General features: G+C 37.7%; 1 protein-coding gene across 4 annotated transcripts; it reads right to left on the minus strand.

Moving 5' to 3' along the window:
- Nucleotides 1-4879: 4879 nt before the first annotated feature.
- pfkpa (phosphofructokinase, platelet a) lies at nt 4880-28342 on the minus strand. Of its 4 annotated transcripts, none has more exons than XM_056737790.1 (22): nt 28089-28342; nt 24518-24591; nt 23334-23411; nt 22849-23038; nt 22307-22472; nt 22171-22215; nt 21941-22049; nt 20940-21035; nt 18681-18773; nt 18115-18240; nt 17480-17544; nt 17236-17305; nt 15568-15714; nt 14488-14558; nt 14305-14392; nt 13487-13639; nt 9594-9758; nt 9385-9446; nt 9190-9301; nt 8173-8272; nt 5558-5663; nt 4880-5469 (listed from the first exon to the last, which is right to left on the minus strand). In XM_056737790.1, exons 1-22 carry the CDS (start codon nt 28177-28179, stop codon nt 5319-5321), a joined length of 2358 nt encoding a protein of 785 aa, XP_056593768.1. In that variant the 5' UTR covers nt 28180-28342; the 3' UTR covers nt 4880-5318. The 4 variants fall into 4 exon arrangements, with proteins under 4 accessions (XP_056593768.1, XP_056593769.1, XP_056593766.1 ...); XM_056737791.1 differs by lacking the exon at nt 20940-21035 and adding an exon at nt 21273-21368; XM_056737788.1 differs by lacking the exon at nt 13487-13639 and adding an exon at nt 10875-11027 and having other exon boundaries at nt 28089-28341.
- Nucleotides 28343-72089: the final 43747 nt, after the last annotated feature.

The raw sequence follows: 72089 nt of genomic DNA on the forward strand, positions 1-72089 counted from the left end.
CCACTTGCTGGGATTGTATTACCCTGTGATATTCTAGCGCTCTCTATTAAATATGCATGAACCCTAGAGATGAAATTAATTTTGGGAATGCTCACTTTCAAATGTTCAAATATGCCTTCATCTGCTTTTGTATCAAACCTTGAGCATGTGATTTCATTAAGCGCAGAGGCTTTAGATTACAGCAGCACCATTTGTCCAGTGATCAATGAAAGACATAAAGAAAAAACATCAATAAATAGCAATAAATAGTTTTTGCCATACCAAGTATCTATAGATAGTTTTCTTGCTGGAGATATTCACTCTATATTGTTGAAGATAAAAAAACAATATGCAAGAATAGTTCAACTCTAAATTACAATTCTGACATCATTTATTCACCCCACGGCTGTTCATTGGGGAAACTCTTAATGTAGAATAGCCTGACTATGAGACCCAGAGGGGAAAGAGCCCCCCCGAAAAAATAAAAAATTTGGGGGGTCTTGTGAAATGTGTGAACGGAACTTATTCACATTATAAAACCTTTGTGTTCTCCAGGAGAAAGTCATTTGGTTTTGAAACAGCCTGAGAGGATGATGACAGAATGTTCATTTTTTGGGTGAACTACTTCTTAGTTCACCTCCACGGTGTGTCATAATTCTGTCCTTGTGGCTGTACGCTCCAGCTGTGAAGCCTTCTGTAAGTCACACACTCAACGATTCAGTATGGTTGACTTCCAGCATGAAAGCAAAGTGTGTGATCGACTCTCTCTCTCTCTCTCTCTCTCTCTCTAACTACATCTGCATAATTACATTCTGCACCACAGAAAGTCTCTCTGGAGCCATATTGTTTGGAGACCAGTCAAATCCCCTCTCAGGCAGATAACCCAAAGGCTAAATTCAAGCAGATTCGAGAAAGGCGTTTTTTACCCTTTTCTCCCCGTAGTAATAATTGGAAATCCCGCTTACCTTTTTTTTATCGACGCTGAGACTGTGAACCTAACTGCAACCTCTATTGGGGTGGGTCAATAACAGTTTGGGTTGGATGTTGCGGGTCGCTCATACACGACCCTTTGGTTCTTATCAAGTAAAGTGGTTTTTGATTAGTGTTAATGGGGATTGGTAATGGCCTTTGGCTGTTACATGGACGGTCATGCTTCAAGTCGGGATGCACCGTGGGAGTTGTTTGTTATTGCGAACGCATGTGCATAATTGCTTCTCTCGAGGGCCCGAAAACCATGCGTTGCGTTAATGTAAATGCGCGTTAACACATTTACTGGGTTTTGCAGCCGAGTAACGCAGACCGATGGCCGCGTTAGTCGGCTCTGGACACCCCACACTTCCAGTCCTTCCAAAAAACGCCCGTCCTCGCATGCTAATGCACGCTTAATATTATTCTTATGAACTGGCAGCGACTTCATATGTTAGCCAGCACTCTGTCAAATTAATGTCAATTCCATTAATGGCGCTGTCCATTTTCTCGCTCTCTCCCTTTCGCCGCTCAAAGTTTCTCTCCCCGGCGCGGTCGCGGCGGGTTTCAGCCGCTCCGCGGAGATGAAAGGAGTGAATTAACGTCCAGGGTCATTTATCAAGAAAGGGACCCAAAAGTGCAGATGAAACGGTGACGATGAAAATCTGTCCTGAGAAATGTCACTGAGATATTAAGTTTAATATATCAAATCATGGATCTTCCCAGCAGTGCTGAGCAAACAACAGCTTGTCGACTCAAGCTGCGCACGTACGCCGCGGTCAGCATCGTAATCTGGAGAAGGTGGTCAGAAAGTCGCCGGTTGGCGTGTTAAAGGTGACGTGATAGATGAATGCGGGTATGCGAAATCAGTCCTGCGATACAATTTGAGAATCTAAGCAAACTATCAGTACGGTATCTTGCGCATGAAGGATGAGTTTGAGTCTAGCGTCGGGCTGTATAGTCGTGATCGATGTTCTGTTTTACGAAGCAACGTGGGGAAGAGCAGCTGTGATTGTTTAGATGGCGTTAGGTTTGATGAATGCTGCCACGCTATTGCATTTCTTTCTGAATTTTGAAATTAAAATCCGTTTGATTGGAGCTCGACAGCAAGATTGCCTGAAGCTAGGTTTTGGTCCATTTCCGACTCTCTTCTGAAGTTTCAGGGCTTTCCGGGTGACGTGTTGTAAACGTGTTCCTATTGGTCTCATGTCGGGTCCTTTGAATAGTAAAAATGTCAAGAACAAACCCCACTGACCACGCCAGCAGGAAAAAGGGTTTAGCGTTGAGATCTGCTGATGAACATAAAAGCCATTGTTCATTTTCTTTACCCTTTGAGACGATATGAGGCTCTTGATAACATCTCCAATACCAGACGAGAAAGTGGCGAAGCGTCCGGCCCTTGATCAATGAAACATCCAGCGTCAGATACTGTACATTGTACAGTACGCTATACAGATTCGTTCAATTTGCCTGCAAGTAAGCATCAAAAAGTCCCACATTCATCATTCAGGTTTTATCGAGCCGCGAAAGCCGGAACATTGCGGCAGTTTATTTCTTCATGGATTTATTCATTCATAAATATTCATCCTCCACATGTCACGCGCACACGCGCGATTTATTTGAAAGAGAAATATTGCTTTTCTAATATTACACGCTGAGATTTATTGTCTCTCATTACCATTGTTATCGCAGTAGCTTTCAAGTAATCTATTTTTACCACTATGGGCGTTCACTATTTACTGCACAGGAATATCATTCGGGATCATACATCTTTCTCCGGAAATCCATAAAAGTGCAGAATCAAAGGCAGAAATCTGCAGCACAAAGCATTCTGGGACCCCGCGGAGCTGAAATTAGGAGTCTCTTTAATGGAAACGGTCTATTTGTCGGGGCATGGGAACGATCCAGGCCTGGAGTTTTAATTGAAGCGCCGTGTGTACGAGGAGTGATGTAGGCCTACTGTGTAAAATGAAGTTGAAGTCCGAGCAGGCGGCGCGTCGGGCGAGGCACAGGTTGCCGGTCCGGGCCTTAATCAGTGCAATGAGATCAGATTCTGATTTAAGACGGAAAGAAATAACAAGGGGGAGATGAAATGGTAATTACTATTGATTACCTATGTGCATATGACCCCACAAGCCTTGCTTTGCATACTTAAATCAACCTAAATAATTGGATTTGCTAATATTTGAATGTGTGGAGCAACCGTGCGTGTGTGTGGCTCGGACTATAAAATGCATCCGTGATCACATTGAGAATAAATAAGCGATTAAAGAAATGAGTTAGTTGGCTGATGTGAGGCATTAGGCTTGTGGTGTGGGGGGTTAGCGGAACGCTTGGGCTGGGTTTAGCTTTAGCAGACAAGAGATTCTAATACTCAGTCGTCTTGGAAATAGTTTTTTGAAAAACTTTCTTAACAAATGTTGCATGCACACCATATATTTATATATACCGAGCACATGCAATGTGATTCAGATGAGCAGCACGTCTGACAGGAGCGTGCTCGACCGTGCTGCAGAACATGTGCGCATGTCTGTGAGTGTGATGGTGCACTGCTGCCCTCCGCTGGTTAAGGAGGGAATTACGTCACTTCATGTTGGCGTCAGGAATCACTTGCTGGGGGTTTTCTAAGGTAAGCTTAACTGTTGCTTATTTTGTAATGATGTTCTGTTGTTTCCCATCTGCCAGATAACACCCACCAATAGAACCCAACACATTGCTAGTAGAGACCAACAGAAACCAATACAAAACATCTTCACGAGAACCATTATAGTGGTTTGATATAATAATGTTTCAAATAATGATATTCTTGTTCCCAGTATATAGTCACTCAATGAAAGCCTTTTTTAAATGGGCAAAAGCATTTTAAAGGTTCTATATTAAACCAGACAGTCAAAACGGGTTCTTCTATGGTCAGAAGGTCCCTTCAGAAGGGGTCCACAAAGAGAAAATGCAAAAATTGTGAAAGTCTAGTAAAAATTACAACTGTTTTCATAAGTGTTCATATTTATTTGATTTATTTATAAACTAGTCAGGTTTATTTGCATACTTTTATATTATCAGTTATGTTTTATTTCTTTTCTAGAATATTTGTTTCACTACAGTTCCCTTTATCTCACTCACTGAAGTTAATTTAACTGATTTAAGGCAGTTTTCTTTGTGAAGCACAATGCTTATTGTAAAACGTGCTAAAGTACAAATAACTTTGAATTGAAGATGTCTCTTTTCAAGTTATACATCCAAAATCAGCTTAGTCAATTATTTAATATGTTGTCTTTTAAAATCACATTTACGATTTATCCAACATAGTTTAACTGTTTCTTTTAATACAAAAATATGTTTTTTGGGAAGGCGTCCATCACAAAAGATTCGTCATTTGGGTCCCAGTTATGTTGTATGGCACCTTTATATTAAAAGCCATTAGAATTTCTGTGATGTCTACAAAGTTTTTAGCAACATAATGAAAACTGGCAAACATTTTAAGCAATATTGCAGTTGTTTATAAAACGAAAAAACAAGTTCTACATTTTGAGTGCTTTTCTTGCTAACTCAAATTTCATTTTCCATCTTTCAAGTTACATAAACTCGCTGGAAGCCGCAAGGCAAATGCAATTATTGCTAATTTGATGCATATGACGAATTCGGTGATGTGTTGTGCCATTAGTTTGTTTGTGTCCCTTGTAGTTGTGCACAAAATTACAGGCTTAAATGGCAAATAATATTACATTTTCGAAACATGTTTAATAAAATTTTTAAAGCAGCTGAAGTTGATAACTATGACTTTTGGTTTCTGATACGTTTTAAAGATGTGAAAATGTTTACTATGTTTGCATTGAATTCTTTTTTATGTCTTTTACAAAGTACTGTAGTGGTAGCATGGTCCCCAAAAACATGTTTACGTTTAATAATCACAAAACAGATGACACAGGCTTTCACACATAGTGACTGTGATCTTTATTCGTAAGGACAATGTGGACACTAATAAAGCAATACATTCAAACAGTGTTCTGGCAATGTGTATGTCGCCACATACAGCGCAGGACACCAGAGAGTGGAATCATTTCTGAATTTTTCTCAGAGGGAGAGCTGTGTGCACTGAAGCGGAGCACTAAAGTGATGGGTGACAGCGGGGCCAACCCGGGGCACCAGAAGTGAAAGGACATAAAACACGTCAAACTATACAGCACTGCTTCATACGCTCTCCTACGGTTATAACATTGACTTCTGTAAAATAACAAAAGGTGACATTTTCCCAACAACGCGATGTCAACAAAGAGGTGTCAGCCTGGGGAACAAAAGCGTCGGAGACGTCGTTTACAGGACAGACACGCTGGTCTGAAGCGTGACCTTTGAATATCGCAGTTATTTGGAGGAGTTTAAATGGCGGCCTCAAAAGCTTTGGGTCTGTTGAGGACCACGTGCTCCAGCTGTCCAGAGTCCGACACGTCGTAGCTGGTCTTGTACTTGGCCAAGATCTTCATGAGTGGACGTAGCTTCAGCCACCACTGTTCCTTGGGAATTCTGTGCCTAGAATATGCAAATCGCAAAATTCATAATTACTACACATACATTATGTTTTTAAATACTTATGTAGGAAATATGGCGTTGCACGTACACAAAGTCAGTCTCTTCCTTTAGCTGAACCACAGGCTGGAAGACCATAGCACGACCCCGCATGCCCAGCAAACAGGCTGAGTCCTCCGTGTTAGCAAACACTCTCCCTACACAACACACACAAACACACAGAGCAAACAAACACGAGAATGAGATGTTAAGAAAGTTCTGATATGACTTTAAAGCGAGCATGTGAAAACTACATTATGAATAGTGTTATTCATAAATCAACATGCACTCATGGATCATACATTTTTTTTTTGAGTTATTGTTTTTTTTAAAAACAACATAAGGTCATTGATATATCCTAAACATTAAAAAAGGAAATATTCATCTTAAAAGTTTGACAATATGTAAACAGGTTAATGGATTGTTGTAAATCAATTATTATTGAAAATGCCTTTATTATATCAGGTAACAATTATATTTATACTTATATGAATACTTAGGTATTAATATATTTGTACTCGGGCTGTGAAGCAATGAAAACATTTAATCTAATTAATCGCAACTTAATCACAGATAACATTTTGGGACATCATTTAGTTTTTTTCAGAAGCTGAATAATTATAATTAAAGTCCAAAACAGTTTGGATACTAACATTCTTAAGAAATATCTTCCTCTTCCCCAAAGGGAATAGTAATTCAAGTTAGAAACGACATAAGGGTAAGTGAATTTAAATAAACAGACATTTTTTTGGAGGGGCAAACTATCACTAATATATTAGTATTGTTATTATTTAACTTTTTTATTTTAATACTGTCAAAATTCTTTGAATAATTAAAAACTGACAGTAGGTGGCAGTAAATGCCATTCAATTCCTGAATTTCAGCCTGTGATCAATTAATTTGTATGTTTTATGTTGTCTATAAAATATATCTTAAAATAAATTTCTCATCAGGATCAGTCTTGCAGAGATATCTTTCATTTTAGTTTTTTTCTGACAGTATTCTGTATGTTATATCACAAGTTGTTGACATCATATTTGTAATCAATCAACTGTATGAATTGTATGATGATCTACTAATGTCTGTGGCCAAGCGGGTGTGTTAAACTTTTTAATCGTGTTCATTTTCCATAACACTTTAATTATAATTATTGCATTAAATGCACAACCCTACAAATATATGAATATCAATATAATTTATCATATATTTACAAAATAATTTATCATATATATTTTAGTCCAAAGCTACAGTATCATACTGCCCTAATGTATCATTTGTCAATGTCATTTTATTTTTAAAGACCCACTTTGGGGAAAAGAAAGTTTCAGTATTTTCTATAAATAATTGTAGTTTACCAAAGACTGTTTAAAAAGTTCTGTTTGAAACTTCCCCAGTTAATGACCTCATAAACCTGTAACCAATCACATCCAATCATTTCAGCCCCTGTGGATCAGCAGTTTGAAACATAAATGTGACCCTGGACAACAAAACCAGTCTTATGGGTACATTTTTCGAAATCAATATTTGTACATATTTTGAAAGCTGAACAATTAAGCTTTTTATTGATGTATAGGTTATTAGGATATGATAATATCTGCTGGAGATATAACTGTTTAAATCTCTAGAATCTGAGGGTGCAAAGAATCAAAATATTGAGAAAATTGCCTTTCAAGTTGTAGATAACAGGGAACTGTTACTGGTCATCCACTCACAAAAATAGAGTTTTGATATATTTAGAGCAGGAAATCTACAAAATATCTTCATGGAACATGAACTTTATTTAATAACCTAATGATTTTTGGCATAAAAGAAAAATGGATAATTTTGACCCATACAATGTATTTTTGGCTTTAACTTAAAATGTTTATTAAAACTGGTTTTGTGATCCAGGGTCACAAATATGCAAAGATAGCGCATAGATTCAGGCTAAAATCATGACTGCACTGTTGTGTCAATTCTCAGTTTCACTTTCAGTTTTAGCAGCGTCTGGAGGCGGGGCTAATTTTCATATTCATGAATCTGTGTATACTTAAACTGAGGTGTTGAGTTGCATTTTAAGCTATTTTAGCGCAGGAAAAGCTGTTTTCACATGAATGTTTTTTTAAATATGTAATTTTATTGGTTAAAGATTAGTTTTAAACTAATAATTTTTAACATAAATGATCGAACATAGGGGGACTTTAAAGCATAATTTTTTCAACAGCATGATAAATGTGCACCAAATAACAACACACAACCATGGAAATCTCTAAGGATTTCATTTAGAGGTTGTTTTAAATCAAGATGAAAGTATAGGCTATTAAAATGGTCACTAATGCGAGTCAAATGCACTGTGGATAAAATAAACTTTTGTGATTAAAATACAAATGTTTACCTTCATCTTTATTCAGCATCAGGCACAGCGAAAGAAGGAAAACACATACACACATAAAATAGAGCTGAAAAATTCAGCGACTCTGTGATAGTACTTAAAAATCAAGTAAAACAAGGTCAAGGACTGAGTGAATGTCATGTTGAGTCTGTATGTGGGTTATCATAAATACAGCACAGGTAAGAAAGAAGGTCAAGTATTGATGTAGGTCTGTTGTCTGCTGTGAAAACACTTCAGTAATTTTGTCAAGCTGTCTTCAAGGCGACAAAAAAGCACAAAAAAACTGTCACACTAACCTTGCCTGTAGCTATCAGTCAGTTTCTTGGTGATCCACTGCATGGCCTTTGCAGCGATTTTGGTCCCAAAGTTACGGTCGAATGGAGAAGGTGAGCCACCCTAGAGAAAAAAGCATTCAAAAATGTTGCTACGTTCATAAAGCACACTACATACTCCATGCACCGTATGCTTCAGACAGTATGTAAAAGAGTATGCAGAATGGATCAATCGACATTTCAAACACAAAGCGTGCTACATTTCTGAAATTATATTCCACTGCAATTTTCTGCTTGTTTCCCAGTACAAATATCTTAAAAAAATGTATATTTTAGAATATTGAATACAATGTGTCTTTCCCCTATCGGCGAATAATTTTTCTTATAGTTTTTGTAATTTGTAAACTTAAGGTAAGGACACAGACTCTACACAGCATCTGCTCCGGCTACTCAAGAACAGTTTTTTGTTTATTTTTACCATGAAAAGCTTCAAAGTTGATCCAATTTTTTTGTAAGGATACACACATTTTTTTGCAAACTAGCCCAATTCTGTCAATATTTAAACCAGCTGAATCTCTATCTATTTAAATCAGTGGTTCTCAACAGGGGGGCCGGGGCCATCAAGGGGCCCCCAGCTGACTTCTAAGGGGGCCCCAAAAAACTGAAAAACAATATTTTTTTATTATTAGGTCACTTCTATACGAATAAAAGTTTTTCGAATAAATGACAAGCTCTAAAATATTTGATTGGGTAAAAAAAAATTGTGTGTGGGGGGGGCTTTGAATATTGTTGTATACAACGGGGGGGGTGGTGGAATCCAAAAGTTGTGAACCCCTGATCTAAACATTTCTGTTAAAAACAAGAACTGTGCTTGTCTTACAGTAATGGATATCTGAAAGAAACTATATAAATTGAAATCACAATCCCCAGATTGTTTCACGCTTGAATTAGCAGGCTTGTCCGCAGCAGACAATTGTTTTATTAGATTTGAGTTAAATGATGTCATTGTGCTTTATGATTCATGGATGTTATGTGCGGTACCTGCTGCATGTGTCCCAGAACATTCTTCCTGCAGTCAAACACACCCCTGCCCTCTTCTGAATAGAGCTGATAGAGGAAATCTGTGGTGTAGTTCTCATTACAGCTCTCATTCCTGTACAAAAACACACACAAACCAGCCATATGAGGGGAGGCTCTGACCCATCATACTCTAATCTAAACATGGAAACAGTTTACCTCAGAATAAGTCCTCTCTGAATGCTGGACTTCATTTTTGTCGTCAAGTGCTCCACATTAGCCTGAAACCAAGAGGAAAGTAATCATTCATTTGACCTACAGATGGCGTTAGTGTTCTTTTAATGATCAGTTACCTTATGTTACAGCTATTTATGTATTGTTATACATTTTTTTAATTACAAGCACAGTAGTGTGTGTGTGTGTGTGACCTGCAGGTCTCTGATGTTGAACGGTTCTTCATAGATGTACGCAGCATCTGCTCCAGCTGCCAGACCACCAACACTGGCCAGATAACCACAGTATCCCCCCATCGTCTCAATGATGAACACACGGCGCTTCGTACCGCTGGCTGACTGTTTGATGCGATCACATGTCTGAGACACACACAGGTTTGTCAGAAATATGCAGGGTAAGATCCAAGTGCGTTTTCATTGAATGCTGTCATGCCAGACTGCATGCCGTGCATAAATAACACGCAGTCCTCCTTCCCCACCAATTATTATAAACATTAATGTGTGTTTATACATGACATATTTACTGTAAGAGTAAATCACAGCCATGATAAATTCTGTCGACTTGATGGAGAGCTTCGGAAACATAAACCAGATTAAATTGAGCTTTCAAGAGTACTCACATGACATTAAAAACCACCTTATGCTCAATTTATGATACGCAATAATGTTTCTTACATCAAACTGCATATTATACATGTTATAAATGTTACGTTATAAATATATTACAGGCTTAAGGATTGTATAAGATCCTTGGGTCCTTTTTAAGAAAACATGTAATTTACTGGTACACAAACCCAAAAGTTTAATGCGTGAAACAAAATAATTGTTAAAAATAAAACTTGCATGTTTATTTTAGCCAAGTTGTATTATAAACTGTTACAATTCAATATGTTTGTTTTATATTAATATTTGTTTGATGACAATGTTTTTCTTTAAAAATTTTCTAAAAATTGTTCCCGTACTTTCTATTTGACACTGTTATGGCATGACATCACTCCCTTTTAAATAAATACTTTTCTTTTTCTTTTACGAGTGACTAAAGCACTTTCCGAAAAAGTTAATTTTTGTCCGTTTGTAAACATTAGATCACAAATATTGGATAACAAGAACTTAGAAATAAGCAAAATACAGTATTTTGCTACAATTATTAATCTTTGGAAAAAGGGACGGTTAAAAATTCTTTCAACCTTTATTCATCCATTTCAAAATTGTATGACTTTATTTCTTCTGCACAACACAAAAGAAGATATTTTGAAGTATGTCGGCAACCAAACAACATTGACCCCCATTGACTTCCATCATTCAAGACATTTTTCAAAATACCTTCTTTTGTGTTCAACAGAATTAAATCATATACGGCTTTTGAACAACATGTGAATGAACAAATGATGACAACAATTTGATTTTTGTCTGAGCTATCCAATCTTATTGTAAAGTGTTACCTGTCTCATAAACAGGACGGTCATCCTTTCTTACCTCCACAATGGCATTGAGGGCCGTATCTGCCCCGATACTGAGATCAGTGCCGGGCACATTGTTACTAATGGTGGCAGGCAGCATACACAGCGGGATGCAAAACTCCTCATAGTTGGAGCGAGCCTCATTCAGCTGCAGCAGACACTCTATCGCCTTTCACATCACAGCACGGCAGGTACCACATGGGACGGGACAATTCACAAATTAGAACAGCAGGGGGAGCAATGGTGCAGGAGCGGACCCCGTGGATACAGACCATCTGATGGTTGCCATGGCTTCCGGGTGGCAGAGATTGGGGAGGGATGGGGGTGCGAATCTGTTTGGCGCGTGTTCGGTCACACACGCGGGGTTATCGGGTGCGAGATGGATGGGATCAGGCATGTTTTTACAGCCAAAGCAGCAGCAGCACACAGTCCACACACAGCACGAGGACGACTGACCATATCTGTCTCTAAATCTAACATTTGGCACACAACATGGCCGTTTTTAGTATATCACACTGATCTACGTCTCTGTTTTTGCAGCATGCTTGGACAATTTCTCTGAGCGATATCAAAATTTGCCAAATGTGCAGTAGATAATGGAGCACAGTTGGTGGAATGCTGTATCCCACAATCCAATGCACTCAACTTAGAAGTGAAGATAAACCATTTGTCTTTAAATAATCTGCAACATCTTTAAGTAACAGAAAGTTATGTTACAATGTGACCCTTTGTTAACAACTCTATGCATTATAAGTAATGATCAAAATTTGTCTCGTGAAGTTACGTCTGAGATATCGTCTTAGCTTCTAAACAACAGAAAGTCCAAAAATTGCTTATCCAATGATGAATAAACAATGTAAAATTATACACATTAAAGGGATCAAACCTGTAAGACTTTTTGCACCGCAGAACACACAAGAAGATATTTTGAAGAATGTAGTTAACCGGACCCCATTCACTTGCATTGGTTTTGTGTCCATACAACAGAAGTGAACGGGTTAAGTGCTGTTCGGTTGCCAACTTTCTTCGAAATATCTTCTTTTGTGTTCTGTGGAGGAGAAAAAGTCAGAAAGGTTTAAAATGACAATAGGGAGAGTAAATGATGACAACATTTTTGATACTGTACGTCAGAGAAAATACGTTCGGTGACCATTAACTCACAGTAATGTCTTTTCTGTATGATGAAAAAGACATTCTTTATTTTCCACAAAATAAAACCATAAAGACATATATCTGTCAGGGTTTGTGTCTAGTGTGTCTCAGTTTTGTCTTTGTGTAGATGTTTTGTGGTGAGCACATGGCATTGTTTTGACATCCAGCCATGTGCTCTCTGGTCATTGTGATGTGACCTCACCTGTGGTCATTGTATTCGCTCTCTCTCCTCTCCTGCTCATCATTTGTGTTCTGATTTTCTGTCTTTTATATTCCCTGTGTTACTCTAGTCAGATGGTTGTTGTTTTTTTAAGTATTTTTCGCTGTCTAGTGTTTGTCATGTCTTGCTCTCAGAACAACAGCTGTTTCTGCCTCGCTCTGTTTGACTGTGTTTTTGTATTTCTCCAGAAGCAAAATGTTTGGTTTCTCCCGCCCCTTCTGTGCTATCAGGTTGGCCCACAAGTGGTATTGGTCGTTTGCCTGCCAGCAATCTGTAGGCCCCAGTTTCTTGTGTCGGCCTCCTGGCCCTCTCAGCCAGATGCCATCTCTCACCCCAGGCCGCCACAGCTTCTGCATCCCATTTGCCTTCCTTCTCTCTGCACTGTCTTGTTCCGTGTGTGCGCTACGTGCTATTCTGTCCCAAGCTGCCTAAGGACACGCCCCCCCACTGCACGAGGGGTCATCACAACCATCCATTCTACTGAGGATTGTCTCTTGTCTAGTGTCAAAGTCTTGGGAAGACAAATTTAGATTTTACGTTATTTTGTGTAACATAAATGCTAAATTCATGGGATTAGTAAGAAATCCGATTCTAACCTTTTAAAAGATACCATGTCTAGTTTGGTGCTCCACATCTTATAGATTTGATGGGTCAGTGGCGATGGCAAAGTCTAAAAAGTTTAAGGCAAAATGCAACAACCTATGATAAAGTGTTAACTAGAAACTGACACATAAAGAAACTCTGCAGACAAACTCTGGGTCAGGGTCACTGATCTGTTATGACGGGTTAATTCAGTGTGATGACAGACTCGGTCACATGACTTCCACAAAATAGCTGGGGTTCAAAACATGCCACCATGAGTTCAGCTCCACTTACCTGGTAGCTAACAGCTCGCCTTTGAGTTTACCAGCCACATCAGTAAAGCTTCATGATGTCAGAAATATTTCCAATGAAGTTTTTTGATAGTCAAAGTGGACTGTAGATCAGAAATGAGCATATGCATAGTATCGTATGCAGGCTCTATACAATTAGCATTTTTGCTAGCATTGTGAGGCAACGTGTTGCTTCAGGCGGAGCACAGAAACAAAGCCCAAGCCAAAACTACATTTGCATGCCATTATCAATCCAGTGCCGACAAACTGCTTTCATCACATGTGCTGCTGGTAAGCTGCAGGCTGAGCCTCTGATTGGCTGGTAAACCGAAGCATCTGATGCGATTGGCTGGTGGGTGGGTGTGGTCCCCCAGCCTCACTTACATCAGTGATGGTGTTCAGAGCCGTGTCTGCGCCAATGCTGAGGTCTGAGCCGGGCACATTGTTGGAGACAGTGGCCGGAACCATGACCATTGGCACACACAGCTCTTCGTATGTCCCGCGGGCCGCTAACAACTCCATGATCCCCAGGTAGGCCTATAGGGCAGAGCCTGGGCTTTAGTGTAACACTGCCTGCGATGGGAACAGGGATGGAACGATGGGAAAGAGACTTGGAGAAGGCCAAGTGGAAAGCCATGGCCATCACAACGGAGAGCATGAGGCGGGAGCCACTCCTTGCACATGAGTGGACTAAAAACACTAGCATGAAACACATACACATGAACTCATCCGTCCTTCCAACACCTTCACACATGTATCCTGATGAGCTGTATAAAGAGAGATAGACGCCGGCATGAAATGACTCTAGAGAAGCGGGTGGTCCGGAAACGAGGTTTATGTTTTGATCTTAAGAACGGCTGGTAATTCATGCTGTGTGAATGTGGGTCTTTTTGATCAGTCATTCAGACAGCACAGGTGGCGGATGAGCAGCGCATAAAGTCTGATGTGCTTTTGCTTATTATGAAAAGAAGAAGAGTACAGGAGGTTGAGAAAGCTTTAGGTGACGCTACATAGGAAACATGATGGAGAGTGTGAGAAGGTTATAAAAAACATCTTTGAGGATACACTATTTATACAGACAGATTTATAAGAAGTCAATTGAATTCTTTCAAAATATACATTTTGCATAACACTTGAAATAATATATATATAAGTTATTGCACGATTCACACCACTGACAACATTTTGAATGTAACACGTACCTCGAATCCTCCAATGACTAACAGTGCGTTTATGTTATATTTCCGCATCTGCTCTGCAATTTCGCCAATGTGTTTCGCAGGAAGGGTTCTAGGATGAAGTACAGATAAGAATTGAGCATAACCTGACACTTTACAATCCAAGCTAATGCAATAAACTGCATTCATGACCCATGAAATAAATACCGTTTAGTTCCCAAGAGAGATCCACCTTGGCCAGTCCAGCCACCAACATCTGCCCATTTGATCTCTCTGATCTGTAAATTAAATTTAAAGTGTCTGAGAATATTCCTATATTCTTTATATGCTATCTGAGTTAAGACATCACATGTTCTGTGCTGATATAGTGGAAAATTCAGCCGTGTTATATTTAAATATAATAATAATGATTATGATAATAAATCAATACTGACAATTAAAAAATATAGATACAGATAAATCATACGGATGCAGAATCGATCCACGTATGGATTTTTGCTATAGCTGAGCTAAAGAGGTCTGCACTGTATCACTACTCTGTTTGGAACATACAATTGCAGGTTGCTTCACGTATTGTATAAATCAACTCATGCCAAACTGACACTTTCTGCAAAGTCTGAACCAACAGCTCAACTTATACATTATTATTATAAGCTTACCATGAATCAATCATGGCTCATATTATTTTTCCACAAGTTTTTTTGTTTTGTTTCTGAAGGTATTTATTGAATCATGTCTATATCTGTGCCAGCAACAAACCCCATGAAACGTAAATAATGACTCTGTTTTATCTCTCTTCCAATCGCTCTTGGCAGTGGTCTAACGTGTTTTACACGTCGCCCCCTATCAGTTGAAATCAGCACTGCAGAAATCAATGTCTGCTGTTTTAATGTTTATTGGGGCTCAATGTGTTGTTGAGTACTTCCTGATCTTTAATGCGATTAGTAGGACGGCACACAATTCTGGGGCACTTTTGACTATCATTGTATTTTTTCCTACTATGGGCAAAATCTGTTTGGTTACAAGCATTCTTCCAAATATCTTTCTCTGTGTTCATCAGAACAAAGAAATGTAAACAGATTTGGAGCATCTCGAAGGTGAGTAAATGATGACAGAATTTCACTTTTGGGTGAAGTATCCCTTTAACTGAAATACCACCTCATAAGTAACCAACTTGCACAGTACCACTTTTTTAGCAATGTTGTATATATATTTTAAATGATATATTCAAAGCAACAAACCTTCTGGATGGTTCTTAAACATGTGACTGTCAATGTTTTTATTTACCTGTCCCTTAGCGAATCCTTCAAAACCATCATTGACAGCAAACATGTTGTGTCCCTCAGAGATGCCCACTCTGATGGCAGAGCGCACGGCCGCGTTCATGCCCGCAGCGGGAGCTCCAACGTTCAACACAGCCACATTAAAATTGCTCTGAGAGGGAGAAAAAAGCAAATCATACATCATGTGTAGGTCTAATAATTGATGTCAGTTAAGTCACTTTCTAATATGGGCTTCAATGGTGTTTAGTTTGAATGAATAAAACAACATTCACCTAATAAATCCTGATGGCTGTTTAGTATAGAGGACTAAAATCATAGTATTTTACTGCGGCTACTGTCATTTATTCATTTATCGCAGGTTTTTGTGTACATCGGGGGCTTTTCTCTTTAGGTCGTTCGCTGTGTTGCTGTGTTTAGCACTCAATGTCTATTAAGAATTTAGCAATGTTTCCAACGTTCTCCGAGCATTCGTCAATATGTTTTCCATTTCATTCTGCACAGGGTAAACAGGCCTTTCAACCTTGACAGGCCGTAGCTACATTAAACAGAGATGGATTATTGACTAAACACTTCTAGGCAATGTGCCCTTTGATGCTCTTACTGCGATGCAGCAAAATAAATATATAAAAGTAAATCTATAATATATTAAATGATGTATGACTATCTATGTTTACACATCAATATCTAATATAATAACAAGATTCAGCACTTGTTATAAACATATCCACCGATTGCCACGGCTACGCAAAAGGGACTTTGTATCTACTTTGCGTTCAGCAATGAGCCTCCAGAAATTATCCAATCATAACAGAACTAATCTGTACATTTACTTCAGTTTACTGGATCACAATCTTTCTTTGGGTTGATAAAAATCAGCAAGATCAGAAATGTGCAACTTTGATATTATATTGACTGTAAAGCAGACCTGCCAATCTTGGAATTAAGATAATTCAATATTTCAACTTTCCACATCCACACCGACCCGTTTACCTTAGCGGTCAGAGTCTTCGTTTAAAATTTTGCGGTTGGAAGGGGATCACGCGGGATTTTGTGGTTCCATCGATTTGCAGACGCTTCTTGTAATTGATAGGCCATACGACCTGTCAATCATCCCCGCTTTCTATTTGGTGGATGAACCCAGTGATTAGACATATTCTTCTTTTTTATGTTGCTTGTTTTAAATACTGCACACGGCAGATGCGTCACCAGGTTTTTGCGTAGTTTAGTTAGTTAAGTCACTTTGTGTCCCCAAGTGGAAAATTGTCTTTGGCTTCACCACATAAATACATTCAACATCATCATACAAATCACATAAATGACAACAAGTGACACAATACCCCCTACTCATTAATCAGATTCTAGTATTTAAATTCTGACAGCAGTTGGCACAAATTATATTTAATACACATTTTTTTTCTTCATTTTTCCTGTTTCAAAAGACAAATCATACCAGCGTACTTTAAGGTCAAAATGCGTATCTGCTATGGAAAATTTGTACAGGTTGAATCACAAAATCATTTTTTAAACATTTTATGTGGCCTTCAGTAAAATCAATTTTAGGTAGATTATGTCTCCCTTAGGAATTCTGTGACACTGAGATAATAACTGATCAATTTACTAAAATTGGTGGAGTGAGAGAACCCCGTATAATAAAACACAACATGACACTCACATGTGGCAGCTCAGACTCTGGTTTGCGATGAGCCAGAAGTTTATAGGTCTTCAAGTTGTTCTCAAAACTCCTGCAATTACACAATAACACACACAAATGTATATGACTCCGTGTTATATTTATAGTTTGGCTTAAAATAGAAACGAATCTCAAAGTATTTACTATTATCTCAGCTCATTTGATAAAAGCTTGAGTGCCTGACACAATGTGAAACAACACAATCGAACAGTTTCACTAAACACACCTGCCACGCAGCTGCACGGCATCCTCAAATCTCCTTTCATCCATGGCCTTCTGCACCTCCTGAGTCTATGAGATGAACAAAAGAAATGCAATGATAATCATACTTTAGTAACACTGTGATTTATTTGGGTGAATTTTATAAATATTTTGGTCACATTCTATCCCAAAATGTAAAACAGGAAAGACTGATAGGAAATATACATATATTACAGCTAATAATATTTTTTGATACTACCATTGTGTATACTAACAAGATCTAATTTTATAGTTCTATTATATAAATGTTCTGAAATATTATCAAAAGTAAAAGTAATAAAACACATAAATTGCATCTGTTCTTTGACCCACCACCAGTTGAAAATAAATTTCAAAACTTGATTGAAAATTAATTGTGATTATTACATGGAATACTTGTTCTGATTGGTTAGACGCAAAATCTCAAGATGAAAACTCATCTTGACCAATCAGTCAAGTAGCAGTATAAAATAAACAGGTTTAGTAATAATGTAGATTAGCACAGACAGTAGATATGATTCATCAGTTGTCATTCCTCTGCTGGACCGCATGACTGTGGATTTTTATCGCAGAGACGGTAAACTCAGAGCCGGAGTGGGTTGGCATGTGTCCAGATCTTACCATCTGCACACACTCCATGAGCGGCAACCGCACAGACTGGTTTCCACGCAGAGACACTACACAAGCTGCTGTGTTTGCGGTGGTCTCCAGCAGCGCCAGAACAGCCTCCACACCCATGCGACTGGCCTGAGAACAAACACACGATCTTCAGTTCAGTAAGCTTTTAGAAAGTGGTGTTGTCATTTTCTGTACAAAGATATTTCCATCTGAACACTGCATCTGGCTTTGTTATTTCAAGGAAGAATATATAGCATATGGTCACTGTACTTCTGAAACCTCTGATGTGCAAAGTCGCTTTTTTCAGGAAATGGAAAATACTGTGTTGTTAAATTTGACAAGCACTTCTTAATACTTTTTATTGGTTAGATATTTGCAAACCCAGTAAAAACATTTAGAGTGACTAAGTATAATGATTTACGGCAAAAAATCACAAAACATGGAGATACAAGTTTTCAGAAGGACAGCAGCGATATATAGATTTACTCCAATCCCCTTTTCGATTTTTTTGTAATAATTGTAAGCCCACCCCCACCGCTCCGTTTTTCCCAGGATTCTCAGGGTCTCACCAAAATCCTGTCAAAAGCAGAGGGGGTCCCGCCTCTCTGGACGTGGCCCAAGATGGTCACACGCGTGTCGAAGCCCAGACGGCAAACCACCAGCTGGAGGGATAATAAAGAAGATTAAATCTTGACTCAACGGAATCATGGGAATTAAAGGTTATGTCACAAAATCTCTTCATCCAAAAACAACATTTCCATATAAAGCAAAAGCCAAAGAGTTAGTTTAATTCACAGTAGGTATAATTACCATATCACTCATTGTAACTTTCATACTGTAAAATCATCAAAAATTTGAATCTTTAAGATTTTAAGTTCACAATAGTTTATGATCAGCTATAGCAGAAGCAAGTCAGGAAGGGCAGGAATCTCCCATAATACTGCACGCATTTAGCGGAAAGATTGATAAGAAAGCTGTAATGTAGCATGCAGATGAAAGTTAGCGACAATTGGTGAAATCATAACAGCATTTCATGCTAGACAGTAAACTGAAGCCCATTTTCAGACACTGTGCAAGTTCAACTCCTGCAGGACCTGTTTAATAAAATCTGTTTCTGTTTACTAATGACAAACATACTGTATCTAAAACATGACTTTTACTCCTGAAGAAAATGTTTTGCATGCCTGTGCAAAGTTATCAGTTTTCAACAGTTCCTCATATCACTACGATATTCTGGGGCTTGTGTGAAGTAAATATGACTTGTTAAAACACAAGGCTTTGGAGTCAAAACGTTCTTCTTAAAGTAAGATTTCATAAGTCTGGCAACATTTACTCACTGCCGTCAAACCTTTTTCTTCTTTAGAACACTAAAGAAGATATTTTGAAGAAAGTTGGTAACCGAACAGCAATGCTACCCATTCACTTTTATTGTATAGGCACAACCCCAATGCAAGGGAATGGAGGACAGTTAACAACGTTTTTTCCAAATATCTTCTTTTGTGTTCTGTGGGAAAAATTAAGTCATAAAGGTTTGTAATGACAAGAGGCTAAGTAAATGATGACAGAAATTAGATTTTTGGGTGAACTATCCCTTTAATGCATTTTTGTGAATTTGCTACCTTTAAATAATGTTTTTGGTAAGCTAGAAACTAATGGTGTTTGCACCTGTATCTAGTTCCTTAAACCTAAAATGACTCCTTGGTGTGACAAAGGCAACTCTGACGAAATAGTTTGATTTACTTAATACCAAACAAGACAAACGTTGTACACACTTTATTAATGTCTGAGATTGTTTCTACTTATTTGTTCAAACTGTCAGTTAGGGATGCATAAATAAATTATCGGCCATTTCGGTATCGGTTGATAAATAGTCATTTTTAATTTTATCGGAATCAGCCGATAATACAATTTAGGCAGATATATTAAAGGCTTCTTCAGCTGCACGCTGCTCTTTGAAAAACCTCTGCTAAAAGGAATACGGCACAAAAGGTGCGAGGCCTTCCATAGAGAAGAGAAAGAGCCGCTGGAGTAGTGTTTGGTTATCAGAGATTGGAAACATTTGACTTTCATCACAGTCCTACAGCTAGTAATAAGAATTCAGCTACACACATTCTAAGATAACCAACTGTCAAATAACAGCTTCCATGACTTTAACATCGGCTGTGAAAGCTGTTCTGTGTAATACACTGATATTGTGTGTGTGTGTGCGCATACCTCTAAAACACTTCTATGAAACGTCTTTGAAGTCCTGCTTGCAAATGTTTCCTGGTCAATCTGCTTGTTTTATTATCCAACTCGGGTCCAATATAAAAAGGCAAAACTAACAGTTCTTAAAAGTTGACACCATTGCTACTGTTTATTGCTAAAAGCCAAAGCTTATGAATACACGTGCACTGAGAGGCACATGTGCACTGAGAGGGGCACCGACCAATCACAACAGCCTGAGAAGCGTAAGCTCGCTGATACGGTATGGGTGGGACATCTTCAGACACACGCTCTAAGCGGGGAACCAATCATGACAGACTTGGTCAGCTTTACCAATCAGAGCGTCTTTATATAGACCGGAAGAAATAGAATGTTTGCCTTTAACTACATACCATACTGAACAAAAGCATGCCCCTGCTTTAGAAAGTGTACAGACATTAACGATACTGCATGCACTGATGCAGTGTGGTAGTTGGTTAGGTTCAGGGGTGCCTTATCAGGAAAGAGGATGTGTGTGTTTAAGCAAACCACACAGGACAAAGCCAGAGAGGGAGGACACGCAAGAAGTCAGAGAGCTCAAGGGTCAATGCAGGAGTTGGACCTGATATGCCTGATGTACTTACATCCTTTACATGATCAGAGGTAATGGGCTGGTTGTTACGATCAATCGCACCTTCAGCTATTATTATGATATTCAGCCTTTTCATTCCTGCCCGTTTCTACGAGGGTAAGAGACACGTCACAAACTGATGATATAAAACTGTGGAAGAGATTCAAAAAGCTGGAGTCCAAACTCGTGAAGTGGCCCACATGAACCTTACAGGATTCAAACCTGCAATCCAAATCACGCAAATCGCTTAAAACAACCCAGATAACCCAATTTTGATAAGGCCTCTTACTATTCAACAGGTTTCCAGCGTTTTGCTCTCTTCCTTTTTGAAGCATTCAGTACTCACGTCCTTGACAATACTAGAGGTAATAGCATTTCCTTGTCTGTCAGTGGCTCCTTCAGCGACTATGATAATGTTCAACCTCGAACCTCTTGATCGAGTCTGGGGTGGCGACCATATTTGTTCCACAAAAACATAAGCTTGTCACACAATAGAGTATATGCACAACTAAGCACAATGTATTTTGGCGCAAGTGGAGAACCGTTCCATGGTGTTAATGAAATTGTAAGTGTGGTATGTGAAAAATTACTTAACATTATCTGTACACAATAAACAAATACCCTATTTTGGAAATTGCAGAATTGTATAAATGTATCATTATTTTTAAAAAGATTCCTTAAAATCCTAACGTAACTTTAATGTAGTGATTTAGTTTTCACAAGTATATACATGACTCTTAACTACTTTATACAATAGGGTGGTTTGACTACTTTATCCTGATTTTAATAATTATAAATCAATCTTTTAATTCTATTTAGAATTCTTCCATTAGAATTATTTTAATTAATTCTAATGAGTAGCTTGTAGCAAGTTGCACCATTCTCAACGTGTACAACCACAAGCTGTTTAAACAAAACTATACATTATAAAGTATATAACAAATAAATGTAACCATGAGCACTTGAAAGAATATTAAATGTTTCCTCGGTGTTGAGGCTGTTTATTTCTTTTACCGCACAGAGTTTCTGACACATTTTCTCTTCCCAGCCATCCTCAGGGGGCATTTCAGGAATCAACACCCAGTCGGCTCCACATGCCAGGGCACTCACTAACGCCAGATAACTTCACACACACAGATATACAGAAGAACAGCAACTCAACTGACGGTTAACAATATCTTTCACTATACAGTGTAATAATCATGCAACTGGAATAAAATAATTTGATCCCAAAACAATCTTACCCACAATGCCTGCCCATCACTTCCAGAACAAATGTCCTCTGGTGACTGTAATGCAGAAATGAATGGTTGAGTGAAAATACTTTATTGTTAGCAACTTAACATGAAATATTTCCCATTCTTTCAGATTTTGAAGCACCTCTGAGCCGTGGTCATGATGGCATCCACCACCTCAATGATTCTGTGAAGGGCAGAGTCTGTGCCTATGGTCATGTCTGTGCCACAGAAGTCATTGTCGATGGAGCCCACCATCCCCACGATGTGAAGGGCCGAGTATATCTTAGTTGCCTCTTCATCAATTAGACCTGAAACCAAAAAAAAACAAGAATTCATAAATAGTTCACAAATAGCTTTCATGTGCAAGATGAGTCGTCAATATTGTTGTTGCGTTTTACCTGTAGAAAAACAATACAAGAAATTTCAAATGTGTATTTGCTGGTTTTATTTAGGCCAGCGCACAGACACAAAACTTTCATCTTTTTTTATATATACAAAATTGACAATGTTTCTTACACATATTATTTTAGGGACCTACCTCATAGACATAGATAGTTTGCTAAGCACGTAAGCTGCCGCAAACTAAAATCCATAATTTACACTGATAAACATCCATAAGGCCTTTGAAATAAACACAATGGAAACGTAACACCATCCTTTATTATTATAAACTCCAGCACATACCCTGCTCGAGGAGCTCAGCCAGGAGGCCGCTCCACTCCTCTCTAAAGAGATTGGCCCCGGTCAAGCTCCCATCTCCACCAATCACGCACAGGTTAGTGATTCCCTTCCGCACCAGGTTATGAGCCGCTTTCAGACGGCCCTCGTGTGTTCGAAACTCTTTGCATCGTGCGCTGCCAATAACGGTGCCGCCCTGGGACGAAATCATGCATGGTCATTAAAATCATAAAGCATGATTTTTACAAGTGTGATCCTTGGGATTGAACCCATGACCTCTACATGTCCCATTAATTTGTATTTGATTCCTGTAATTTAAAGATTCATAAACATATGCACTAAAGGTCAGAGTGACCTGACAGAAATCGACTGAGCTCCTTGTGTCTCCAGGCTTGGTTACCGTGGTAACCTGCAACCATGCAGCGGTGGTGCTCAGATGAGCGGTGGTATGCATGAGCCCCTGGGGGCCGTCTGTTTATTATAACACTCACCACTTGTAGCATGCTGGACACACTCTCCCATTTCGCCTCCGCGATGTTGTCGCCCCCATCCACCATACCCTGATATCCCTGTGAGTCAAAACAAACACACAATGAACATCTATTCTTGTGTCCTTCAGTGACCTCGGCCTTACCAGAAATGAATTCAGTTCTCCAGGTGATAACATGAACCAGGACCCAACAGAATTGCAAAAATAACTTATTTTTAAAAAAATATGAGTGGTGCTTACAGGGTTAATAAACAGTCACAATACATACTTCCCCTTTAAAAAGGAAGGTTGGTAGAAAATGGATGTGTGGTGTTTTCTTTCGGTAATGACGCGTACTATAAAAATGGAGAAAGATGTGCAACTCAAGAATCCCTTTGGAATGTAGACGCTGTGTGACGTTAATACAAATTTTTCTATATACAAATCAAGATTTATGAGTCTACAGTAATGCTGTACCACAGAGGAAATAGATGTGCTATGTCAAGTAGTTTGAAATACACTAATTTGACTTACACGTCCATCAATATGTTTATTCCTATTAGTTATGGAACATTAAAACAATATTTACATTACAAATAACCAAGTAGTCAAAAGGAATGAATAACGGGCACTATAGACAGCCTTTAGGCCCATCTGTTAAAAAAGGAATGTTCTGGATATATTTGTAGCTGTTCATACAACACATGAACATTTAAACAACATTTATCCAGTCTCATATGTGTTTATATTGTGATCGATTGTCAAGTACGGTGTTTTGCATCATGAGTGAAGTAAAGAGCTTGAATATTTCTATTCTCATAAGGTAATTCTATGAGTCTCTTGTTCGTAATGTGAAGACCAGCACAACCTGTAGATATACATAGATCAGTGCCCTTTACAAGTAATGCGATGTATGCAAGATACAATATGTGCATAGGTAGAGAATCCAAATACGGATACGGAGACCACTGTAGCTAAAACTGCATAGGCTGGCATATTCAGAGAATGTAGATGAAACACCAGTTAGGCATGCTAACTATTGGGAGGTGAAAACATCATCCAGGGGCCTGTATACATTGATGGGCTTGAAGCAAGATTCTTCAGTTGTTTTGCAGGCAACTCGGCTTTGTATCTTTGATATTTAGGTCTATCTTTTAGTCATAGCATTAGAAAAAAAACACAACAATATTTCCTAGAAAGACCCACCTCATGAATAAAATACACTTTGGCTCCAACATAGATTCCCATACGGACAACAGCCCGAACAGCAGCATTCATCCCTGGTCACACAAAAACAAGTCAAATCATATTGCAGCATTTCTATTGCCTGATAAAAGAGAACAGGTTAAAACAGGTTTGCAAATTGCTAGGTTATTAGTTTAATTTTTTTAGCCACTCGGTGACACCACAATATTTCTTTGTAGATATTTCAGTGCCTCTGAACCAGAGCCATTGAGATAGAGAGAGATAGAACGTTTTTTTACAGTTTCAATAGTTCCCGAAAGTTACTAGTAATGCATGGAACTGTGACTAGACAGACCAACTGAGGTCCAGTTCTAACCCATTTAAAGACAAAAGACATTTAATGAATAAAACAATTAAAGAAATAAAGCATTTAAAGAGAAAAAAATTAATTCCTGGAACTATCTGAAGGCTCCATGAATCAAGTGACACTCCAGCGTTTTGGACTTCCTTTGGCAGAACTCTCTCTCTCAATGGCTCTGCTCTGAACAAACAGGCACCTTATAAAAACATTGGGCTCTCTCTGCAGGCCTTTTCTGGCATGTTTGGTCAAACGCTTTCAGTCTCCTCCCATAATTCTTTAGTCATACAGCTGTGATGTTACCCAGCAATACTGGGTTACAAATTGAGAGAAGGTTAAATGAAGACGAATGCTTTCTCTTTATCTCGATATAATTCCTCTTTACCCTGAGGTGTTGTCTTTAAAAGGGAGACATACAATTTAGCCCTGATTTAATATGGCTTGCTGAATTGTCTAACAGTCAGCACAGCTTTACTGCTGTTACTAGGCAACACATTTACAACACAACTGGAAGACTGAGTAAGAAATAGCAGATATGAAAACCCCTAACAGCTAAAAAAATTTTTTAAAAAGGAGAGAATGGTAGGAGAGAATGGTTTTTGCAAAGGTTTTATGATTTTTTGATGATTCTCAAAGAAATCGCTCAGTGAGTCTGACGCTCTACAACGCAACTTTCACACGCATCTGATGATCAGATAAACCTCACTCTTTGTTGTTAAAGATGGAGTAACACATGCACTTTCTGCAAATCTCATATTGATCTTGAATACCTATACACTAGTATTGCATACGTCGTATCTTCGAAGAGTATTCAGTTTGATCACATCTATAAAAGAGAGATACAGCTGTACGATTATTTCCAGAGAAAGACGAGCTGCTTGAGGCAGGAAGGGGGCGGAACGACAGCACGAGCACACAATACATCATCGCATTATCCCTTCGTGTTGTTTACATTATGCATGTATGCACTGATTGCCAGCAAAACACAGACGTATGACTTAGTTTGACTCAGCGTGCAGTTCATCCCCCGCATCTTTTAGCACTGGAACTGCGCCATCTATCAGTTTCAAACGATCTCCAAATCCAGCGTTATATCCACCGTTTATATAACATTCGTCACTAAAATACCGTGAACATACAAACACACCGTAACTACTTTCACTATCGCAAGAGTAAAGAGCTGCAGCTGTAGGCCCACAGCGCAGCCAATCTTGATAAGCGGGTCTTCCAATTGCTCAACGGTTGTCACATGGGCGCCTATTTCTTTCGCCTTGCCGTAGGCATGCTTTTCCGGGAGAATTGCCCAATAAAAGGAACAGGATCCCTGTTACGAAACAGGGATCCAGACTTATAAAACCCTTTCCGAAACAAGATGGAGTGCTGGGGGAGTGTATCGAGCACAGAAATCCTACATCATATGTCCAATTCGTTTTTAACAAGTTGACCATGTTAAGCATGAGAAGCCAGCATGTTTAACAGTGTAAAGATGTCAGAATGCCTGAAATAGCATCTTACCCCATCTTTAAGATGGAACCGTCTATCAGACAAAGGATTCCCTCCAGCTATATTTGTACAACAGGTGTTTTAGGGTTTCAAAGTGTTAATCAGAGAATGCATCTATAACATATGGGTAGTGAATGAGTGTGACAGGTGGTCAAAGATGTGTCACTAGAAGCCAATAGGCATGATGAGGTTAAACATTTGATACATCGACCGTGAGATAATGCAATTCAGTTTAGGCAAGATTGAGAGGTTAAGGACTCTTCTATAGGATTAGTCTCAAGCAGTGATATAATAAACACAAAAACTGTCAGTCTGAGAAAAGATTTGCGACAATCATTCATGCAACTCGTTCAGTGTTAGCAGCAATCACAGACTTCCTGCCAACACAAAATAAAATCTTGTTTTTACTGCCTACACATATGTACTGTGGGCAGACCTCACCTCACCAACATTTGCCCTGAGTAAATACAAAGTATGCAGGTCCTGTAAAATTCCATCACAAGCCTGACTGTGTGGACGTATTTCCCAATTAAAGCTTTTGAAATGAATAATGGTAACACAGCTTGGGCTGAAATTATGCCAAAAAAAGAAGGAAGAATAACAGGGAAATGACAGAAATGTGGTCTAATATGACTAAGTGGCAAACGTGTCATTACAAGCTTGTCTAGCTTTGACCGTGAATCACGTGACTCAGTTTCCTGTGACGTACCGCAGCAGTATACGCGCACTTGCTCCTCACGTAGGCATCCTACGGACACGGCGCGCGGTATGGACTTCACGTAAACCTTATTTTCTTACACAACACAGTACAATGAATCAACACACATTTCTTTTAAACATCTACACTTGTTCGATAAACACGAGAAAGCAACCGAGAAGCACAGGGCAACTTCCTGGTTGAGAAAGACGCAATACCGTCATATCGATGGATGACAGACAGCAACCTGCTGATATCAACTGTAACGCGTTGATCTTGGCTAATTTTAGGAATGTCACACGCTCTCAGGTTGGATGAAGTCAAGAGAGTGATGACATGCTACGTGTAGTTTCGTAAAGGTCACACGAGGGGAGGACGGATTCCGCAATGCAGTGTCAAGAATTCGTGCTAGAATTCATCTCAATATAATGTATATTCTCCGTATTACATATAAGCGCAAAGTACAAAGCTGTCAGATCTGTACACGCATTATAATAGCTCACAATGAATAGGTCACTCTAGTGATGTCGTGGTAAATCTGGATGAGCTCTTTTGGCAGGCTAATGTGTGTGATGTACTTCTTAATCGTCATCATCAACTCAACCTGCATTTCTTAAGTATTTTTATACCCTGACCAAACACGCAATTGTTGGTGTAAAGACGATACTAATCCTGCACATCATGCACACATGACCTTGTCAACCTGATGGAATCTGGTAGTTATGCTTTCATCCCTTTGCCACCCACCCAAAGGGACCGGATTATCGATTTTAACGAGATGCATCTATTAGATAAGTACAACTATTCCACTTATGCAATATAACTGATACAAACATTAAATATACAACGTATCGTTCGCACGTGATCAATGTAACATACACATTTAGACTGATTTCGCGCTGATGACATTTTAACTCAGACAATCTGACGTCACTAATATACGTTGTATAGGAATTATATCCACCAGTTATCCATGTAATGTAAACGTAACCATTGTGATCATATATAAGTTACAGCGCTGTCATGTACTGTACCTTGCGCATCTCCTCCGCTCGTTAGCACTGCAATGGCTTTCCCAGCGCCTGTCAGGTTCTCGAAGAATTTCTTGTTTTCTGACTGAGGCATCTTTCTTCTTATCACGATATATTACAAAGCAATAATGAATAAATTAAATACTTTAAAAATGTGCCGGTCGGGTGACACTTTCCGCCTCTCTTCTCTCTCAGCGGTCTCTCCTCCTGCACGTCGTCCTCTATTTCCCCTCCTGAGCTCGCATTAACTGAGTGTGACTGACTGTTTCCTCAGCCAATAGACGATCAGATCACTGACCAACAGAAAACTTTATCGGCAACGTTTCCGCATTGAGAAGGTGAAGTAAGGCGGGACTACAGTTTTTACGTTTGACATTATGGTCCGTCAAATGTAACCCGCAATTTAAGACGTAATCAAAGAACAAGACCATTGCTTTCAAAGATGAAAGTAGTCATCCAAATATTACCATTAACAATATATTATACAATACATATCAAATACGATGGTTTAACTAAGGTGCTATGCTGGGATATAATGTTACCTCATGTTTGTAGTTTTGCGATACTGTAGTTGTTTTAAAACTTGAATATGCTGCCTCCTGTCGGTTTCTTTAAGGAATTGCGCTTATTTTCATGCAATGTCTATTTTGCCATCAAAAGGATGAATTATGTTGGGGATTTTTCAAACTTTAGCTGTCACTTGTGTGTATTTTGACTAGACAAACGGTATATTTCATGCAAATTAATGTTGAAAACTGTGTATAATCTTTGAGGAATGAAAAAGTAACTTTGTTGACATTTAATACAGTAATATATATTTCTTTCAAAACATAGAATATCATACATGTAAAACGTTATTTTAATTCATTCTGAAAATATGTCATAGACGTAGAGAGTGTTTTTAAAAAAGATGTCTTTATTACATTTGTTCAAGAGCATTTTGTTACATTAGGTAGCATGAGTTGAAATTCAAGACATCAGATTCATTAAATAATGCACTCATGTGTGGCTATAGATAGTGTAATAGACACAACAAAGAAAAATATAAAAAAATATATTTATAACACACAATCGAAATACACACAATCTTATACAATACACCGATCTCTTTCTGGCTCAATAAATTGTAAACTATACCTGTAAACTGTATTTTGTAAAATGTCATAACAATATAATAAATATATATATAACAATATACATCCAAATAGTATTCATCAAGCTTAAAAAAGGACTTGAAAAAAAAATAAAAAATATGTGCCATTAAGCATTTAAGTAGCTTGTCCGAAGACATGATACAGTTTCGTGTCTCTTCCTCTGACAGAACGCTTCTCCAGCCTCTGAAGAATCTCCTTCACTTTAGAGTTAATGATTTGCCATGCACAATGTGAGTGGGACTGTAACAAATAATAATGTACATAGATTTAAGTATATTTGTGGAAAGTCAGACATGGACACAAAGACTAAAACAATACTGTGCTGTGGATCTTACCTTTTTCTGAAGAAATTCTTGTAATTGGTTGAAGCATGAGGTCACATGCTCATTTTCTACATTATGAGAGTGATGAATCTACAAATAAAAGCAGCACGGTTATCACAATGATAATATGAGTTATGTACAATTTACCTAAATGAAGCATTTTTGTGGTTCTTACACATTTACTGATGCTGTCGCGAGTGTGACGCAGGGCCATTATAAACTTCAGTGGGTTTGGATTCTTTTTGTACAGTTTTTCTGCCCCCATGATGACGCCGGCCAGAAGGTTTGTGTTATGATTGACCTGAGAACATCAAAATGTTACTCTTTGCTTTTTATTTACATTTTTCAACAGCTATATCAATTAGAACATGGAAAGATATACAAACCATGTTGATAAGATGAAGTGGATTACACAGACTGCCGTCTTCATAGTCAAACGCACAGTCAAGAGATATCGCAGTGCCCTATAAACACAAAGCACAGACGTGTTTCGTTAAATTGCATCAAGGTTATGGAAGATTTGTTTGTGTGTAACAGAATTTTACCATTGAATTCAAAGAGCTAGTGAGATTTTCCCATTGCACATGTCCCGTGCACTCTTTGTGAGCTTGCAGCGGACACATCAAAACACAGATGACGACGATTCTGATCCAGATCATTTTGCTGAAAGCGTAGAATATATATTTATCAGCATGACATACAGTTTAACTTAAAACTAGACAGCTTAACCATAAAATGTATGTTTCTATTAATCTATATTAATTAATAATAATATCATATACAATTGAATAATGCAATAATTAATGTGAAACTCAATTTAATATTCTGTTCTCACCTTCTCTAGTTTTCCACTGTTTTCCTGTTGGGGCAGAGAAGTTGTTGTAGGATGCTGACATGATGTGATGTGCAGGGCCTTTTATACTTTTAAAAAGTTCTCCCTGGCACACCACACCTGTCAGGGTGGATCAAAATGAAACTGGCCACAAGGGCTAAGCACACCTATCAGGTAGGTTAAAAATGAAACCGGACATCACTTTTGGGATGCCCACATTCTGTCATTCTTTGGGGAAGTGCCTCTCAAAGGAAAGTGTGGGGGTGTTTCTGAGGCCGTGGGCGGCTGTTTTACAACATAACTGTTAGTGTAACAACCACTATGTGTTTTTCCACTGCCTAAATATGATAACATGTTGAAGTTTTCTTGATGGTATTTATGAAATTAAATGTTTAAAACAATGCAACTAGTAGAGCATTTTATTTCAGTGCAAACGGTCAGGTTCAATGTACAGTGAGGTTGCATCTGTTAACATTAGCAAATGCATTAAGTAACATAAACGTACAATAAGCAATATAGTTTTTCAGCATTTATTCATCTTTGTTAAATGGATTGTTCACCCAAAAATGAATATGAAGTCATCATTTACTCACTCCTATGTCATTTCAAACCTGTATGCCTTTTTTTCTTCCGTATGAACACAAAAGAAGATATTTTGAAGAATGTTGGTAACAGAACGGTGCCGGCACCCATTCACTTCTATTGTATGGGCACAAAACCATGTTCACAGTTACAACATTTGATTTTAAAAACATTTTATGTTACATATTAGTAAATGCTAAAAAGAACATGAATTAAGATTATTAAATGCTGTATAAGTATTGTTCATTGTTAGTTCATTTAAGATAACAAATTAACTAATGTTAACAGTTACAACTTTATTCTAAAGTGTTGCGGGTTCGATTCTCAGGGAACTTAAATACACTGTACGTCCATTTGGATGCACATTTATGCCTAAATATAATATTTATGCATAATATAAATATACTGCATGACTATAAATGTCCTATTTGCATCATGTTTATATGAACATGTATATAATTGACAATCAAGTATCAGTCTATTAATACAACTACAAATTCAACTTATTCAGAAGTTGAATCAAATTATTGGGAAATAGATTCAATCACGTGAGTGATGAACAATTACAAGAAACATCAATCAGCTGCAACGGTAAAGCCTTTGTGTTATTTTGTCAGAGGATTTACAGTGTTCTATTATGGTTTACGTAATTGGATTTCCCTTAAAGGTACACGTGTCAGGAAAGCCCAGTGACGTGTTGCTTTGGTGAAGCTTCTAAACTAGAAATGAAAGTAAATGTGTTCAGACTGGTAATGCTGACATAATCACTTTAGTGGGACTAAACTACAGCATATACATCATATTTTAATTTGAAGTCACCTGAGCCGAGGGTCTTTATCATGCACCATATTAAACATGCACAGGGATGTAAATAGCTTTCATTTTTAAGTAGATGATGTGATTTAGAAACAGTTTGGAATGCAGCGGTCACAGAAATAAGCATGCATATGCATGATTTCTGTTTATGTTTTTATTCATAAAACTGATAACATTTTGTGACAATGTGACACCACACAATAGATTATTTGAAAAGAAAACTGAACCCATTAGGGCTGTCAGTTGAGGAAAACAGGCTCTTCCACAAAACACTATACCACCACTTTATGTAGAAGAATGTGACTTGTCTCAACATGCACCTCAAAGAACCCTTCTCAGAAACTAGCACTGCATATTTTCACTGCTCTTGCATCAACACTGATGATGTAATTTTGTCTGCACAGTGTATCTTACCGTTTGTATTTTATACATATATGTAACTTTAATATTAAATTTTCATATTTGAAGTATTAATTGTATACCGGTCATTTCATTTCAATGAATTATAGTTCATTTTTATTCAGTTCTTTTTAATAATGTGTGCATACATGGTTCAGTGGAGAAAGTCACATTGCTTTACATGAGTTCAGTGCTGAAAAGCATGCTTCACATGATGTATAAAGCTGAAGGTTAAAAAGTAATTTTAGAAACATGTAACAATTAGTACTTTAGCATCATGGGAGCTTTTAAATAAACTAAGCAAGCACCTCTAGATGGATGTTTGTTTGCCAAAGTTTACAAAATAAGAAAAGGATAATCACAAACATTGCATAGAATGTATAATAAAGACTAAAGGTATTTAAAATATTTCCATCACTTTATTAGAATAACAAGATTGGATTATCAAGTACTGGTCTGTGTTGGTCAATTTATGTAATTCATAAAATCGAAGAGAATATGAATCAAATGATTGCAAAATAAAATACAATAAATGAGCAGAGCTAAAATCTGAAGCCTTGAAAATGTAACCTATAGTACAAAAATCTATTTAGACACTCAAAATTATAGAAATTCTGTGCAAAATCCTGGCAATACAGTATAAAATCCATCATCATTTTGAGCAATAATTGTTTGACAATGGCTTACTATTATGCCAGTTTTACCAACTGAAATAAATCGATGGACTAAAGTGGTTGACCAAAAGGCCAGGGATCTTTCATTGTGCAAAAGCAATTGATAAAATAGGAAGATAATAAAACATTTCTTTGGACTCAAACTGGTTTTAAATTTTTATGTAAGCTAACACCGCAATTTGTAAAAAATGTTTTAATTGGTGTTTATTTTATAATCTTGAGAGATAAAAGTTCACCCTTTTCACAAAATTAAAAAAATGCCACCAATAATAGTGGCTCAGTAAATAATACATTATTCTATTTGATCGATTTAATCAAATAAATAAATTGTTTAATCAAATTAGTAAATCATTTTTTTAATATAAATTCTATGCATTCTGTGTAAATAATACAATATAAGTGAGCACTGTTCATATCCTGTCTCTTAGGAAAAGCCTGGAGTTGTAGTTTCGTTACTGATCTCAGTGTGGAACACAATTCAAAACAGTTCTACAGTCACGGTAGTGATGTCACTGTCTCACGAAAGAACGGTTGATGTTAATCCCAAAACCCGTTGGGGCAGAAAACACTGTTCTTATCGTGTCATACACAGTTCAGTCTAAAGTGGCATTATGTTATTGATTCAGGTACACAACTCATACAACAAATGTATTTTTATAAAAATGCATGAATTCTTCTGTAATCTTTAACTAGGCCTGCAAGGAATTTATGTTTTTTTCAAACATTTTGGAGGAAATCTGCGGAATTTTGGATAATGGATTTAAAGTCAAGTGTATTTTTCCACTAACATTGCCATAGGATATATATTTATTCCTTGGAGAAAAAGATGTCTTTCCTCTTTAAAAAAAAGTATGTCAGAGTTGCCCCAAAAGGGCAGTTTACCTAACAATGTAAATTCGGTCTTTATTTACATACCCTCAAGTTGTTCAAAATTTGTATAATTTTATTTTTTCTGATTAACACAGAGAAAGATATTTTGAAGAATGCTTGAAACCAAACAGTTCCTGGCCACCATTGACTACCATAGTTGAAATTTTGAATATAAATATATTTGTTCTGTTGAACACAAAAGAAGATATTTTGAAGAATGTAATAAAACAAACAGTTGTGGGGCACTATTGACTACCATACTATGGTAGTCAATGATGGCCAGATGCGTCTGGCCTAATCAGAGCCATGCTGACATAAGATCTCTATCACACAACTACGCATTAATCAGACATGAAGAGGATGGGAGTGTGTCAAGTGTAATTGTTTGTTGTTGGACTTAGAAGCTAGCAGTTATTTTGGCTGTTTATAAATCCTTTAGCATTTTAAGTTTCACATTCCACAGTTAGGATTGCCGACCAAAGCAGAGGAAAATACTGTACAATGATACTCTCACTTTCTTTTTTAAGAAAAAGAGATTTCCTCCACCTTTTCCTACTACCTCACATTCCATGTGGGATTGTAAACAATCAGTGGCAGTTGATACCTGTATTGGTGTATACAGTAAACCAAAGTTAAATTAAATCATATTTTTGCAGGTATACAAAATAAATGAATGTATAGATTCAAATACAGCATATTTTGAAGAAATAAGGAAATAGCTTTACATGTGTCAAATGTTGGAAAAAATAATAAACTTACACATTCAAATAACTTTAAGGGAAAATTTAACACAGGAAAAATACAAAAGGCAAGCAAATGAAAGCCCAGCACAATCTAACCAACAAACAGAAATCAAAATGACATAAAAGTCTGCCATAACAGTTACATTGTATATAAAGTATTTGTAATATATAGGTAATGTATTTAAACTGACCATGACATGATGTGACTACTTTGCTAACAAAGTTGTTTTACATCAGTTATTAAGTACAAATCAACATACAAGTCTTAAAAGTAAGTGTTTAGGATTTATAAATCGAGAACACAGGAGAGAAACATTCACATGGGCTTAATAAGTGAGGAGCTTACTATAAGCTTAATAAAAGGAGCTCAATAAGCTTTTTAAAACTAAATATTTTATACAAATTTGACAGAATTTTTTTAATTTAAATAATTGTGATAATAGTTCTGCAGTCTTTTGACATCTTTCATGCTAAAATAGACTGTATACAAACAGTCATATGCCACATATGCTCTAATCGTATCTCTTTCCGTGTGTTTTCAGACATGTTAACTGGAACGAACGTCTTAAATTATGTGAATGTGACAAACCACTTTTCAAAGTTTTCAACAGCAAAATATACAAAAAGTTAAGTAGTGTGCATCCCTGTACCTTACTCTTTAACATTTTAATTGAAAAACCGTTGGCTTTGTAGTGTTTGCCTTCTTAAACTGGGTTCACATAAAACGCCAGTAAAATACCCACAAAGTCCATAAAACGGCGCTTATAGACGCGAACTCGCGGCAGGCGGTGCGAATTCCGCGAATCCGGCGGCGCGATTGCCTCGAATGCGCGTCAATCTCGACTTCCGTTACACGGGGTTCCCACCTATGGAACGCGAACGGGGACAATACTCTTAACATGAAACGCGTGAAATTTGGACGCGTCAACACGATCAATTTGTACGCGTAAATACGAATGTTGAGTTCGTGTGTCTGCGTCAGACCGTACACCAGCCAATACCTTTGCTCTGTTTAATATTAAATTTGCATTTGTGATGCGATGGCACGTTGCTATATACGTATATAAACATCAGACGACAATTTTTTGCGTGAGAGATGATGCGCTGTTAGGTAATCAAAAACCTATACAAACGTCACACGTAACATTTGTTCGCGTATGAGATCGTAATTGTACGTTGGCATGTTCGTAAGCAAACGTAGAAGTTCTGAGTTCTGAGCGTCCTCTGTTGTCTTCTGATGTCTTACTTTGTGGCTGAGCCAAATACAGTGATGGATGTGCAGAGGACAGCTGATGACTGCTGAGTAAAACTTTTTTAACAGAGTTTGTGGTAGTTTGAAATTCTTCAGCTGATGTAAGAAGTATATCCCCTGCTGCGCTTTTTTAGCAATGGAGCCAATGTGATTGTCCTACTTCAGGTCCTGGGAGTGCCCAGGAACCTAAATGACACCACTGCTGCAAGTGCTGTTCATGATTGAAGAAGCTGGAAGTTTTTAAGTTAATGCCTGGAAAGGTTGTCTTGGCTGTTCATTGCGGTTACATTGAAGCATGAAAAACATAGCTTAAACCCTTTTCAACAAATACATTTTATTTTTATAAATATCTATATTTTAACGCGTTGTTTGCGCGTAGAGTACGCGTTGTTTGCGCGTAGAGAACGCGTAGTCTACGCGTGAAAAATCGACGCGTACTCTACGCGCAAACAACGCGTAGTCTACGCGCAAACAACGCGTTAAAATACGCACGTTTTTGGCCCTCCTGGCGTTCCATACAAACGATCGTGTCTTCAAATAACACGCCCAAAAACTTCGTGTTAAGACGAAAGAAACGTTCGCGTTTACACGGAACAAAAAGTTGCGTACAAATTGATCGTGTTGACGCGTCCAAATTTCACGCGTTTTATGTTAAGAGTATTGTCCCCGTTCGCGTTCCATAATATTTGTCGAGTTCGCGCGTGTTTAGTGCTCGCCTACCGACGCTATGATCTGTCTCCTTCAATTTGATTGGCTGAAAGTTCATTCTTCTTTAGTTTGATAGCCTGTATTCTGTGTGGTCTTTGTAATTTGATTGGCTGGAATTCTGTGAACCCGGTCTTTAATTAATTTCATTGTTCAATCTTTTGACATTGAAAAGCACTTGTAACAGCTGCTGCAACTACTGGGACACAGTCACAGAAATCACAACAGCCAGGTAAATGGCAGACATTCGCAGGCACAAACACACACTCTTTTTTTAAGATGACATTGAGTTAATAATGAAATAAATTAAAATGTTTAGATGAACTATTCGTTTAATGACAGGTCTCATACTATCCCACTGATCACGTGTTCCATGTTCAGTGATTCATGCCTTCACTGCAGAGAATATGACCGTGTGTCTTTCTCACTCTTTCCCATATAAGTGATAAGTGATAACATCAACAGAAAGCACATGATGCTCAGTGTAGTTGTTTAGTAAAATTAGATCTCCCTTCAGCGAGTATGTGTATTTTATGATGCGGTGTAATTCAGCATTTGTTTGGCTAATGAGCAGTGCCCCCATTGACCAGCCATCCGCAGGAACTTACAGGCCCATTAAATAAACTATTAGTCCATGATAATAAGAATCATATCACTGCAGCGTGGGAGTCTGATAGCAAGACAATGAGCTGGTTATTTTCACATAGAGAGCTCGCTTACAGTATTGAGCTTTGGGTGGAAAACAGGCAATAGAGTTCCAGCATTGTGTGGGGGAGATTTTCTTCATAATTGTGTTTTAATGACAAATTCTGTGTTTATTCTCAGCTTCTGTTATTTATTTGATTCACTTACCAATTGAGGGATTATGAAATTGAATAGAATGATGTGAAAGAATAACAGGCAACAAATGAATAGGCTACATGTAAACACATTGTTTAAATTGTCCTAAAATTGTTTTATCTGATGAAACGTTATTAATTGGTTTCTCAAAATGTTCATTGATGATATTGGAAGGGAAATTATTTGACATTTTTGTTCAAAAACACATAATCATATTTATATGTGTTTAAGTGCTTATTAAACATAATTAACATTTAAAACGCATAATGAGAGACAAACATTACCTGTACTGAAAATAGCTTACATAGCACATACTCCACTGACCATAAGCTTCATAAAACAAAAACATTTTTTTTTCACAGAAATTGGTTACACCCGTGTTACTTTAGGGTAACCTTGGGACCGGTTGATTTAACCCTCTTTCTGTCGCCGTCCCGAATACGGGACGCCTGTGTTTACTTCAATATTGTCCATGTTAATTCTAATCAAATCGTGACAAACTATATACCGTCTAAGAGTCTAGATTACAGATATAAGCAGTGTTTGACAAATTAAATTATGAAGAAGGAGTCATTTATTTGTTTATGAAAAAAGGGCACATAAAAACTGTATTTTTATATTTTTGTTTTCATTCACGTTTCAATTAAAATTTGCATCAAAAAGTGAAAATATTTTTAAATATTATATTTTTTTATATAATATAAAGTTTGGAAAAAGTAAAAAACAAATGCGTGTGTGGATGGTTTTGTGTTTGGTCTGTGGTGCCAGGTGTCATTTCAAGCAACCTATAGACCTTTGGGAATCATCCTATAGATAGGGTGTCTCCTAGTGGCCATTTGTCACATTTCACCTAAAATACTTACAGAAACCAGATTACAGCAGATATCAAAGTGAAAATTTGAAGTTGACTTGTTTAGACCTATGGCTTTTACTTTTGTATTCTTTTGGCAATTTTTTTTATTTTTATATATTAATATTTCATTTCAGCTCATTTTCATAACAATACATTTAAAATCCAATACATTTTAGACACATAATTATAGTTTTATTTTTTAACTTCGACAATAATCCTCCAAGTGTCTTTTTTTAAAAGAGACCAACCATATGTCTCTACTCCAAAGCATTCAATAGTTACAGCTGTTTAAGTTTGCATAGTGCATTTTTTTGTCTTTGCTCAAAATATGGACCGACAGTTAAGGGGTTCATTCATAAAATGGGTCAGAAAGTTTAAGTTAGTCGTGGTGTTTGTTTGCTTGACTAATAATACAGAACACCATTCAAACCATTTTTCTTAGTACAGATTAGGGCCACGGAAAATTCCACTGAACAATGGTCTGTACTGGAAAAATAGTCATATGTCATGTACTACTATGACCAGCAGAGGGCAGAAATGACACACAAATGGAGCGCTGCTTTACCAGTTTCCAAGTGCCATTAAAAATAAAGTGTCATGGGAGTTCACAAATAGCTGAATGTTCTCTAAGACACTACTGCAAAGAAGTCAACAATGTCATGAGACAACAATGATGATGATAAGAAAGAAAGAAACGAATAAAGATTTTATAAATATAAAAATTCATAGAGACGTAATTTGTTATGTTATAATGAAATTGAGTGAATGAGTGAGTGTGTGTGCCCTGCGATGGGTTGGCACTCCATCCAGGGTGTATCCTGCCTTGATGCCCGATGACTCCTGAGATAGGCGCAGGCTCCCCATGACCCGAGGTAGTTCGGATAAGCGGTAGAAAATGGATGGATGGATGGATGGATAATGAAATTGTTAGAGAAAACTAGTAAGCAAAAATGTAACATACCCATTGTATGACTCATACACGTACAGGCTGCTCATCTCTTAACAAGAAAATAATTTAATATCAATTACTCTTTTTATATCTATACAAACAAAACCAGGTGACTGTATCAAATGTTGGTGTGTAGAATCTAATTAATAGGATAAAGGAATGGAAATGAATGCGCAAATATTGCAAATAGTTGAATTATGTTCAGATGAAATGAAAAGCACATAAGCACAATATAAAATAACCATGTGTTATGCAGTTCAAATAAACTGAAAATAGATTTTATATTTAATTGTATCATTAATAAGCACAGATTTTGTTCTCTGTAGGTGAAATCCCCATTCTTGGAAGGCAATGTAAGTACGGTTAGAGGAAAAGCACTTGGATTAGTCATTACATGAGTTAGAAATCACCATACTGAGTTTTTCTCAGAAGCACAGTCGGCCTTGATGAGTGTTAGCTGAATGATTTTATTGATCTGGAAGTTCATACTTTAAGTAATAAGGTACTGTAGAGTAAGAGCTACTGTTACAATGAAGAAAAATTTCAATAGGATTCATATTATACTTTATAATAATAACAGTTGAATAATCATGAATTCAAGTTTAGTAATTTGTGTCTTACAAAAAGAAAAGAAATGTACAACTTAATCAAACAGCATTACACATTTTGACATTCATCCCAATCAACCATAAGGAGAACTGAATTAGAGAGAAATTATAAACATATAATTCTAATATAACTTCACTTCAGTTATTTAAATCGTCTGGTAACGTAGCTCGCATTTCTTTTCTTTCATACAGTTTACCTATAAGACAAGTTAAAGATGTTTGTGATGTAATTTTCAGTACCAGCATGTGTTGAGATACTCAAATTTCTGTTTGAATGTATAAATATTTGCAGGTCAAATTTAAATAGCTATTTTTGCTCCCAAAAATGTATTTACATTGTTTTGATTAACAAATGGTCTAGATTTTAAAAATGTTCATATTTCACGCTTCATGTTTTCATGCCTTTACAGTATATCAAAAACATCACTGGCATGCCATATAGAAGCAGTGTGCTGTTGTATTTAAGCTTTGACTTGTGCTTTGGTTGAGCACCCGCTGAAGATGTTTTGGATATGCGCATAATTGGAATATTTAACGTTTACTAAACAATGTTTTGCTAAAATCCAAAAATATGCAGTAAATCTACTGAAACATACTGTAAATCAGTCTCTTCTTAAAGGTTTTTTTAATCAGTGAATAAATATTTTCCTATTTTCTCTTAAAATATAATATTATATTAAATGTAGCCTATGATATTTTTGTAACATGTGCATGAAAGCTTGATTTACACAATTAATACACATGAGAAACAAATAAAACATGTTTTAGATATATCATTTAAAGTGTGATTTAATATCCCCTCTCAACATTTTATTATGATTTTTCAAAATTACAAAATTACTTCTCTGCCTTATCTGCTGTTTAAGATCAACTGTTAGAAAATCTAAGATGTTGAAAAACTATTATTGGCAAGTACAAAAGTCTGCAATTCGGTTTTCCCAATACAACTATTGTCAATGCTAGATTATTCACTTCAAATATAGTGTAAATCTATCACACCCATTATCAAATCTATTTCTTTGTTGCTGTGTTTTCGATGCAGGAATGTTTTTTTAAAAAGACATTGTATTACAAGTCAGTACTTTGTATGCACAAAAAGGGTATCACATCTGAATTTTACCCATTCGAAATTCGGCAGTTTAAATTAAAAGCATAGAAGGACAATTAGAAATTTGAAGTTTCAGATGAGGATTGGAGGTGCACACTATTCCTTTAAATACACGTCGTAAATGTAAACAGTATAAATGGTTGCAGAAACATGTTAGAATTAAATAGACATAATAAAAATGTACCAGACTTATGTACAAAATGTATAGAAGCTTGAGGAAACTTTTTCCACTCTTAGGGTCTGTGTCCACCGAGGCGCATTTACGCGACTGAAAACGGCAGGAGCTCGGCTGAAAACGCCAGCATTTTTCAACTATGGGCACCCGGTCGAACGCCGATGCTGATTGTGGGAAGCACACATAGCACCAGCGCTGAGCGGAAAAAAAGTCAAGTGATGGCATTTTTTAAAAGCACGGCGGTACTGTTGAAAACAATTGAAAAACACGCCGGCCGCAGGCGTGAACGCCTAAGTGGACACACCTCTTACTGAGAATATGAGACTGTTAGTATAGAGATGTCTTTAACCTTAAAAAAATCTCAGTGCAATAAAATCTTCTTTTGTGTAATCACGCACCATAAAATTTCTGTAAAATTTTGAAAATCTATTGAGCTGAATGATGATTCGTATTACCGTAACTGTATCATGAGTAGCTTCTGAAGTAGAAAGGAAGCAGCTTGACTGATGTACAGTACTGACTCTGTTTGGGCCCACTGGCACTGTCAAGCATCAAAATATAGCTGTTAGTGGCAAAGAAATAATCACATTGTCATATGGCCTAAAGCTCAGACCTCAGTAACAGGCAAGAGATCCAGGAGCGAGAGCAGCCAGATGCCCAAAGGCCAGCTAGCCACATGTGCCGCTAGACAAATAATAAAGTGATGAAAACAAGGACAATGTTCAGATGGAGTTTATCGTCTTGTGTTTCCAAATGTGCATATTCAGAATTATTCTTAACATGTTTCAGCACACAAACCCACTTTAAACAGTGAAATAGAGATCCTAAGTGGTCGTAAAATTTGAATCAAGGAAAACATAATTTAAATGATTTCATGCTTTGAAGTCCACATTTAGGTCCATTGTTTATTTACTAGTGCTGTCAATCGATAAGAAAAACGGAATAATAACAAAAAAATGTTTTAATGTTTTAAAATATTATTTTACATTGTAATAATTTCACATTTAATCTCCAAATTAGTGCAGAAACAATAGATTTCTTTAACAGCGTCATTTTATGAATGAAAGCAAACATTCTGATATTAGTAGGCCTATTGCAACTTCTCTACAAAAATTTTTTTCACATGAATTATAGTCAGTCAACAGTATAATTGAGATCTACTGGCCCTATTTTCACAATCTAAGCACATGGGCTAAAGCGAAGGGTGCAAGTGCACTCAGGGCTTGTCCGTTTCCACTTTTGCTAGTTTAACCATGGGAAAGCAAACAGCTTGCCGGGCGCATAATCTAAACGGGTTGTCCCGATTCTCTGAATGAGTAATGAGTGTTTTTTTGGGCGTAACATGCAATTAACCAATCAGCGTGTCATCTCTCATTGCCATTAAGAGCCAGTTGCGCTCGCGCCATGGCGGATTATCTATTTTCACGGCGGAGTGGTCACTTCTCTAGAGAAGAAACTACGGTGGCCGCTAGGTGTCACTGCGCTGCAACAGAAGAAAACACAAGCAAATTTAGAAAGCATCATCATTAGTTTGGCGACACATGCCCTGCAAATACTCGAAACACAAACAAACACAGAAACGCGCTGCAAATACTTGCAACACATTCAAACACAAGCTGCACGGACGACAACGGATGTGTTTCCGGGGGACCCCAAAAACTGATGCACCAGATTGGGACGCCCTTCATTTTGACTCTTCAAATTCGTTAGTGGAGTTGTCAGCCACATTGACAATGTCAACTAGAATAAGTTGACACGTTTTTAATAATTTTTTTAAACCTTTAAACTTTTTTATAGTGACACTTGTTTAAGTAAGTCAAGCAGCTACTAGTCTCATGGTTTTTGTTAAACTGTTCAAATCGACAGGCTAATAATATCCTACGGACGTACGTTAAGATCGTTAAAATAAAGTTATAAAGCAATTACCTTCAATGTGGCTGACAACTCCACTAACAAATTTGAACAGTCAAAATGAAGCGCGTCCCAATCACGTGAATCAGTTTTTGCTGTCCCCCGGAAACACTTCCGTTGTCGTCTGTGCAGATTGCAGCACGTTTCTAATGTTTGTTTGTGTTGCGAGTATTACACCGCATTTCTGTGTTTGTTTGTGTTTCGAGTATTTGCAGGGCATGTGTCGCCAAACTAATGAAGATGCTTTCTGAATTTGCTTGTGTTTTTTTGTGTTTGCATGTGTTTTTTTCTGTTGCAGCCCAGTGACACCTAGCGGCCAACGTAGGAAATGCATCTGCTCGTGTGTGAGTTTAAAGCGCACGAGCAGATCATTTACATTTTATCTTCATGTACACAATTATACATTTAAAAAAAATGTAATCCATTTATTTTTTATATTTTGGATGTTTGTGTGCTGCTGCGCTTCCCTCTGTATAATAAGTATAAAGTGAAAGCGCCCTTTTGACCCGCCCAGAGGTGCATAAAATATTGCGCCATTGACTTTAGACCGGGTTCGAGTTTTCAGTAGCTCAAAATATCAACGCGCCAACAATGCGCCTGAAAACACCTCTTTTTATAGACCATGGGAGCACAAATGAGGGCAAATGCATATGCTATTTAAGCAACGTAGGATGGGAAATGAGAACTGCGTCGGGCTGAAACTATCAAAGCAGCAGGTTTAAGAATGCAACCCCTTTAAAAGCTTTCTCTTTAAGCAGATCTGATGCCGCTCCCATTTTCACAACTCTTTGCATTCATTTAAGATTTAATTTAATTCTTTGAAGTCTGTGCTTACGAAAATGCTATACAAAACAAGCTTTCTTGTGTGGTTTTGTTCATTCAAGCTCGAAAGACAACTTACTGGTGCGCTGTCTGACAGACAAGAGATTCACTGACGCAGACTTTGGCACCAGACTGAACCGATGTCGCTTTGCGTTTTGCCGTGTCCCATAGCTAGAAGCTGTCTGTCTATACTAACACGTCAAAGCTGCTGTTTCAAATCGCGCTGAAATGGATTAAAGCCTTTACATGATTAAGTTACTTAGGATAATATTATGTAACGCGAGACAAAGGATGACAAAACAAAAGTTTATTGCGTTAAATTTTTTCAACACAGACCTTGACAGCCCTAGGATTTACTTACCAATGTGCAACATTGCTGGGCAACTGTAAACAACTACACATTCTGCATGTCATACATGCCCTACTACAACATCAAAACTAAATTGCTTGCATTGTAAACAGTAAAGCTGTCTATATTAAAGGGGTTTGTTTGCATCACAGTTTAATAGGTGCATTATAGTTTTCTGTTTAACTGCAGATTATAAGCACCAATCGCACCATTGTATGGTCAACAGTAGAGTATTCAACTTTTCCAAGCCATTGGCTAACAGACAGTTTTAAAAACTGTCGAAATTCACATGGATGTGAAATGGACCTGTTGCCATGACATCCACTTTAACCTACCGCCATGTGCAATCACCATCTGAGACAACCAAGTTCGCCTCATTTCAACCATTCTGCCCGAAAATCAAATTTCAGCCAAAGAGAATCATGTACTACTTTCAATATTTAAGGTGCAGAAGTGGAACGATGTTATATTCCATATAGCACATCATGCTTCGGTAGCTCACCAGCCATGCATACGCCAACGCTAATGAGCCCAACTATTACAAAACCCAATTCCACACGATATTTTCTGCCCCAAATGGATTACTCCGGCATAGCCGGGCACAGATTCAGTAGTTTTCCAGTGATTCATCTTACTATTAATAATGTCAGAATTTTTTGGCTCTCCAAATAAGATAATGATGAATTGGCGCAGGGAAGCTAGCCAGGCCCGCTAATGCTGTTTATATCGGCACAAAAAGTTCTGTCAGGCCTGATCAATCTGATTCAGGAAATAGTTTATAAAGTAGCGAATTGACGTGTCGGGGTCAGCAGAGGTGGCGAATTAATGTCACGAAATGGGCTTCGGTACCTGGGCTTTGATGAAAGCTGGAGGAAAGTCTTTTATATAAATTGTCTGTGTGGGGAGAAGGAGTAAATGGGAAGAGGGAAGACACGGGGAGAGATAATGGTCAACGAGGCGTGGGTCAGCCTCTGAGAGAGAGTGGGGGCGGGGGGGGGTGAGAGAGTTTTCGATGGTGGCTGTGCCCTGATCACTCATAATGGCAGCGCTGAGCCTGGCCTGTAAAGAAGAAAAATGAAAACTATTAAGGGGGCCCTGTGTGCAATGTTGGCTTTGGCGTGTCAGCAATTATTACCCAGGGACACACTTCAGATTCAGAGACAAAAAACTGAGACCGTGCGAAAGAGGCAAATGAAATGGAGATTTAGAGAAGAGGAATACGCTGTGCGCTAGCATTTTAAGTTTACATTTTCAGTTTGTGACAAGCGTGTTATTCTTGGTTTTTATCTACGAGGAAAACAAATATACAGTATATGAAACTGAAACCTAGAGGTACAAAGACAAATGTGATAAACAATGTACAAATGCTTTGTTCTCATTACTTGTAAACTACTCTAAGAAAAAGTACCAGTAAGTTCAATAGGAATATAATGTTGCTGCACAGACTTTATCATGATTATAATGTTGTAATAACCATGTTATAATTATAATGTTATATCTAATGTATGTTCTTTTACTAAACACTTGACGAAACTATTCAAGACTGACGTAATGACCCAGAAAAGCCACAGAGAAAGTAAAAATGCAGCCAAAATGATTCCATTCAAGGTTTTGCTTTTATTGCGTAGCAAAACTTTGCGCCATCGAAAGAGTTATGAAAACAAAATACTAATGAATAAACAGAAGTCATGAAAAGAGGCAGGTAATCGTGGTCTATGTCTATTTGAGCGTCATTCACATCATTTTTTTTCAAACAACTTGCTTTATCAATAATGTCTGATCCGTCCACTTACACAGTAGATACAAACGCAGTTATCTAATTCAAATCTGATTTATTTTCATTGATACATGAGGCCTAAAACTGATCTGAGAGAATCATCATCTGTGTGCTTTTTTACTGCTTACACGGATGTGAGTCATATCCGATCTGTGCCACATTGTAGGAAAAACAACAAATTGGGTTCCTTAAAACATGCAGTGTAAATGTGTGTCAATAGTCACAGCATGGTTTTCTTTAAAGTGCTATATAAATCCCATAACATTTAAATATCATGAATATTTAAATTTTATCAGACATTTGTAATAAAGTGATAGGTATTACAGTGTAACATCCTTGAAAAACCTTGAAGTATGCAATGCGAGTACCATTTCTAACAAAAAGTACTGTGTTGGTGCCATAGTACAGCCATTATTGTTCTGTACCACGGGAACGGTTTTGGTAACATTTCAGTCTCCACTAAGTTGGGTCATTAAATTGACCGTCCTGAAAGAAAAAAAACCACCAGAGATTAATATCCCTGGCTCACAGTTTATCCTGGAAAGGGGTATTTGGAGAGGTCCAGATGGATAGAGATGTTAGCCAAGCATGGTTCTAAAATAGCTTATTGCCTGAGGATATGTATTTATTCACATACACCGAGCAAATGGACCTCTGCTTTCTTTTCTCCATGCTCATACACTTGGGGCATTTAAAACAGGTCTGTTTTTGACTAAATATATAAAATAGGTGTAATGGGGCAGCATTTAAAGATTTTGTTGTTTTTTAGAGGTCAATCCAATGTTAATGTACCTCACTGTAATCTATATAGGATAACAAATGAATAAGCATCGGGGACTGGTAAGTGTATATTACTCCTGACCTAATGGCTGTGTGAAGGTGCCAGCATCTATCATGCAGATGTATATAGAAAGCAGTGGTGGACTTGCTCCGTTTTAATCTTATGTAAATTCATGTTTCCTTAAAGGGTTTTTATGGTTTCAAGATTAAATACATAAGGAACACTAGTATAGCACAGTGGATGATGTATAATGCACTCTTTAAATCGTTCAAAGACAAGTACATTAAAGATAAATGCATGAGCTAACTACAAATGTTGTGTGAAATGTACATATTGTTCATGTTTTTGTTACTCAGCATTATTCCGTTTTAAATTACTGCCATAAATGTATGCAAATAAACTAGCAGATATTTACTTAATATAGTTACAAGCAACAGACAACATTAATGATTAATATCTGTCATTTAACTCTGTTATGAAAAACAATATGTAAACAATTTATAATATTTTATGTTTTATTTTATTTTGTGAACAATACAAATATAAATGTACGTGTTTATATACATAAATATACACGTGTAAAAGAAACAATATATTATAAAATATATGTAAAATATATAAACAACATCATTTTTAGTACACATTGCAAAGAGGTCACACACCACACAAGGGTTAATTTTTCTCTTAAACAATTTTGTATAAATAAATAAAGCAAATATCACCCAAAGAATTGTGCTGTTGTACTTTGTATCATCACAGAATTGATGATTGACATCTGTGGTGAGGAAGGCGGGGCGGGAGGCGGGGCGCGAGTGATAGTTGGAATCAGCTGTGCGCACATCGGTCCCGCATATCTCACGGAGGAAATCGGGAGCATAAGAGGATGAGCGACGGGACTGCTGACGAGAGAGGACCGGGCCCGGACATGTGTTTAGTTTGTGTTTATGTTCTTGTGGCCAGCAGTCGACCTTGAGGTGGCTGCCGGTCTTTTACTTCTATGTTATGGTTTGTTTATTTTTGATTAAAGTTTTTTTGAATGTTTTCCGGTTCCCGCCTCCTTCCTTCCTTTTATTGAACCGTGTTATAACATCCTTTTGTGCCTATACAGAATTATAGCCCTGCTGATACTATTATTATAAGACAAAGTCACATCAAAGCCACCAGGTGTTACTTTAAAGAATGCTTAACACGCTATTTAATTTCATAATTCTGAATATTTGTTATGTGTTATATCTGAACTGTCAATTTTAGAGATTCTCAAGTTTTTGGAGGTGACACTGCTGATGAAACAAAGGGGCTTTTCTTCTGCAATAGCAAAGACTGGTTTTAATGCAAATGTATGTCTTGCGTTGTGGAGAGTTTGTGCATGGGCAAAAAGTCCATTGAGACGTAATCACGTACCTTCAGCATCAGATATGCTCCTGTACCTTATCAGAGAACTGGAGAAGAAAGAAGAATGAAAAAATCACTCCAGTCACGCACAGCAAGAAAAAAAGTGAGTAATTTATGATTGTAATCAACAGCCAGACTTACAAAGAGCCGAGCGAAGAAATGGAGAGCGAGAGAAAGAATAGTGTGATAGAAATGTGAACAAGAAAAAAGGAATATAAAAAATAACAGAAAGCAAGGAGAAAACAATTGAAAATCTGACTCTTGTATAGTTTGTTAACTGATAAGGTAGACAGCTCAAAACTTTTATGCAATGTTAAATGTATGTTTTTAAACCAAGGTTATCCTTATTAATGAATTATTTAGTCTTTCTATTTATTTAAAAGGTTAATTTCATGAAAATCTGACTTTTTCCATATTTAAGTGCTATAATCGTGTCTCTGATGCATCTACCAACCCGAAAAATGACAACTCAATTACTTTGTTTATGTAAACCTATCTCTGCAGGCCTGTGAGAAAACGAGGCGATCAGATTTCGCTCCCCTTCTGACGTTGGTAGGCGCTCTAAGTTTAATATTACAGCCCCTTTATCTGAACGTGTCCACCCATGGCGCTTCTGCCATTTTTGTTTTCGCAAGCGACATACGTTTATTAGTTCACCTTTGCAAAAGTAAGCAAAGTAAAGCAAAGCATGCTAACTGTTCTGTTGTTGGTGACACAGACCAGCACGGAACACTTTTCCCAGCTTCAAAGGAGAGAAGAGAGAAATGGATTTTCCACGGAAATACTCCAGACTGAAAGAAGCAAATCTGCAGATAAAAACATTGTAAGGTCAACAATGAAGATGGTAAATTCAGACAGATTTTGATATATTGTAAACTCAGCAAAAAAGAAACGTCCCTTTTTCAGGACTGTGTATTTCAACAATAATGTTGTAAAAATCCAAATAACTTTACAGATCTTCAATGTAAAGGGTTTAAACAATGTTTTCCATGCATGTTCAATTAACCATAATCAATTAATTAACATGCACCTGTGGAATGGTCGTTAAGACCTTAACAGCTTACAGAGAGTAGGCATTTAACGTCACAGTTCTAAAAACACAGGACACTAAAGAGACTTGTCTACCGACTGTGAAAAACACCCAAAGAAAGATGCCCAGGGTCCCTGCTCATCTGCGTGAACGTGCATTAGGAATGCTGCAGGGAGGCATGAGGACTGCTGATGTGGCTAGGGCAATAAATTGCCATGTCCGCACTGTGAGATGCCTAAGACAGCGCTACAGGGAGACAGGAAGGACAGCTGATCATCCTCGCAGTGGAAGACCACGTGTAACAACACCTACACGGGATCGGTACATCCGAATATCACACCTTCGTGACAGGTACAGGATGGCCACAACAACTGCCCGAGTCACACCAGGAACACACAATCCCTCCATCAGTGCTCAGACTGTCCGCAATAGGCTGAGAGAGGCTGGACTGAGGGCTTGTAGGCCTGTTGTAAGGCAGGTCCTTACCAGACATCACCAGCAACAACGCCGCCTATGGGCACAAACCCACCTTCGCTGGACCAGACAGGAGTGGCAAAAAGTGCTCTTCACTGATGAGTCACGGTTTTGTCTCACCAGGGGTGATGGACGGATTCGTATTTATCGTCGAAGGAATGAGCGTTACACCGAGGCCTGTACCCTGGAGCAGGATCGATTTGGAGGTGGGGGGTCCGTCATGGTCTGGGGCGGTTTATCACATCACCATCGGACTGAGCTTGTTGTCATTGCAGGCAATCTCAATGCCTTGTGGTACAGGGAAGACATCCTCCTCCCTAATGTGGTACCCTTTATGCATGCTCATCCGGACATGATCCTCCAGCAGGACAATGCCACCAGCCATACTGCTCGTTCTGTGCGTGAGTTTTTGCATGACAGCAATGTCAGTGTTCTGCCATGGCCAGCGAAGAGCCCGGATCTCAATCCCATTGAGCACATCTGGGACCTGTTGGATCGCAGGGTGAGGGCTAGGGCCATTCCCCCCAGAAATGTCCAGGAACTTGCAAGTGCCTTGGTGGAAGAGTGGGGTAACATCTCACAGCAAGAACTGATAAATCTGGTCCAGTCCATGAGGAGGAGATGCACTGCAGTACTTCAAGCAGCTGGTGGCCACACCAGATACTGACTGGTAATTTTGATTTTGAGCCTACCTTCATTCAGGGACACATTATTCTATTTCTGTTAGTCACATGTCCGTGAAACATTTTTAGTTTATGTCTTATGGTGTTGACTCTTTTAGTGTTCATACAAATATTTACACATATTAAGTTTACTGAAAGTAAAAACAGTTGAAAGTCAGAGGACGTTTCTTTTTTTGCTGAGTTTATGATGTTGCCAAAACGATAGAATAAATCTATTGTAAAAAAGTGAGAATTTGACTCATATCATCGAGTGATTTGAATTGGCTTTATGTTTATTTATAGGGTCTGATCACATTGATGTGACTATTGAGTGTCACAGTCATAGCACCACCAACTGGCAGCAGGAATTGTGTGACTTTCAGCACTTTTAAAAACATCACTCATATTTATCCACCTAAATTCACATGTCATTGTTTTTTAAGAGAGGTGGCGCAATAGTGCTTGAGCCCATCATGACTGCTTACAGCTATATTTTATATATTCATGTTTTGGTGAGGTATGGATAGATATGGATGGCTGTGTCTTTGTGCATTCATTATTTGTACCTTCATCACTTTTCGTAATCATTAGTTTCTCTGGTAAATACTTGTTGATTAATGTAGCTAGACCTTTAAAGATTGCAGATCGGAAATGCCTCAAATGATGGTGAAGTGACTTCAAAAGCTAAATGAGGCAGAAATACAAATTAGCCTGCAAATGCGAAGCACCCCTTATTAATGGATGCATTGAGTTTTAATATTCACATAGTCCTCAGAGAGAAGCGTAGCACATCAAAGCAATTGCTGTAGCACTGACAGGGTTATGTGACATATGAAACTGACGTATCATTAGATAACGACAAGAGAGAAATGAATTGAAAAATAATATTAGAAGCTAATGATGGAAGCAATGTTGAATAATGTTGTTTTAACAAAAAAGTTATTGTAACTTTTTTATCAGAACTTGATGAAATGAAAAAGGTTGATTAAAGCTTGGTTTTATTGTGAGCAGAAATCATTCTAAATTTAAACAATTTAAAGTTCAACTTTGGGCTTTTTTAATGTGATATACAGCATTATTATATAATATACAATATAAAATGCCAGGTGTTAAATATTGATTTGACTAATTTTGCAGTGAAGACCTAGAAACCATGCTTAGTAACTTTAAGTCATAAAAATATTTTCTGTAATGCCTTATATCATTTTTTTTCCAATATAAGTGGATTGTCTTATCTTACGAACACAGATAAGTGCACACACACATGCCCATGTTCAAATATGCACACTTGTACAAGCTCTCTGATTATCTATTATCTTCTATGTTGCATGCTATAACTTTTTACACACCTCTCTGAGACACTTGATTCTGATCTTTCTGTAAAATAATTAACTAATAGAGACTGTATTCTTCCAAGCAATCAATATTCTACACAGCCGTTTTACACTAAATTATAATCAGATAATACAATTATTTATATTGCTAGAATAATTGGTTGAATGTACTTTATTTGTGACAATACTTTAAAGTATATTACTATGCATTCAGGCTTGTTTTATGATTTTATATTTATTAAGAGACTGCATTATAAATATAACTTAATATTTAATTTCTAATAAATTAAGCAACCGAATTAAATAAAACTAGATTGCTTTCACTTTCAATCATGTTTGCTTTCAGGTTAAAGAGATATGAGGCCTTTTGATGTGGAGAATCAGCAGCGGAATTGCCAGGAACTTTCTTTAGAACTTCACGTATAAGTTAGCTGTCTTCACAGCTGCAGTAAAATTATACCTTTGCCAACCATCAGGGAGACAGGTTAAAAAAGACTGACAGTTAAAACAACCATTTTGGCATCTGATGACATTTTGAGGGGGAGTGTCTTGTTATACTGAATGTTATTGATCTCAGCCTCTGCTGAAATTCCCAGATTCTGTATTAAGCAGAATGGAACATGGCATGTTGTTGGATTTCCATGCCAGCTTGTTTCAAACGAAATCATTAAATTTAACCATTGGATTTTTGATTGTGTCTCATACTGACAGTTACTCAGTGGGTCATTCCTGACATTGAGTGGAATTATCCTGCAATGATGATAAGCAGCTTTCCTGTTGCTCAGTGTGGGCAAATGTGGCACTTACAACATCAATGTTATGGTTGTGATTCCCAGAGTATACCAGGGAAGGATGCTTTTATCCTGTAGACCGTATTGTATTGTAAAAATGTCATATCAAATATTTCTTAATGGGGTATGTGCACACGATGATGTACTTCCGCTCAAATCTCAGCCAGCTAGGTCACTTCTGCTCTCATAGCATTAAGGGGATTTTTCACAATGTGTTTATTAAGAAAACATTTAAGTTTCGGCAAACTGACAGTACTAGGGAAGTGGATTGTTTGGTGCTTCTGTGATCATGCCTCTAGCAAGTTAAAAATTTCACTTGGCCTTTTTTCATATTTGTTGATGTAGCTTGAAACGGATAGCCTGAAGTGCTTCTCCTTTTTGGTTGTCGGCGTATGGCAAAGTGTTTGAATGATTATACTCATGTTGTTGATCGTAATCCTATGTGCATCCTGAATAGATACGCCATTGTTCTCTATGGATGTACTAAAAGCCTGGCAGAGATTTTAGCGGAAGTACGTCATCGACCCTTAAGGATATACCTCATCATGTATGTGAAATAAAAAAACTGAAACAGGACGTGCAAGAAGAAGACTTTCACTCTCCGTCGAAAAGCCCTGCAGCTGAATCTATTCTACCCGAGCGCTTCCCATGCGGCTTTCCAAAGATAAATATCCTCATTGATTCAAATGGCGCTTAGAGATTGAGGCTTGTGCCGAGTCCCTCTGCTTCCCAAAGATCTCCATCCATAGTGTGTCGCCTGCCTAGGACGGACCAACACCGAGACCGCTCTTACAGGTGCAAGCTGCCCCACCTCTGAGCGTCTTTCTCTTGACGTGCTTCACACCCGGATCGCCAATTCAGCGATCTTTCTCCCTGTGCTCCCCCTCCTGTCCCTCTACAGCAGAAACAGAAAAAGCAGTGCAGCCCCAAGCTTGAGCACAGGGGTGTAGATAAGCTCATGCCGGCCCAGCATGCCCTCCCTCCACCGCAACGCAGCAATTCGGTTCACAATGCACACAAAGACCTACACCCCCCCCCCTCTCGTTTGGAAGTTCCGTTGAGCTGTAAGAAGTTATGTCCTCTGCATCAGAGTGCGCAGACTGGGCCACTTTGGACAAAAAAGCCACCCTGTAAGCAGAGGAATTCAGCATTACCTGTCCTCGTCTGGACTCACAGCTCGTCAGAATCATCACCAGAGCGGTTTTAGAGCTCGGTCTTGATTGGTATTCTCAGGTCGAGCCGGGACACAGCTGTCTGGATTGTTGGTTTCTGCAGCCAGGGCACCGAGAGGTCGGAGAGGTCCACCCGGACCCTCTCGACTCACCCCACAGCTCTGTCAATCCGCAGTTGATGCCGCTGACTTTCATGGCTATCTGAAGGTCCCACCTCTGGAGGAATCTGTGGCTTCCCACCTCTGCCCATCCTTGGCCAGCGGTTGAAAGGCGAGACCCAAACATTTGTCCAAGCCGTGCCATCTGACGTCTGCCTAGGCTTTGAAGTCCTACGCCGCCAACGGCCAAGCTACTTCTGCCATCCATGGGATGGCTCTCCTCCACAACATGGATGAAACAGGTACTGACCTCGCGTTATTCTGCAAGTTGACGTCGGTCGTCTCAAAACGCCCACACAGGAGCAACGTCCGAAGCTGGTGCCCACGCCAATGCAGCCAAGAGCGGACAGCCGATCTCAAGCGCCCCCTTCCCACTAAGCATGGCAGTATGCCGTCTCCGGGAATACTGCCCTTATCAGCGGAAGGAAGCGTTCCGCCAGAACATATCAGCCCGCTTACCGCGACTCCACAAACACTTGCCGTCAAATTGCCTCCATGTCTGCCGTTTCATTCCTAACATTTCGGATTGGGTCATAGATGTGATAAAAACGGCTACTCACTTCAGTAAGCTTCAGGTTTACAGGAACCTCCCCTTACAGGAATTTACACTCTCTGGTCTCCGACGATAGCATGCTGATCCTCAGAGCCGAAGTGCAAGCGCTGTTACATAAAGGTGCAGAAGAGAAAGTTCCCACGGCTCACAGCGAGTCATGGTTTTACAGCGTTATTTCCTCGTCCCAATGGAAGACGGCAGTCTGTGAACCATTCTAGATTTTCGTGTTTAGGTGCACGCATTCTTAAGTCTGTCGTAACATGCCATGATGGGATATGATTCCCATAGTGTTTGCAATGCGAAGGAAACTGTATCAAAAGGGAACGATAAGGTTACTCACATAACCACGGTTCCCTGAGAGAACCGGAATGAGCATTGCGTAGCTGGCCGTGCTGCCACACAGCAAGTTTTTTACATCGCACTTCAGTAGAAAATGGTACTCAAACGCCATTGGTCTGTGATTTTCACAGACATTTACAAATAAGCTTCAGTATTGGATAACACAGGAGTTTTCCTATAGTGTTTTCAACGCAATGCTCATTCCCGTTAACTTTACTGTTCACTGTTTTTTACAGTGTATTGTTCACTAATAAAAGTGAAAGTGAAAATAAACTAAAATAAAAGAATGAAATAAAGAATTTTTTTAATCTTTTTCCAAGGTAGTGTATATATATATGATATGAAAAATCCTAAGTAAACGGTTACTTCAAATGTCACAAATAAGTTTAAAATGTCCTTACCAGATTTCTCAAACCAGTGCATGTGAGAGCTGCAAGAAATCCCTTACACACGGAGGACTCATAAATGATATTAAAACAAGACACTGCCTGTAATGGTATGATGCATCCCAATGTGCTTACTGATTAATAAACGCTTCCCGAGTCCCATTTCACAGATATACAACCCCGTCAAATGTACCCCCATTGCTGTCGTAAGTAGTTTTCTGGACAAATGCTTCTCAGCCTCAGTGAGTTTCTCTTGTTTTTTTCTCTCATAGTTTTTATGTACCTTTGTTATGTGCCTTCTGCCTTCATGTCTTTGCATGATTACCTGTCCCAAAGGCCGTACATGAACATAAATCAAAAGCCTTAAAGAGGTTTTTTATAAATTTCTCCATTAAAACAGAACACAGAGGGGGTTTGTATACACTCCCTATGAGCAACTGCACTGTAGATTGTCCTTTCATTTTTATCATCAAAAACAATCTGTGGCAGGAAAAGGTAGAAACTTCTCCACAGGACATAAATAGTCAGAATTGATTCTTGTGATCAGGTATATTTGATTTTGGGCTTTAAAATACACAATTAAACTGTCCCTTATGGTTAAAAACGCTTGTTTGAGTAGACATAACATCTTAAAATAAGAACGTTTCCATTAGAAATAAAGTTTATCACCCTGTCAAACTTGTCAAACATAAAGATGTGCCTATGAGAATGTTATGAAAGACTGGCTTGACTATTGTGACCTGCTACCTAAAAAATCTCAGTAGGTGTTAAAAGTTGTTTAAATGAACTGAGTATTTAACATGTACATTTAATCTAGTATACTAGTCTACCATTTCCAGTTGAAATTTGAAGAGCAGAATGATACAAACTCTAACGGTTTATATCAAAACTCCCAGCGAGTAGGCAGAGTTAAGTGATGCACCAACGCAATAATAAAGTTAAATAACTGATGCGTCACTAAATAAATAAATATAACTATAGAGTTAAAATTACATATGAAACAATGAGTGAATAAATACTTAAGAGCTGTATTTTGATGTATTTGAGCTGTATCATATTCGTAATCAGTGGCTTGTATCACGAAGCGAGGTTAACCATCACTAAGTTGCAGAGTAGGTTTTGAGTTGACAAAGCAGACAAGCCCAACCTGGGGGCCGGAAACAAGGTTAACTGAAAACTCTGAGTATATTAACCCTGAACTGAGGGAAACTCTGGGTTTTCTGTTTCTGAATGCGAGATATGTCAAACCTGAGAAATCGGGGTAACTCAAACCGGTTTCTAAAAGAGAGGTAGCTTATACTCATAGTCAGTAACCATAGTTTCTTTCCATCTCCTCCCCTATTTGGTTTACCTCATTCCTTCAGTTAATACAGTCATTCATGGTATACTGTAAATTTTGATCACTCAGAGACCATCTCAGTGACTAAAATCTCATGTTCTTTTATAGAGGATCCTGTACATGAAGAGGCTGAATTCATTCTTAAGTTACTTTGATTTAAGGAGAACAATTTAGAACCCGAGTGGAATTTTGTCATTTCCCTTGCATTTTTTCTTTAAAGTGAATAACATATATCAAAACATATCTCATCCATCCTAACATCAAAAACATCAGCCATTGTGGCTGTGTATTACATCAGAGCAGATTCCTTACATTTTCTCACAAATGGCAGTTTTCTATGGAGGATGAGAAACTACCTGCAGAAATTAACAGATAAAAGTACTAAAAAATTAATGTAAACGTTCAGCCACTCCTACCCAGATCTGCACAGAGCAGGATTCGAACCGACGATCAGATGCACAGTGGAAAGAGCCCTAACAAGTGTCCTATACACCATGAAGTCTTAGTCTGCATGAGCGCTCTAGTGAAAAGACTGTGAACATAAGTTATTATTATTATTATTAAGTTTAATTCTTCCTCTTTGCATTATTTCATTTAAATATTCAATTATTTGTTTATTGCTACACGTATCTATTTATTAATTTAAACACACTATTTGATCACATTAGTTAATCCACATGCAGAGCGGTAAGGAAAGTGTGCCTCGCCCTCAAAAGCTTTCTGCCGCCATCTTGCTTTTTTGGATGCCAGTGCCATTTTCACAGTCGTGATGCAGGTGCTTAACTCAAGGTAAGTTAACCCAGAGTTAATTGAACTAACTCAAAGTTTTGCATCTCAGTGTAAATCAACTCAGAGTTCACATTTTAACTTAGTGTTGGTTGAACCTCCTTATTGAATCGGGCCCCTGATTGGTTTAGAGCAGGTTCAGCTGTAGGAAAACGCATGGTATAAACGTTTTCTGTCATTTCCGGTTTGATCCAGAGATTGTGAGGCGCCTATATAATTATTTATGTAGGTTTAAAATAAGATCAAACGATAAAATGTATGCTTCATTACTTTAAAATGCTTTATATATATTGAAGTTTTGAAGTTTTTTTTTATACGAATAAAGTTATATTATTTTGAATGCTATATTTAATATCAATTAATTAATTTCAACTCATATTACAATTAAATTAATGTGTATTGAATTATTATCAATAAATGTAAATTTAATATAAAATAAATACTTAGGAGCAAAAGATTTTCCCTCTAACATCTTATCACTTAAATTTTGAGCAAGAGATACATGGGGAGTGGCTTCACTGCATCATATATACGTCACCTTTCTCAGTGCTCATCCGTCCAGTTTTGGTTGCTCCGGAGCTGGTAAGCCGTTACCATGGCAACGAAACCCACTAAAAACTAATCCACCTTCTTGAGCCCGTAAACTTGGGGTATGTTCAAATTAAACCCGAACTTACCTGAGTTAAAACCCAAACCAGCTTTGTGATTCAGGCCACAGATCATTTGTGTACATCAACAACAAAAGAGTGGTGTAAGTTGGCATTATCCGTATCCTCATAAAAAAACTCCCACTTCAGAAGTCAGTCATTTCAAATCTTCAGTGTTTAATATCATATTCAAAAACATTAATCAGTACTCTTTCACTTTAGTCCGATATCTGGGTAATGTGATTTTGTTTATATTCATAATTCACTGTCTTATCCAGTGCTATTAGTTGCTGGTTGACCTTTGTACAAAATCTATGTTTCAAGCGGTCACTCTATTTGCCCCCTCACTGCACTCCAGTGGGAAAGATAATTAGGGTTGAAATTAAGTGTGTGTGCCTGGGATCCTCTCTCTGAAAATGGGCCGGCCAGTCCTCACATACTCAATTTCTTGTTTACGATGTTCATGTGTATCTAATGTAAAATCAATGAAGGGGTGTGAGGGGAAGTTAAAGCCCTGCTAAAGATAATGAGAAACTACTTAAAGTCGTACCTGCAATGCTTTAGTAACTGAAGTAGAACCGGAGATGTCAGAGAAGGTGACCCTGACCCTTACTTTTACTCGCAAGTAAATCGTTTCAGCCTTTCAAGGCCAGAGATCATCGTATTAAAATTACAAATGTGCCGCATTGCAAGATCGCATAGATTGGCACGCTTGTGGCAGGCATCTCCTCGCCATCTGGTAAGTAAGCAGGCACAGATGGTTCACCTCCTGATTGGGAGTATGTTTTGATACTCTCCCACCCTGTAAAGCACAACTAAGTGACAATGAATATTGATCAGAGAAAAATGGAGTAAATGAGTAGGAACATTCACTGACGCCGCAGAAATCAATTGCTCCTAATGCTTATGAGAATGGTTACAGAGGTACTAAGCCACCGGGGACTGTCGTAGCTCAGTGAAAAGGAAAATCTTATTTTGACTGGATCAGTGTAGAAGTAATCAATAAAGAGACCGTAGGCACATGTCACGAACACGTTCTCCAAAACACTTTTTTAGGGCCCCTCAAGGCAGGTGACACAAAAAACAACCCATTTTCTGCAATCAATTTCCATTTTGTGCATTCATCATAAATAGCAGGGCATTTTGCCCCTTCAGCCTCAAAGCTCAGAAAGGCGATTAGCTGTGGTTTATTTTAGTGGTGCCCCTGAGCAAGAATTTTATGTGCAATGAATATGATCGATTAGTATAATTAAAATAATTATATTATTTCAAACTCTAATTGGAGTTTATTTAAAAAAGAGGAGGGGCTCAGCACTGAACTTTGAGACACCCCTAATATGTTTGTGTTAGCTTTATTCTATGTTTTGAAATAAACTTGGATTTAATTGTACTTTTTATTTATTTATACATACTATGCCAAAGAGATACGAAATTAATGATACACACATTTGTATATTATGGATTGGTATGGGTCTACAACAATCCCCTTTCCTCATGCCAATGGCTTCCACTTATGTGTTCTGCTATACCTGTCAGATAAAAGAAGGTCAAAAAAGGACACATGAAAAGTGTGAAGCCCTTTTGACATGGTAAAGCCCACCTTTTATATCTAAATCTTTAAAGCATTTGTCTACATCTGCACTTATATCTCAGTTTTTGTCCGATTTTGTACTCCTTATCAAGCGCTATTTTCTTCCAGCACTTTTCTTTGAACTGCAGCAAAGACATCGCCATCTGTCAGCGTCACTTTTGCCCAAAAAGTGGCCTGGTTTAATTGAAAAACAATGAGAGGGCAAACAGCAGGGTCAGAGCAATATTCACTGCGGCTTCCCGGGTCACCCCCTAATTTCCCTGCCGCTGTGTCCTGGCATTCAGAATTAACCGCGGGGATGTCAGGGCACATCGTGTTCAGTCAAATGTCCTGCTCTGGTCCTTATCGCTGAGGTGGGGAGGCAGATATCTCAACGGCCCTTATCCTGCAAGCCCAAAGGTAATCAATGTTGAAGGGAATATGCTCCCTTGATGTGATCTCGGCAGACGTGGCTTTCTGTCTGGTGGGCGCGCCGCGACTGGACGAATGCGTTCGGTTGCATGATGGGCGCTGGCATTTGAAGAAAAGCTCTGTCTGGTTTTATTTATATATTTATTTACATTGCCTGTCATCTCAAATACCATCACCATGGAGGTCAAATAGATTGTGGAGGGAAAGCACACAAAAACGTTATTTGTAAAACAAAGTTTAACAGGCAATGGCATATTTAGCAAACATATCCATGTGAGTTTTACTCTTGAAACAGTATGTTTTGTGCAGAAAAGGTTTTAGGGCCTATAAAAAGACTGTGTTTGGATGTCATTGTGTTCGATACACAAAGGCAATTTACGGGGGTCAGTCATAGACATTTCTGCAAATATTCCACTGCAAATCTCAATAAGAATTTTATTCTCACCTAAAGGCCAAAAGTGCTAGAGCCGTGACCACCACAGACATTTAAAGTGCCCCATGAATTCTTCAGATATTACAAAGAAATTGTATTATAAACTTTATTTACAGCAAAACCATAATGTTTTATATTTAATAAACGTAAAATGGATTGAGAATCATTTTTATTCTGCGTAACATTAAAAAAAAAAAAAGTTTTTCTAGTACCTGTAAAAACAAGTATCTCTGTGTGGTCTACTCAATCCTCATTGACAGATAGGCTTCCGAGTAGGGCTTCATGATTCCATATTATTCAATGATTGCGTGCTTTTTACGAAATGAGATTATATTGAAAATCTGCATTTTTTGTATTTTTCTTATGACTCAAAAATCTGCCCCAAGTAGGAGAGGAATAAAAATTTAATTTTTGAAAAAAATGGGGGCAGACACCAGACTTACGTTAACAGTTATGTATAGCTTATCCAAAGCGAAGGTCAAGGAATACTTAAATCAGGGTGTGTTCTCTGTAAATTCAAACAAAATTTTAGGAATGTTGTGTCACTCGGTTGCCATGTTTGCAACGCCTCTGGGCAGATATATCAGTCCTATCAAGACCACAGTCCTACTGTATCTGGGGAAGACAGATATGAAATTGCTGGCAAAAATCCTGAGTTAAGGTCCAATGTGTAATTTTTTGGAGGATCTATTGACTGAAATGCAATATAATATACATAACGTAACTATGTTTTCAGATGTGTATAAAGAACTTACATAATGAAGTGATGTATTTTTATTATATTATTTCTATCTAGATACATCCCCTACATGGAATTCGCTGTATTGTTTCTACAGTAAACGGACAAGCTGCTCTACAGAATGTGTTTCGTAAATATGTTTTTTACTTCGGCAAAGAAGCAAAAATGTGAGGACATCTAAGTCCTTTGTCAGCCAAAGTAGCGCTTTGAGAGGGGGGGTGGAGTGAGTCGTTGGTTGCAATTCACAACCTCACCACTAGAGGCTGCTAACTCTCATACACTGGACTTTAAAAACATATGTCCGAGTAACATCAACTGTACCATTACTTTACTTTCCTAAGCTTATATTGCATTAAAAACAATCAGCTCCATGTGCACTGGTTAACAAGCCCTCCCCCCACCCATAGTTTGATGTTTGGCTTTTTTATTGGAAGGTGCTTTACATATGTACATGTAACATATGTACATATTAAGCGTTGCAATCCTTCCCTTTTCAGGCGCCTCTAGTTAATATCTATCATCTAAGACTGAAAAACAAGGAAAGGAAATCAAATGGCAGGCTCTTATCTGCTAGCTCAGCAGTACGCGCCGGCCACCATCTCTCCCACAATGTGCTTTCAGGCTTGACTGAGCACTTGGCAGACCCCCGTGACCTGGTTAAATGTACCTGTGTATGGTCCCCCATAAAATAACAGCCTGATTCTCTCTCAGGGCACAAATCTGACGTCATGACACCAGTCAGTGAGTACGCAAGTGACGCTATATCTGTTCTAACAAGACCTTTAGATACTGCAGGCATGCATACAACTTTGCCCATGCAGCAAATAGAGCTTAAGATATTTAGATAGAATTACCTGAAGCATGTCATTGTATAATTTTTTCTATAGGAAGCAGTTTTTCTATGACATATGGACTGCTTGGTTATGAGCAGGATCTGGATATGCTATTAAAAGCTTAATGATTACTACTAAAATCCCATCATCAGATGTAATGAACCTATTATTTTATGTGGGGAGTTGTAAATAGGTGTGACTCCACATAGAAATCCATCACGGAGGCCCGCCGAGCCACTCGCAGAAGGCAAATCATATTTAATAAGCAAATCAATAACATTCATTATGGACGGATCATCACCATGAACAACAATATAACAGGATCGCATTTCCAGAACCGCAGCCCGCATTACAGATAATGCAATTTACTACAGTGTCATAGAGCACAAGTCTGGAAATGAGAAATTTTCGCCAGAAACCACTTTTTACTGGTGGCTAAGGCCGTTTTTCTTCTTTTCTTCGTTTTTCTTTTTGAAGGGTTCATATTGTCTAGCCTACCTCACTTTGTTTACAACCAGAAACAAGATTTTTGCTGGTGTGTTTAACATAGAGGAAGTTTTGCTGTTGAGTTCTAGCATTGAAACTCTCTCAGCAGTTTTATTTAATGTTCACACTTTGGCTAATTTAAAGCTTGATCTTAAAGTGATATTTAAGCTCAAGCATGGTCTACACTGAAACTCTTTGGTACGCTGTGAAAAACAACTATATCATCATTATCATATTTATTTATTTTCAACAATATATATATATAACAAACACACACAGATTCTATGTTGTCATATTTCAGAAAAGAAAATACATAAAACCTATCACGAGAATTTAACGAAATTGAAGTACGTCTGAAGTGGAGCAGGATGAAGCCAAAGCTTATTGGATATATGGCATTTACTTAATTTTTTGAGTTAGTTTGTAACTTTTACTTAAAAGTCAGAACTTTCAGATAGTTTTTTCAAAAGTATTTTTTGTTTGTTTTTGCACAAATTTACTTTAAAAACCTGTGTGCAAAATAAACCTAAATAACTTTAAAAAAGCATTGGTTTTGAGTTTCATTCGTGTAGAAATGTACAGTATGCAAATCATTTGCACAAAAAATAATTCATACATCATGAGTAATAATTTCTTTATGATACACTGAAGGCAGTTGAATTTAGCAAAATTATTATTTTTTAAAAAAGGAAGGAAAAATTCATTTTAATCAAAATCAACTCAAAACATTACAACTGTTCACAAAGCATTGAAAAAACGCAAGCTTATTCGTGAAATGAGTGACAACGAATACAACTCTTGTCAGTAGGGGGCATATTTCACACATTTGCTGGAAGCTGTTGTGGGATTCAACATGAAATGCCTCTGCAGAATTCTGTGTTGAATACTGACAATATTTCATAACGGATTGAGAAAGCCTACTTTTTGGAAACTTTTTTGTGTGTTATTGTTGAGGTCTTGCTCCATGGCTCCAGATACACAAAACCCTTCCAAAAATAGCCGGCGCTCGCTCATAAACCATGTGTCCTTTTGACAGACGGATATTAAAACCATCCATGCTTTATGTAATGGCACATTAAGCATCTCTCATCACCCACAATGAAAGGATCTCCACGTACTCCTCCAGCTTATAATTAACATTAGAATTATTCGTCTACCCCTCATCAGGTTCCAGACAACCTGTGGTTAGTCTGTACACTTTGGTGAAGAGAAACCATGAAGGGTTCAATTACTCGTGAGTGCATTCTCTCTTCAGTCAGACTGGTAATGCGCTTCAAAACCAGGATGATTGGATTATTCTGCCTTACTAGATGTGCAGAGATGCCTATCACTGTTATTTCTGTTAATGGCAGGCTTAAGGACACGTGTGCGTTCATGATCATGTGTCTCACTGTCATCAACTTCAGGAGGATAAAAATGGAGAATTAATATGAACTTAGTTTTTTGATAGTGTATACAGTGGGGTCCAAAAGTCTGAAACTAGAACAAGATTGCATTTATTTATTCCTTTACATCATTAAAAACTTAAGTTTAGTCATAGTTGTATTAAAGGATTTACATGCTTTTCCAAATCTCATTATGTCTCATTCAAACGTTTCCTGAACGTTTTCAGGAACAAATCATGATTCACTAAAACTTTCTGCTCATTTTGAACACCCAAAATTCACTAACATTAGAACGAGGATAAGAAGAAAATTCATGTGCGTATACGGCATGGAAAGTTTTCATGAGAAGTTCAAATGTGCGTATAAATATGAAAAATCAATTATTAGTGAATGAGTCCCATTGTGTTTTGTATGTTTTTCTGTTGCTTAAATGAGAGCTTTCCCCAAAATTAAAGTTGTTTCATCACTTACTCTCCCCGGGTCATTTTAAACGGTAACTTCCTTTCTTCTTCAGGACACAAAAGATGAAATTTTGAAGAATGTTGGTGACCATACAACATTGACCCCCCCATTGACTTCCATAGGATGAAAAAAAAAGTTATTTCTCAAAAAGGATTCCAATGAAAAAAGAGTCGCGCACAGGTTTTGAATCACTTTAAAATATGTTTGAAACATGGAATATACGTAACATTTTGGATAATTGACATAATTTACATAGCAATCACCTTTTAGAGTACAGTCCCCTAAAAATAATTAAAGGGGTCATATGGCGCAAATACGTGTTTTTCTGTGTCTTTGGTGTTTTAAGTTGCCCATACATGTATTAGACAAGTAACATTGCAAAAATTAAAGTGTTGGAATAAAAGATGCATTCTATCTAAAAGCGAATGCTCACCCAGACCTTCCTGAAACGCCTCGTGTAACCACACCACCACAAATCCACGTCAGTTCGTGGTATGATTTGACTAAGACCGCCCAAATGTATACACAAATAAGCCACATGCCATTACATATTCTGCTCGACCTGATTTTGCCAAGTTATTGATTTCAACAGAACAACATATTTTGTTGACTTAAGGACAACATTTTTATAAATAAAACCTGAACCCGCACCGAAGCCCAATCCTAACCATAACTTACCCTAAATCAGAGGAGAATGATAAATGAAAAACAATGGTCTAGAAGCACCTATTCCTGATTGGAATATTAAACTTAAAATAAACGTATTCCGAAATCTGGTTGATTTAAATGTCGTCCCAGGGTCAACATGAGGTTGTCCTGAGGATATCAACCACTTGGCAAAACCAGGAGAGCCACAGATTCTTCAGGAAATCAACAACATTAAAGGCTGGAGTTTGAGGTGACCTGGTTGCTCAGTCTCCCATCATGAGCTTCTGGGGTCCAGCCATCTGTCAGTCTAACCCCAGATAGATTCAGAGAGTGAGTCTGTTCCACTCCAATGAACTCTCTGTAAAGCAATATTTCACATGGAACGAGAAAAATAGAGCCTCCACCTGGGATTTAACCTAAAAGAGTGTAACGCAGAGTATGTGTGTTAGATCTAGTTCTGCTGTACTTCAGTGTATCCCTCTACTCCACTTATTAGAAGGGTGGACTTGGGTTTAAGGCGATTTTATTGTGGTGTTCAAAAACAAAAATGTTAAAAATTAAAGCTGTAGGTTTCATTAGTAAGTTTCATCACTAGTTGTTTCATTTCATTAACTTTGTATCAAAAGATAGTCAGGAAAAAAACCTAGAATTTCACAGGAGAATATTTTTTTGAATCGTTGAGTCCGAATATTGGAGAGGCTTAAGACTACATTGATCACCAATGCTATCAGGGAATACAATTTTAATGACACGTGGTTTTAATATACAGGGAATTAAAGTGGTGAGGTTATGGTGGCATTATAAACAAATTAAATTATTTTTCAATTGTATATAAATCACTAATACACCATGTTAGTCTGATCAACACCCGCCTCAACATATTTCTTCTTGGAACCTAGAGTATCTACACTCCCCCACACAACTGACTTAGTATAAACTCTGAAAAGCAAATAAACAAACAAGAAACAAAAATGATAGAAAGAAGAAGTAGTGCTACTGTAGCGTTAAAGTGCCGTCTCCAGATGGCGAGCGCCACGGACTGAACTGTGGAGTGACTGTGCCATCATTAGACATTTATGAGTGCATATACCAGCTCATTTGTTCCTATTTTTGACTGAGTGCAATGAGGCTGACGAAAATCAAATCAGTGTGATAATGGTGCTCATTATGCACAAACTTCATCTGTGAGTGCATTGTTGAGATGGTGCCCCAAAAATAGGGGCCGTGCTGATTTGAATGACACATGCATTTGCATCGCAGGAACACGCGGCTTTACATTTAACATAAACCGTCACCGTATTGTAACTCTTTTTTTGTATATTCTATTGAATGCACAAAACAAATCTATTGGCCACAAAACATATTTGGACAATCAACCTGTAACCTTAATTTTCAGAGTTTTCAGGCTCAGTGGTTCATTTCCTGAGTAAACATGAAGCTATCGCACAGTTTTTTGACCTGAGGGAGGGGTACAAACAGACCAATCACAGTGCTTGCGATCCCCGCAGGGTTGGGTCCGCGTTGGGTTGACGTGTTGTTACATTTTTAGAGAGGTGCGCGTCAGGCTACAGCATAGGGTACGCATAGGGTACACGGCTCTGCGTAAGCTACGCCGTAGGTCGCTTATAACTTACGCTTTAGTACCATAACTTGCGCTTTAGTACCGCGGGTCCAAAGGTCTCTGCTGGAAAGTCTTTATAATATGAACGCAGGGCCTAGCTCCTGCCTGACTTTTATCCTTCCTTTTATACTTAAAAGCCACAGACCTTTTATTTTATGTAATAAATAAGACATTGCTCTTTCTACAGTCTTTCTAATGCCTGAATGATCTCTTCCCTACATCAACATGAGAACGACATCTTTTTGTACTGGGGTGGCAACCGTCGTGCTTGCACTGAGAGATTCGGTGCAAATTTATAATACAACGCTAGTGGCAGCTGTAAATCAAAAACCGTGCCTTTAAGTGCCAAAAGGCTTGGGGACACTATAAAGGTATGAAAAAAACATTTCAAAGTAGCATGGCTTGTAAACTAAAGGTACTGTTTAGCGTGCTGACGAAATGTTTAGATGCTCTTTGAAATTGCCTGCCAAATGAATAAATGTAAGGCATACCGTAGTTATTTAGTATTTAGTATTTCAAGTAATACAGTACTATTTGCCAAAGAGGTAAGAAAGCTTGATTTCCCATCGGTAACTTATTTAAAGCATAAACCAAACAAATTTTGTTAAATTCAATATGTCACTGGCTTCTCAAGCAAAATGTAACGGTTACATTAGAGATTTTACGTGAAAACAGGACAAAAACAACCTTGAAATGTATTTTTTGCTGTTGTCTTTCCCCGGAGTTTTGCTCATTAAGAAATCTCTGGGTCTTCAGCAAGGAGTGGGTGAGACCCCGTCTATGAATCACCCATGAACTCGAAAACCAAGCAGTGATTTTCGGCCGCCAACCAAAATATCACACCATATCCAACACATCTGTTTCTCTCTGCTGACATTTAGAGACGGCTATTAGTCAGCCATAGGGGTGTATGTGTCCACGCTGGCATTGATTTACTTATACATGTATTTATTTTCTCTTGTTACTGAGTGGTCTAATCTGTAAAAAAAAAATCAAACCTCACATAACTAATAAAGTACAAAAAAATTAAAGTCAACTTTTATCAAAACACTAAACGAACATGGACTTTTCTGCCCAACAAATCAATATTTTCTATTTAGTTTTTTTTATTTCAGGGAAATATATAGTTCATACTGTTTCTTCAAAATGCAATAACAGCACCTTCTTTTTTCCTAGCATCACTTATTTATTATTTAGCCATCCTTCCAGCTGGCTTTGTACTGAAATATAAATCCTAATTTTCATGATGAAATCAATTATTTTTTTTGTTAAAAAATGATTTTGATTTTAGAATATGCAAGATTAAAGTGACATGGGTTGTGATCGCTGTTTTGTTTTGACTCAGAACCCTGGAAAAAATAAATAGAGGCTAGAAAAACGGTGGATGGAGTGGGAGTGGGCGGAGCAAAGTAAAGTTAAATTCAATTTGGTGTGTTGCCACTAAAAATGGAGATGGAAAGCAATGACTGCAACATTAATCTCTCTGATCTCTTCAATATCATCTGGGGTGATTTCAGGAGAATTTGTATTCTGCCTGGTTTGGTAACCTCTTGAAATTGTGCTGTTCTACCTCGCGGAGCATAGAGTGAATATTTCCAGCTGTTTCAAACCATTAACCCGTCTGAGGCTTCGCTCTTTCCAATTTCATACAGCCTGCAATTGGGAAAGTACTGTATAAACAGCAGAAAAAATGATATTTTGGTCCTTTAAATAATTATCTTATTTACAAAGGTGGTCAAGAGAATGTCATTGTTGATAGCTTTGGACATCCTCAAAATTGTTGGTGAGAGGTGAACAGACTTAGGTTATTGCCTGGTTTACAATGAAATGTCTCAAGGCACCCAAGCCTAGCCCCAGCGTCCTGTAAGAGTTATTCACGAACAAACACTGCTCACATTTTCTTAGGAAAATGTAAAAGTCTGGTTTGATAGCATCATCTGTCACATCCAAGCATCTTCCAAGGTCAGTGGGTACAGAAGGCTATATTTCAGCTATCAGCTAATTAGAACTTCAATGATCATCAGAGGGAAGTAATGGAGTATAGAAAATGCCTACGTCAGAACACATTAAGGCCAGCAAGGACAGTTTTCAAACCACTGAGCCATCAGATCCTACTGAAAAGATACATTTTAATGAGGAACCAATTAGTGGCTCAAATAGAACCCTAAAGTGTAAATTAGACTAATTATTGTCATATTTTGTAAAAACAAATTTGTTTCAATCCTTTCAATCATAAGGTTAAACAAATTGTTTACTTCGTAATGGAAAAAGTATTCTTTTCACTAAGGATGCACAAAACCAATAATAAAATAAGAAAGGACTACAAACACTTAACAATAAATCAATCGAAAAGTGACAATTATGCAATTAAATGTAGAAACGATCTTGCTTGTTAAATATATTAAGCTTGTTAGGAATAGGTCCAAGGCTTCACTTATTTCATGTGTGGCGACTATTTAAACCAATTATGGGCACATTTACATGAAACTTTTATTAACTCATGGTGTACACTACAGTCTTACAGGATGTATATGTAACAAAATCAATATCTTAATCAATTGTAAAAGTAAACACACTGTCCATCACATTGCACACTTGCATATTGCACATAGCATCTGGAACTTTGCATTGTTAGAAACAATACGATACACCTGTAAATAACTCATCCACACATCTGCACATTCATTTAAACAATTATATGTTGTTTTTGTCTATAATTTTTCACCTTTTGTGTTTAGTGCATTATTGTTATTATTTAATTCTCATTTTAATTTCATCTCTTTAATCTATGTTTGCACCATGCGTACACTTTCTTCTGCACTAAGCTCCTGTTGCCAAATCAAATTCCTTGTTTGTGCAAACATACTTGGTAATAAAGCTGATTCTGAAACCACTGTCTGGACGTCTAGGATTTTATTATGGAGATCAAGGTGCGGGTCGTTCTTTAAATTTTTCAGATTCTTTAATGCATCCTTATTTTTTCAGTAGGCCTATATTGCAATTAAGGGCAAAAAACATCCATTGTTTTTATCAATTTAGGACATCACTTTTGGCCATTACTACATTTGAGTTTGTATGTAGAAATCATTTAAAGGTGCAGTTTGTAACAATTTTGCATTAAAATATCCAAGAAACACTAGGCTAGTTTTATATATTTTACTGTACTTACAGTACCTCCAATGTTTCCAACTGCTTGTATATCGTGTGAAAATCGCCATTCTAGACAGTAACACGGGCTGTGCAGTCGCCTGTCAATGCCGTCATATGCACGTTACCCTATACCGCCATTACTGACATAGAAACCGCATGACAACAGTGATGTTGACAAATGCGGAAGTAGTTTCTGGCGTCTAGTAAGCCACTAGCTTGTTTCAAGCAGTCACTTATTTATGGACCACAATTATACGAGACATTTATAAAACTTTACCTCATCCGCTAACATGATTTCTTGTTCCCGTCTGATCGATGGCCATCAGCAGTCGAGTTGAAGACAAAAAGATCCCATCATTCCACTCTACTTCACAGCGTCATCAAGCCACGGCATTGGTGTTGTTTTGATCGTGCGCCCTCTAGCGGCGGTTTTACAAACTGTAGCTTAAATATGAGGTAAAAATCAAGAACATCACTGAACTGCACAACGTTCAAAGATAGATATTTGAGACAAGACAAAGAATGTTGTTCAATTTCTGGACATTTACTGGCTCAATGATTTAAGACTATGGTGTGATGAACATTGGTCTTTACATAAGAAAAACACCACACAAATAAATAAATTTGTCACCAGAACGTACAGTGTGACAACTTTTGCAAATGCTATTTTAATGTACCTCAAGCATGTCAAATTGTTTCTCTTAACAGGAAATTGCCATAATTGCACATTCCCCACTCACACAAACCACACATCAGTTCTTTCCTTTTATTATCTAATTTATGCATCTAGCAAATGTACAAGTCAATTTCTCCCCCATCCTTTGAATAGCTTTCATTAACCTTCAGTACAGTAAAGGTTTGATTGCAATACAGCATTTCTCTTCAAAGGCTTGTTTTACTTTCCCTTTTCCAATCACACACTTCAAATAAATCATTAAATGCTATTCCACTTCAAAAGTGCAGTTTACATATGCTAATAGGGCACTTAATCTAAAAAGCCAGACGGGAAAATGCATCCCACTGATTTGATTGGTCTGAGATATTGAGTGGCATTTGAAGAACACAGGGACGTGACTTTACTTCCCACAATGCACGCATACTGATGACTGAAACAGACAAATATTAACATTTAACTCGTTTCATGTTGGCGTTCCTCTAACTGATTAATCGTGGCGCTTGCAACGCAATATTATGGGTTTAATCCTGGACCATGCACATACTGTTAAAATATACTTTAAATGCACAGGTTTGGATAAAAGTATGTAAACGTCAAATGGACCCCAAAAAAGCGTTCTGAAAAGTCAATTGAGTGTCAAACATAGTAGTTCTGATTGAGGGGACTGAAGGTAAGAGCTTGTTTTGCTTCGAAAAAGGTGAGAAAGTTTGGCACAGCAAGAGAGACACAGGACTACAAAATGAGAGAAATCAAACAGAAATTGTCGGATGGGGGAAAGAAAGGAGTTTCACATTAACAGAATGTTTTCTGAGCGGTGATTAAACTAAATAATCACACTGACACAGGGACCTCTGCTTTAATGATCCACATTTTAAGAAGTGTTAAGATGCTGATTTGGGAGTGGGGTCACTACCTCTTGGCTCGTAAAGCCGTATTTGAAGTGTTCACATTAGCTTGTTTATCAACGGAAAAAGAACAGAAATATAGAGATATTCCTCTCTTCTTTTGCCCCTTGTTCTTGAAAGTTGTGATATACTGTACATAAAACTTTAAGGATGGTAATAGCTGCTATTTTATAGCCACGAGCATAGGTATTCCTTAACACAATAAGCATTCAGAGGGTTACACTCTTAAAAATAAAGCCGAGCCACGGGAGAACCATTTTTGGTTCAACACTGAACCATTCAGTCTTTAAAGAACCATCTCTTTCCTACGTTTTTATCATCTGAAGAACCTTTTGTAAAACAAAGATGCTCTTCAGATGTTAAAAGGTTCTTCTATAGGATCGAAGAACCTTTTGAAGCACCTTTTTTAAGAGTTAACAACATGTCATTTATGTTAAATAACATTTTCACCGCAATGCCATAGAGGAACCATTTTTGGTACCACAAAGAACCGCTCAGTCAATGGTTCTAAACAACCTCTTTCTTACTTTTATATTCTCTGAAGAACCTCTTTTCGCCACTAAGAAACTTTTGTGTAACAGAGAGGTCCTTCAGATGTTAAAGGTTCTTTATGGAACAATTTAGACAATTGATACACGCACTGGTTAACTGGCCAATCATAGCACACCTCGCATTTCAGAGGGACGAGCTTTGTGAAAAATCATAGCGTTTCAGAGAGACGGGGTAAAGAGGAGATACAAACATGCACAGTATGTGAAAAATACAGTATTTTTGAACTTTAAATCGTCTAAATACATTCCATTACATCTAAAACAAACAAAAATATTTGTTTTAGCCGTGTCATGTCACCCCTTTCATTTAAAGAATAAGGTTTTAGATATATTTCTATGGGTGCAAATGTAGCTACAGAATATTTTACAAATTCAATTAAAAAACTAAATGGAGATCTTGGATATCTAGTTTACTTTATATTAAGTACCTTTTCGGGGAAATGCAGTGATTTGATTGTCTTCAGAGCAATCATATCAACCTGTTATTTTATAAACACGGCTGTTGAGATTTTAAAGTGCATTTCAGT

This window comes from Triplophysa dalaica, chromosome 23, assembly GCF_015846415.1.
Source record: "Triplophysa dalaica isolate WHDGS20190420 chromosome 23, ASM1584641v1, whole genome shotgun sequence".
Classification (NCBI taxonomy): domain Eukaryota; kingdom Metazoa; phylum Chordata; class Actinopteri; order Cypriniformes; family Nemacheilidae; genus Triplophysa; species Triplophysa dalaica.

Excerpts from the sequence above, each read along its gene's own strand:
- pfkpa (XM_056737790.1), bottom strand. The coding sequence starts at position 28,179 with ATGCCTCAGTCAGAAAACAAGAAATTCTTCGAGAACCTGACAGGCGCT. Across the intron at positions 23,412-24,517 it reads AAGTGTATTTTATTCATGAG|GGATATCAGGGTATGGTGGA; the intron begins GTGGGTCTTTCT and ends TTTGACTCACAG. Across the intron at positions 8,273-9,189 it reads TTCTGGGACACATGCAGCAG|GGTGGCTCACCTTCTCCATT; the intron begins GTACCGCACATA and ends TTTTTTCTCTAG.